The following is a 58,739-nucleotide window of genomic DNA, read 5'->3' on the forward strand; positions in this document are numbered from 1 at the left end:
ACCTTCAAATAATGTGGTCTCTACAACTTCTCTTTTTGGACCATAAGTTCTACAAGAATTTGTGGTACTTTATTGTCCTTCATGCAGTTGCTAGAATCAACAAATGTGGTGATACCATCAACTACCATCAAATCTACAAGTAGAAAACTTGATCTCACAGTGATCAAGGTAGACACAGTCCTGGCCCTCACGGTGGGTCGGCTCTGGAGGCTACATCCTGTTAAGCAGCCCTGGTGATATTTGAGCTCATAACTCCTTATTTAGAAGACCGGGGCTCTAATTGCCTGGCTAGGGGGGGAAAAATGAATGCCAGCCCATTGGCTTTGAGGGATCCACAGAGACAAGAGGGGAAGCCCGCATTGGTCACCTCTCATTTCTTGGGTAAATATTAGTCATATACTTGTTTTTTCCTCTCCGAAGTTAATTATTATTTAAAACTTTTTAATGTTTATTTATTTTTGAGAGAGAGAGAGACAGCAGAGTGAGGTAGGGGGTGGGGGCAGAGAGAGAGGGAGATGCAGAATCCAAGCTGTCAGCACAGAGCCCAACGCGGGGCTTGAACTCGTGAACTGCGAGATCATGACCTGAGCCAAAGTCAGATGTCCAACGAGCTGGGCCACCCAGGTATCCCTGAAGTTAACCATTTCATTTAAATCATCAGATCTATTGGCAAAAAATTACATACGGTACTTTTTTAAAGTTCTCTCTCCTCTGAATCAGTGATTATATCTGACCTTCCTGCCTTCCTGGTGGCATTGCCAGGTCTGCCATCTCTGTTCTTGTGACCCACTGATCATTCTCCCACCCTTCCTCTGCCTGCACCCCCCACCCCCAGCTCAAGGAGATCTCTTTCTGGTTTGCTGGGAGGAAGCTTCACTTCACCTCCCAATTCTAGTCCATTTTTTTTCTTTACCGGTAAATTCTGGCTTCACTCTGGAGCTCAGGCTTTTGGAAATAAAAGCCAGGAAAACTTGTGAACCATTTCTGCTTTCCTGCCATGTCTGTATCCTGAGGCAAGGAGCATAGAGCTAACTATCTATTGAACGGGAAGAAGTGAAAGTGAAGAGCGAGGAAACAAAACCTTCTAAGAGTAATATGTCAAAAATTATTCTATCCCTGTTTTTTGAGGTATTCACAAGTTGAGAGAGTTCAAGGACCCTTTAATTTCCCACTCCTTGAACTGGTTGATTTGCACCACAAGTTTTGTGGTTCCCGGTGCTTTTGTGCACCTCTACCACAGAGAGGACCTGACCCTCTTGCTGTGTCCTCTGACCAAGAGAAAATGGTTGTATTTATGGATATTCTGAAGCTGACTGTAGGCATCTCTCTTTAATTATCAGATATGTGAATAAAAAACATTTCCTCCCCCATAATGCTTTACTCTCAGAACTCATTCTGTCTGTGCTGCCGTCTGTAGGACTTTGTCTCAGTAATACCTGCTAACCTGCAAAGTGTAACCAGTTCTGGAAGCACTCCCCACTAAAAGTCAAGCTCCAAAGTTAGACTGTTGGCTGCAGTCCCAGATCTGTTGCTCAATAGGTGTGGGACCTAGGACAAGTTACCTACTGAGTATAAATATCAACTTTTTAAACGTAAAAACTGAAGAAAATAGTACCTATCTCATAGGGCTGCTGTGAAGAATGAATGAGTTAATACATATTATACTTTCATCCTAGTGGAAGAAGTACTGAACTTAACCCTTATGACTTGTGGGTATTTAATTAAAAAAATTAAGATTTCTTTTTGAAAATTCTGAAGTGTGTATATATGTGTGTATATACACATACATATTCACGCTGTCATGCAAATTATTTTTAATTTTACAAAGGTAGGACAAAAGCAACATGAAAATGGGAAACCAAAGTGTCATCTCAGAGTTCCTCCTCCTGGGTCTGCCTATTGAGCCAGGGCTGCGGGACCAGTTCTATGCCCTGTTCCTGCTCATGTATGTTACCACCGTCGTGGGGAACCTGCTCATCATCATCCTCATTCTCCTGGACTCCCGCCTCCACACGCCCATGTATTTGTTTCTCAGCAACTTGTCCTTCTCTGACCTCTGCTTCTCCTCTGTCACAATGCCCAAACTGCTGCAGAACATGCAGAGCCAGGTCCCGTCCGTCCCCTATGCCGGCTGCCTGGCCCAGATGTACTTCTTCTTGCTTTTTGCAGACTTGGAGAGCTTCCTCCTGGTGGCCATGGCCTATGACCGCTATGTGGCCATTTGCTTTCCCCTGCACTACACCACCATCATGAGCCCCAAGCTCTGTCTCTCCCTGGTGGTGCTGTCCTGGGTGCTAACCACTTTTATCTCTTTATTGCACACGCTACTCACGGCTCGGCTGTCCTTCTGTGCTGATAATGTGATTCCTCACTTTTTCTGTGACATGTCAGCTCTGCTAAAGTTGGCCTGCTCTGACATTCAAATAAATGAAATGGTGATATTTATTTTGGGAGGGCTTGTCATTATTGTTCCATTCCTGTTGATCTTTTTATCCTATGCACGGATTGTGTCCTCCATCCTCAGGGTCCCTTCTGCCGGGGGCATCCGCAAGGCCTTCTCCACCTGTGGCTCCCACCTCTCCGTGGTGTCTCTCTTCTACGGGACAATCATTGGCCTCTACTTGTGCCCTTCAGACAACAATTCTACTGTTAAGGAGACTGTCATGGCCGTGATGTACACTGTGGTCACCCCTATGCTGAATCCCTTCATCTACAGCCTGAGGAATCGGGACATAAAGGGAGCCTTAGGAAGAGTATTTTCCAAATGGACGATTCAGCTTTCTCTGGGACAGGGACTCTAAAGACTAATGTATGTTTTCAAACAGTAGGCATAATATTGACAATGAGTAGTATTCCGTAAAGTCTAGTAAGCACCAAGCTAATGCAGCCCAGGGGGTTTTCTCATTGTCACTAGGGGTGGGTCCATCTCACATCCTGGGTTTACCACAGAATCTGGGGGGTGATGTAGCACAAGGACTGACATGTAGTGGACACTTGGCAATTATTATTCAAATTTGAATAAATATCACTCTAACGCTAGTGTTTACTGCACTCAGAGAAAGTACAGTAGTTCCTAATTCTCTAATAAATAAATCCAAATTTCTCAGCCCCTTCAGTGATTTGCTTCTGCCAAACATGTTTATTTCATGAAGAATGTCTTCCAGTTTATTATGTACTGCTTTTGTAATTTTTTACTCTCCAAGGATCATCATTTATTCCATTGCTTACCTATTTATTTAGTTTTTAATTTTCATTTCAGGTGTTGGTTGATTCACCACTTTAATGATCATACTCGAAATTGTTTTTTCCTTTGATTTACCAATCACTTGTCAGTTAATGACAGACTGCTTCTTTTGATAATATCTATATTTTGGATGAAAATTTCTCTTTTGAATTAAAATCATATTATATGGAATGAGCCATATGATTCTCTTATGAATTGTTTAATTTATAGACAGTAAAATGGTGGCCCATACATAGCCTAAAGTAGCACAAATAGTGACAGAGGGTTAGAATCTATTTATGACCCCCAGGTAGATTTTTTTCCTCTGAAATATTACACTGAAATTATGTGATGCTTTCTTTGTTTACTTCTTTTCAAGTATATTTTCAGTGTCTTGAAGACAGGTGCTCTCTTATCTCTTCAATGACTACTTCAGTGCCTTTTACTTGCTAGATGGACAGTAATAACTGATTTGATTTGAATACATTTTCATATGTTTCTTGAAATTAAAGTGTGCCTTAAAAAAAAATCTCACCTTTTGAAAGAAGTCTTCCTAATAATGCCAACTTTGACTTCCTTTCTTCTTCAAAAATTTTTATTGACTACAAAAAGAATACATTCTCACTGGAAAATTATCCAAACAACAAAGAAATAAATAATAAAGTGTAATGGAAGGTTCCCCCAAATTCTGCCCTCCCCCATAAAAGCAGTTAGAAGTTGGGGAATATTCTATGTACATAGATAATTTCTGTGTAGACTAACATTACATATAATAGCATTAAATTATACACACCATTTTCTCAGGTTGTTATATAAAATATATTTTGAATTCATCATTTCATACAAAGATATATAATGATCTTAGAATCTATACAGTGCTTGTTGAATGGATGCATTTACTATAATTTATTTAAATAATCTTGGTAAACACTTGGGTTGTTTTCAGTTTTTTATGATTTTGAACAATACTTCAATTTTATTTCCTCATCCATACGTTTCCTTGTGGACTTATGCTGTGTTTCTAAGGACACATTCTTAGAAATGGGTGTACTAGATCAAAGGATATGAACAGGTTATAAGTGGGTGGAAGTTGTCAAATTGCCTCCCAGGAATTCTGCTAAGGTAAACTCCTTCCAAAAGTGAATGAGAGTGGCTGGTTCTTTACATGTTCCCAACTCTGGATTTTTTGTTCTCAAAATATTCATCAAAATATGATATTTTACTATTTTTAAATTGAATCTTTGTATGTATCAGTGAGCTCAAACATCTCTTTATATTGATTAGTTACTTTTCCTTGTGCATGTCCTTAGCCTTGAGTCGATTTTCTTTTTTCTTATGATCACATTATCTATCTTCTAGGCAACATTTCCCTCAGTCTGTTATTCATCTTTTGAACTTGGTAGTGATGTGTTTTTCCCTTACTAAGATCATAAACTTCAAAGTAGACAAATAAGTTGATTTTTACTTCATGATTTTTTTCTTCCACATGCTTGGAAATGGCTTTTCTATCCCCAAATTATTATTATTATCTCATTCTTTTTTCTAGCTCTTGTACAGTGTTAGTTTCCACATCTCTATGCTTGATCCACCCAAAATTTTAAGGCCAACTGTCCTTTTTCTTTTTTCCCCTTCCTCAGGAAGTGAGTTGTCTCCACCTTCACAGGTATAAAAAAAAACTACCTTTACAATGTCTTAAGTGCTCACATATACTTCCTGGGCTTATATTATTATTATTATTAATTTCTGGACTTATTATATTGATGCCATACTATGTATAACGGTACATTTTAAGTACCTTGTGTGACAAGCCCTCTTCTATATTCTTCTCTTTCAATACTTTCCTGACACATTTATCCTTTCAGATATACTTTAGATCTATTTTATTAAATTACAATTTAAAAAATATGTTGGGAAATTAACTTGAGTTGCACTGAATTATTACATTGATTTGTGAATTAGAGTTGGCTATTTGTACAGTTGTCTTACAAACTATAAATAATGAATACCTTTCTATTTATTCCAGGTTTTCATTTCTTAGTTGAATTTTGTAGGTGTCTTAACCTAGTATATTATTACATATTACTTTCTACATTTAGTCCTAGGTATTTTACATTGAAAAAAAATGTTGGATGGGGTCACTATTATGTTTTTAGACAAGTAAGTTTTTTGTACATAAAAGAGTTACTGATTGTTTTGTATATCATTTTAAAAATATTACACCTTACTAAATTCTCTTATTGTTTTCTAATAAGGATTTCAGTTACCTGTCTTGGGTACTGAAGATACACAAAGTTAACATCAGGATTGGTAAGTATACATATTTCTTTCAAATACTTAGTTCTGTTATTTCTTTTTTCTAATGTATAAAGAAGATGTGTGTGTGTGTATGTGTGTGTGTGTGTGTGTGTGTGTGTATACATGTATGTATGTATATATACCATGGAATACTACTTGGCAATCAAAAAAGAATGAAATCTTGCCATTTGCAACAACATGTATGGAACTAGAGTGTATTATGCTAAGTGAAATAAGTCAGTCAGAGAAAGACAAATATATGATTTTACTCATATGTGGAATTTAAGAAACACAACAGATGAACATAAGGGAAGGGAAGGAAAACTAAGATAAAAACAGAGAGGGAGGCAAACCATAAGAGACTCTTAAATACAGAGAACAAGCTGAGGGTTGCTGGAGGGGAAGTTGGTGGGGGGATGGGCTAAATGGGTGATGGGCATTAAGGAGGGCACTAGTTGGGATGAGCACTGGGTGTTGTACGAAAGTGATGAATCACCGGGTTCTACTCCTGAAACCAATACTACACAGTATGTTAACTAACTTGAATTTAAATAAATAAATTTTAAAAGAAGGGGGAAAAAAAGAATAATGTGAAATAATAGTGATTCTAAGGAGAGCCCAGATATTAGTGTGAGGCCCTGCTCTTTGTCCTTCAATAGCCAAATGGGGGTATAGTGAAATCTTCAAATAGTTTTGGATATTGGAGGCCACAGTGAACTTTCCCTCCTTGTCTGGTGGTACTCTGGGAGAAGCCACTTTGCAGAAAAGCCCACCACTACACGGCCATATCATGACAGCTCTGGTCTACGGAAGAGTGTCTGAAATCCCACACAACATGCGCATGCACATAAACATGAATTTTTGCAACCATGTTGGGCCATGAAGATCTGAAAAGTTCTTACGTACCCTGTTGGAGCCCTGCTGGAGTTGAGAGCTAGTGTGTCTCCAGAGGCTATCAGGATAATGAGTAAGGGGACCGTGTAGCGGCAGCTAAAGTCAGAGCCCAGAACCAGATGGAAGACGTTGCTGCGTCTAACAGAATCAGTCAGCAGAAACAGTAAGCCCTAAGAAGGGCATCAACTCCCTTCTCAAAAGAAAAGACATGTATTATCCATGCTGAGTGTAGTCGAGGTCCAGCAACAGTGAACCTTAGCAGAGACACCCCTCCCGAAGTCGAGAGGATACACAAGCCTCAAGAATCTGGAAAAGGTTTAACAAAATCAACACAGAGAAACCAGGAGGAAGGAATTCATCAGTATGAAAGTAAAAGCTTGATGGAGTTGAAAACCAAGAAGCAAAAGAATGATAATAACTAAATGTTGGTTCTTTGGTAATATGAATAATAACAGATAAAATGGCACGTAAAATAAGGCAACAAAATAGAAAAGATACAAATAAGGAACTCTGGGAGTGAAAAAGAAGCAAAATTAACAGTTAAAGAGGCAATCTTAAAATCACAAGAATACTACTGAAATAAAATAAATTGAAAATACAGGCACAGTTATATTTTAGGAACTTATATATTACTAAAATATGCTCAATATTATGAAAAGAGTCAACTACAAATTATTGAAGTAGATAAACTGCTTAGTCTTACAGCTTTGGGAAGCCCGCTTGGTTTCTCTAGGCCTGTTTCCTCTCTTGTGCAATGAGAATAATATCTTCCTCCTGGAATCTTGTGAGATTTAAGGCAGACATACATGTAGAGTACTTAGGACAGCGTCTGGCACATAAGTCCTCACTAAAAGTTATCTTTTATTATTTTTATGACAAGGATATCATTACATCATTGTAATAGTGAAACATTGGGAAAGTATAACCATCAATAAGAGAATGGTTAAACTCTGGAATATCACAGTATAGGGTTCTATACCATGAAGTTAAAAGTGAAAAAGTTCCATCTATTGTGATAAGAAAAGATCTCCTAGACTATTGTTGCATGACAAGGGAAATTACAGAATAATATGTAGAGAGTGAGAAGATCTATGTGTCAAAAGCAGGGAGAGGAAGGCAAGGGAGGTATTGAACTGGTAACTGGGATGGGGGTGGAGGTTGGATTGAGTGATAGTCAAAGAGAATTGTATCTTCATCTGTATTTTTGAACTCCTGCCATGAAAATGATGGACATATTGTCTAGGGAATAGAACTTAAAAATAATTTTTTGAATACTTAAAATAAAAACTAGGTCTTTCCTGAAGTTTCCAGAAAAGGAGTCTGAAAAGAATGTGGTCTACACTGCAGTGCCCTCTCCCCCCACCCCACCCCCTGCCAAAAAAAACCTCCTTAAAAACTCTTGCATCTGCACTGCTTCTCGGCTTTCCTCTCCATCCACTAGACTGCTGCCATATCACACTCTTCCCCCTTTCTCTACAGAAGCTATAAGGCTCTTTCCTTGGTCCCCTGCTTGTTCCCTTTCATTTTTCCAAAATTTACAAGTAGCTTCTATTTCAAACATTCAGTCAAGGCAGAAATGAATTTAGCTTATTGCTATGTACCCATCTCTGTAAAATAAACACATTGTCACCTTTGTTTCGGGTCTAATTTTTAATTTAACCAGAAATAAGATGCTACAGGACCAATATTGCTAGTGCTTTGGGAAGCTAGAAAAAGAGGGGCGTGTTCTTTTGTAATCTTTCTTATCATTGAAATGCCAGTGAACCAGGACGTTCCCTCACACCTCTTGGGGTGCAGCCCTCCATCTGAGCCCCCTTTTCAGGGCGCCTTTGACCTCCTTGTTGCGAAGGCTGTAGATGAAAGGGTTCAAGGTCGGTGTGAGCACAGCATAGACCACGCTGGCCAGGCGGTCATAGAGGGCTGAGTAGGCGGAGGACGGCCGGAAATAGACAGAGAGGACAGAGCCGAAGAAAAGCGACACCACCACCAGGTGGGCCCCGCAGGTGGCGAAGGCGCGGCGCCGGCCCCCGGCCGCCCGTACTCCCAGCACCGCGACGAGGATGCGCGCGTAGGACAGCGACACGAGGAGCAGCGGGGTGAGCACCACGGCCAGGCCCTCAGAGAAGATGGCAGCCTCCGCGGTCGCCGTGTTCGAGGTCGCCAAGCTCAGCATCACCGTCATGTCACAGAAGAAGTGGCGCACAGGGGCGGGGCACGGGTAGGAAAGCGCCGAGATGAGCAGCGTGTGCAGCAGCGAGTGCAGGTGGGCCACCGCCCAGGACGTGGTCACCAGCGCCGCGCAGCGCCGGGGCGTCATGACCGCGCAGTAGTGCAGGGGGCGGCAGATGGCCACCGCGCGGTCGTAGGACATGGCTGCCAGCAGGTAGCTCTCGGTGATGCCCAGAGCCACGAAGAAGTACATCTGGGAAAAGCATCCCTGGAAGGACACGGCCTGGCGCGGGTGGAGCAAGCCGGCCAGCAGTCTGGGGACCGTGACAGTGGTAAAGCAGACGTCCACGAGGCTCAGGTGACCCAGGAAATAGTACATGGGGGAGCGGAGGGCCCCATCCGACCTCACCACCACCACCATGGCCAGGTTGCCCAGGGCATTGAGCAGGTAGACGCCGAGGAAGAGCAGGAAGAGCAGCGGGTGGATGTCTGTTCCATCCACCAGGCCGAGGAGGAGGAATTCTGGGGCCGTCGTGAGGTTGGCCAGGGCCATGGAGCGGCCAGAGAGGCGGGGGCGCTGAGGGGGCAGATGAGGAGCAGGCCTAAGTTCTGGCACCTTTCGGTAGGCTTCTGCATGTGCGGGTTCCGTATCCTATTTTTAAATTTACGCTTGCTAAAAAGGCTTGGAAACCACACTGCCCACCCAGTAATCCTCATTTCATGAAGAAACTCAGTATCTGAATCTCAGTAGGGTGTCCTAAGGTAGCGGGTAGTTTCAAGCTTGGAGTAGAACAGACCTGAGTTTGAGATCTGGCTCTACCACTCAGGTGCTATGACCGCTCTAAACCTCCATTTCTTCTTCTTTCATTGAAGAAAATACTAATAGCTACCCATGGAGTTGTTGTGAAGATAGAGTGGGTAATAAGTGTAAAATACTTAGCGCAGCACCCAGCACCCAAAACTCTTGCCTATCTACCCACCTCCCTGCCACCCATCTATTTATCTACCATCATTTGCATAGTCAAACAAGCAGTTGAGGCAGAATTGGGACCCAGGCCATCCGAACACCAGTTGAAGTTTCTTCATAAAACCCCTTATGGCATTTGCCATTCGTTTATTCACCACGTATTATGTGCTAACTCAGGAATCATTAAACTTTTCTGTCAAGGATCATAGAGTATTTTAGGCCTGTGGGCCATAGGGTCTCTTACAAGTGTTCAGCTCTGCCATTGAAGTGTGAAAACAGCCATTGATAGTATGTAAATGAACGGCCTTGGCTTTGTTCCAATAAAACTTTATTATAAACAGGCAGAAGGGCAGATTTGGCCCGTAAGACATAGTTGGCTGACTCCTGTGCTGGGGCCTGTGGGGAACAGGGTGAAGCTTAGCTCTTGCCCACAGTTTGACCTAGAGCAGCTTGCAGTGTTTCCTCCTTTACTAATTTTATGAACCACGTGGGAGTAAATTATTCTACTGGAGGAGTTTGGCAAGAATATAAAGAAGAGATGGGATTTGAACTGGGTCTTAGAAAATGAATACGGTTTTATCCAGCAGACGTGCTATGGTGTCGGAGGGGGAGGCATCCAGACAGGGGGAAGAGATTGTGTGGGATTGTTGGCAGAGGGCGCATGGAATGAAGAAGGTAACATCCACTATGATACTGGGGCAAGTCTTGTCTTTGCTTCAAAGTTTCTCAGTAAACCAAGTGATTTCAATTATCTCTGAAACAAAGCACTCATTTTGTCACCCACTCAATCTCTTCCTTAAAACACATTTTTTCCCACTGATGCAAAGTTTCTGTAAATGTTCTATTCCTAGCCTAGCCTATCCCTGCTTTGTCAGGAAAGAGGGCCAGGCTTTGGTGAGATCCCAGAGAGTGGACCGAGTCAGTTCTTAGCTCAGATGCCCCTTGCAAGAAGGAGCTGTGCTTATTCCCTGTCTTGCCAAGTGATCTATACACAAAACTCACTCAATCGGTATTTGTTGAATGAAGCTTTTTAAAGAGCAATGAGAGAAAAAAGAGGCAAGGGAAGGTGGAAGAGAGGAGATGATGTGCAAACTGCAGTGTCTGCTCTTGTCGCGTTTCAGGAGAAGTCCCAGATGTAGCCTATTTTTTCATTTTTCTGCTTTTCTATCACTGTCACTCATTGGCTATCGCAGGGAGTCATCTGCTTATGCCAACTCCACCCCTATCCCCAGAACAGAGCTGAAGTGTTGAACAGCCAGGACCTTGATACCTCTCCGATTCGTCCTCTTTTGAGGTACAGGATTCTCCCCTGCAGAGCCCCTGACCTTCCCCCCCCCCCACCTCCAGGTGGGCAGTGCATGATATAGAGGAAAAGCCACTGACTTTGCAGTCAGAGCCACCTGGGTATTAATCCTGATTGACTTTGTAAACATAGACCCATATTCGTTCCATCTCTACTCTTCTCATCTATAGAATGGAAATACTGATGATTCCTCTCTGCGTGGTTGATGCCATGATTAAATGGCTAATGTATATATAAGCACGTAGCAGGGAATGGTTGCTTAGTAGATGTTGGTTCCCTTTCCCTCAGCTTCTGATGCCTTCTCCCTGTTCCCCGAGGCTACTAGAGGCAATCCAGTCCACTGCTGGAAGCCTGTAGTTAAAGATGTTTTTCTTAATCTCAGCTGAAACCTGCTTCCCTGTAACTTCTACAAGTGGTTGCAGTTTGGGCCACTGAAGGTTAAACACCTAATCTCCCTTCTCTGCAGCTTTTCACACAGTGTTAAAAAAAAGTCTATGAGGTGTTCTTCTCTCCAATCCAAACACACCTGGTGCCTTAGATTCTTTCCTAGAGGACCTAATTTCCAGGTCCTTTTCCATTACGGTCAACCTCTGTTTTGCCAATGTGTTTTTTAACTGGAATTGGACTCAGTGGTCTTTCTGGGGTTGGGTTTTGTGGGGTTCTCTGGGAGCAGTGTAACAGCTCAGCTGTCCACTTCACACCTATCTGTTGAGCGCCTGCTTTGGATCAGGCTTTATGTTGGTCTCTAGGATTATAAAGGCAGGTCAGCTACGGTCCTTGACCTCCAGCCATGCACAACAATAAGCATTACACTAACTGTACGAACAAAGTAGTAGGAGTAATTTCCTGTGCTTGTCTGATTCGGGGAAGATTCCAAAGAAGAGGTGAAGTTTGAACTGGGGTTGGAAGAATCAGTAGGAGCTCACCAGATAGAGACCTGGAAGTGGGAAGGGCGTTTCAGGCAGGCAGAGAGAATGTGAAGGCAGAGAAAGGTATTTGGGGGTGGGGGGTGGGGGGAAGAGCTGACACATGGCTTTGTCCTCCCTACCCCTGTGAGGCACAGTGGAGTGGGGTGGGGTGGAAGATAGAACCCAAGGCAGGGAGACAGCAGAGGAATGTTGGGTTCTCTCACCTGAAGGGCAGCATGCCAGGCCTCAACACTGTCTGCACCGTCTGTGGGCTGGTCTCCCTCCTGGCCAGAGGTCCCCGATCTTGAGGACAGATGCATTCTCATCCATCTTCACCCAGAGACTTCAGCGTGTTTCCTGTGGGCTAGGACAGCAGCCTTAAAGAGAGAGAAAGCCAGGACTAAAAGGGGCCTGGAGATTCTTGAGCCATGCTCTCTCTACTCAGTTTACTGCCCTGCTGGTCTCCCATTGCCCATCGGGTACAGTGCAAATGGCTCAGCCTGGCAGCCAGAACTTCTCAACTTGGTTCTCCGGTGGTCTCAGCTCCAACCGCTTCCACATGCTTCCCTGTCCCCCCACCCTAGCCAGGCTGGCCTCCTCACCATCTCTTGTTCACACGTTTCTCACAGGCTTTTCCTGTACACTGCTTCTTACCTGAAATGCTCTTCCTACCCTTTCCCAATACCCAACTCTGGCTCTACCCCCTCCAGGAAGCCCCACCTTCTTTCCTGACTCCTCCAGCCCTCGCTTGAATGCCTCTCTCCTCTCTGTCTTGTAACCCTCCTTTGGAACTTAGCCCTTATTTGCTGGTGTTGTGACTTCTGCTGTAATGCTCATCTTCTCCACAAGATGATGGACTTTCTGAGGGCAAATATTTACTCATCTGTTCTTATCTGGCCTCAGACCTGGCACAGAGCTTTGTCTTTTTTTTTTTTTTTTTTTTTTTTTAATCTTTTAAAGAGAGAGACACACAGAATGTGAGGGTGGGGAGGAACAGAGGGAGGAACACAGAATCGGAAGCAGGCTCCAATCTCTGAGCTGTCAGCACAGAGCTCGACGTGGGGCTCAAACTGACAAGCCATGAGATCATGACCTGAGACAAACTCGGACACTTAACTGACTGAGCCACCCAGGCGCCCCATCACACAGGGCTTTGTCTTAACTCTCCTGGCAGTCAGGGAAGGCTCCACAGAGGAGGCGGCATTTGAACAGGGCCAGCTTGAAGGACAAGACATTCACTGGACAGACAAGAGCAGAAAGGAGTTCTAGAAAGAGGGAATAGCATGTACAATGGAAATTACAAGAGAAACCTCAGAGATGTTACTTAACCTCTTTGAGGCATATATATTCACTTAGCAAATAGTAGGTACTTTAAAAATGTCAATTTCCTCCCCATCTCCCCCAGCCTCGAAACACTTTTGGTGATGGGAGGTAAACTGACTGAATTTATGTTGGCTCCCCCGGAAATCCAGGCACAGGACTGGTTTCCCTGGATGCTGAGCTGCAGGTTTTGACTCCGAACCCCTTCCTAAGGCCCAGGCATGGCAGATGTCTCTTTGAAATGGATAGGAGTGACTTATTTAAGGTCACAAAATGAGGCAGAGAATCTTAGGATCTAGAATCAGAAACCCCGTCCCCCAGGCAGCTTACGGAAAAGGTCACCTTTGCAGCAAACACTCAGATGCCCCAAGACATAGAAGTACACAGGGATACGAGCCTGCACAAAGATGCAGACATATCCTGATAAATCGAGTCACACGGACATGCCAGAGACACGCTCATACCCACCAGGACAGCAATAGACACACATGGGCACACATGGACACCCACTAACAGTCACTTACACAGAGGTGTAGATGCATACACAGATCCATCCAAAGACATACCTGCCATATACACACAAAGACCCAGACCCAGACCCCTACACTCAAAAATGCGAGAGACGTAGAGACCTCCATGGATTCTAACAGCCACACAGGAGTCAACACACAAATGCCAACAACTTCCTCCTTCCTCTCACTCTTGCTGAAAGTCTCCATTTGCCTTATCAGACGGGGACACGGGCAGTGGAAAAAAGGGGAAACCGTCGCTGGCCCCCCAGCACTCCCAGTCCTGGGAATGTCTATCCAACTCCTTGACTTTGGTCCCTTGCTGGTCAGCTCAGATTCTTCTCCTGAATAGCCTTCTCTTCAACCAGTTTGAGCCAAAGATGAGGCCTTTCTATTCCAAGGGCTTCCTTCTATCCTCTCCTTTCCTCTGCCAACTTCTCATTCATTTCTCTTTAATAATTTATATAGCAATCTTGCCTGTTGTATCTACTCTATGCCGGGCAGGTAGTTGAGCACCAGGCAGGGAGGGCATTCAGAGCTTTATGAACAAGACACGATCAAAGAGTTCATCTTCTTATCTTGGCATCAGCAATTTGCAACGATTTTAACATATCACCTAACCCAACAGCCATGACACAAATGGGAAACAAGGCCCAGAGAACACGGTCTGAAGTCATTCAGCAATTTGGGGATAGAGCCGGGAACTGAACCAGGAGTCTGAACTACCTATGGTTTTGTGCACTTCCTCATCCTTCTGTCACGCATTGGCAGGTACTTCTAGTTTATCTCTCTCCCTCCCCTTCTCTCTTTCTCCTCCTGATTTAGCCCTTGCCTTTCTGCCATTGATTATTCTTCTCTGTGCCAGCAAGTCTCCTGCCTGACCACTTACCTGTGAGTACAGATGGGCTCTGCCCTCCACACCACACACCCAGAGGCTGATCTGCTACCAGCAGGGGGAGTTAAGGCAGGCACGCCTGGGGAAGAAGATTGACCTCAACAGCCAAAGGTGAGAGGGGTGGCATGTCGACTGTGGGGTCACTCACTAATTAATTAACCAGGAAACTTCATAAAGGATGGGCTTTGCACCCCCTCAGCCCTCAGCCAGCATGACTTCTCTCCTACCCTTCTAGAGAGACTGAATAGGAGAGGGGGAACAAAGGAGTCTGGGAATCCAGAATTGGGAGAGACACCCCTCTGTGGTGACCACCCGTGCTCAGAGGATGCTATCACTCCTCTGCCTCCTTCTAAGAAAGTGCTAATGGCCTGAGAAGGACGGGGCTTGTTGACAATCACAGAGCAAGGGACCCTGGTCTATTCTATCTGGCTGTACTCACGCTGTGCCGCAACTGTCACCCCTCAAAGCTGTGACCTCACTGTGATTCCTCTGTTAGGGAAGAGCCCTTTCTCTGACCTCCCTGTGAGGAAAGCAGTAAGGTGGAGCTGGGGACTTAGATGCCCAGTCTCCCAGCCTGGGCTCCCGGAGCCCTACTCTGAGCCCAGTCTCCCAGCCTGGGCTCCCGGAGCCCTACTCCACCTCGCCCCAGAGTTCCCACCTGACCTAGAAGTGGAGGGAGGGAGGAGGGGCTGGAGCTGCCGGCAGATTCACCCCAGGACAGCAGGCTCGGGAGATGTCTGTGGAGCTGTGCTTGATGGACTTCAGGAGTGCTGCCCTCTGTCACCCCACAGCCCCGGTCCGAGATGCCAGGAGCTCAGCCCTGCCCAGCTGGAGCCAGGGCAAGAGGACTTCTGCTCCTTGTTCCAAAGCCTTTTGACTGTCCTGTCCTCATTGGCCCGACACAGCAGCCTTCCTGCATCTGCGGGGCGACCTAATTCCCAGGCTGATTAATTTCTTCTGACGCATTAAATGTGTGGAACTAACTGGTAGCCACATCCCAGGGGATAACCTCTCCAACTCGACTATTCACTCAGTTTGAAAACATTGTTCAGCGTCCATGGGGTGCTGGCCCCGTTGCGCTCTGAGGAGTGTCAGAGAAGTCTTGGAATGAGTGAGGCGTTCAAGTCCTGACCAGCTGTGGGAGTCTGGGCAAGTGTCTTCCCCACTCTGGGCCTCGGTTTCCCCATCAGTAAATGGAGAAGGGTGAACTGACAGAGTCTGAGGATCCCTTCATGTTAGAGAATGGAACATATGGATGGGCCCTGGATAGTTAACATTCAGGTCTGGGGAGGGAGGCTTGGGCACAGGCAGTACAATGCTGGGCAGTGTGTGCCCGTGGGGCTCAGAGTAGAAGTTGTGCCAATGGCTTGGGTGTTCAGAGAGTATACCTGGGAGAAAGTGGGATTTAAATGGAGCAGAAGAATGGGAGGATATGGGTGTGTGGGAGGGCAGTGTGGGAAAACCCAGGAATCTAGGGAGCATGGTACATGCAGAGGGGCCCCGGGAAATACAATGGAAGGGAAAGGCTACCTGTACAAGTTTCCAATAGGGGAGAAGGTCCATGCATCCATGTCCCAGGGTCTCCGGCATGATCCTGCCCTTCTTGCTGTGAGACCTTGAGGAAGTTAGTCAAATTTTCTGTACTTCAGTATCTCACCTTTAAAATGGGAAAATAATAGAAACTACTTGAGGGTGCCTGGGTGGCTCAGTTGGTTAAGCCTTTGACTTTTGATTTTGGCTTAGGTCATGATCTCATGGTTGTGAGATCGAGCCCCATGTCAGGCCCAGTGCTGGTGTAGAGCCTGCTTGGGATTCTCTCTCTCCCTCTTCCTCTGCACCTCCTCGACTCGCGCTCCCTCCCTCCCACCCTCCCTCTCTCTCTCAAATAATAATAATAGTAATAATAATAATAATAATAGAACCTATTTTATAGGGATGCTACAAGGAACACAAAGCCCTTGGAACAGTGCCCAGCACACAGCAACCACAGGCTACATGTTGGCTGTGACAGTTATTACCCCTTGGCCGTTCTTACTATGTGCTAAGTGTCTTAGTGTTTGTTCTTTCACCCTCCTGACCTGGATTTTCTTTTAAGGAAGGCACCTTGAATTTTTCCATTTTGCTGATACACATGAAATGACTGTTGCTCACTAAAAAAGGTACTGTCTTCATGTTCCTAGTAGCTGTTTCAAATAGATCCTGGGATAATGACTAATGTCCTAAGAATAGCATGTTGTCACAGCATGTGATAATATGTTGTTCTATTCACTGTGCTCCTATTGTTTAACAATTGTTTAACATTCCATACTGCACAATGGAAACATGGCTGCCAAGGAAAAATGGCAACAACTAAATCAAAGGGATTCTTCAGAGACTTGCTGGCTCTAAATTCCTATGGTATGATTTTCTTTTCTTTTTTCCAAAAAGTTTTTATTGTGGTAAAATACATATAAAATTTACCATGTTAACCATTTTTTAAAGGTTTATTTATTTACTTAGAGAGAGAGAGAGAGAGAGAGAGAGAGAGAGAGAGAGAGAGCCTGAGCAGGGGAAGAGCAGAGAGAGAGGGAGACAGAGAATTCCAAGCAGGTTCCACATTGTCAGCACAGAGCCTGACTCGGGGCTCAAAACTCACAAAACTGTGAGACTATGACCTGAGCCAAAAACAAGAGTTGGACACTTAACCAACTGAGCCACCCAGTCTTCCCCATCTTAATCATTTTTAATTACTTTTAAGAATCCAAATATAATTAACACAGTATTAGTTTCAGGTGTACAATGTAACGATTCAATAATTTTCTACATTTCTCAGTACTCGTCAAGATAAGTGTACTCAATCTTATTTTCTCCTTTTCACCCATCCCTCCACTCACCTCCCCTCTGGCAACCACCAGTTTGTCCTCTGTATTTAATAGTCTGTTTTTTTGCTTATCTCTTTTTTCTTTGTTCATTTATTTTGTTTCTTAAGTTCCACATATGAGGGGTGCCTGGGTGGCTCCGCTGGTTGAGTGTCCAACTCTTGGTTTCAGCTCAGGTCACGGTCATGAGATTGAGCCCCACATCAGGCTCTGTGCTGGGTGTGGAGCCTGCTTGGGATTCTCTCTCTCCCTCTTCCTCTGCTTCTCTCTCTCTCTCAGAAACAAAAAATTCTACATCTGAAGGAAACCATATGGTATTTGTCTTTCTCTGACTTATTTCACTTAGTTTTATACCCTCTAGGTCCATCCATGTTGTTGCAAATGGCAAGATTTTGTTCTTTTTTATGGCTAGTAATATTCTATTGTACATATATAACACATCTTACTTTTCCATTCATCTACTGATGGATACTTGGGTTGTTTCCTGTTGTAAATAATGCTGCAATAAACAGAGGGGTTCACAGCAAAGGAAATTATCAACAAAACAAGAGACAACCTAGTGAATGGGAGAAGGTATTTGCAAATAATATGTCTAATAAGGGGTTCATCCAAAATATATAAAGAACTTATAGAGCTCAACACCAAAAATAAAAACAAACAAAACACAACCAAAACCCACAATAACCCAAAACAAATAATCCACTTAAAAAATGGGCAGGGAACCCGAATGAACATTTTTCCAAAGAGGACATACAGATAGGCAACATACACATGCAAAGATGCTCAAGATCACCAATCATCAGAGAAATGCAAGTTAAAATCACAGTGAGATATCAACTTTACACAGTCAGAATGGCTAATAGAAAAAGCATAAGAAACAATTAAGTGTCAGTGAAGATGTGGAGAAAAAGGAACGCTTGAGCCCTGTTGGTGAGAATGCAACGTGGTGCAGCTACTGTGGAAAATAGTATGGAAGTTCCTCAAAAGGTTAAAAATAGAACTATCATATATCTAGTAATCCCACTCCTGGGTATTTGCCCCAAAGAAAATCAAAACACTGGTTCAAAAGGATATATGCACTCCTATGTTTACCGCATCTTAACTGTGTTCACGTGTATGGTTCAGTGCTATTAAGTGCCACTTTTCTTTTCAAATTTATTTTTTCTTAAAAATAAAAAATGTTCTTGTTCATTCTCCTCCTCACCTTTAAATTTTCTTTATTTGATTTTTCCCCTACTCTAAGGGTAACATTTACCTGTTATAAAAAATTAAAAAATATAGAGATGTATAAAGAAAAAACTAATCTCTCCCGACCTCTTCCCATATCCCACCGCTATGAGGTAGTCAGTTTTGACAGTCAGGTTCCATGCTGTTGTCTCAGCTCATACAAACCCATATCCATCCATCCATCCATCCATCCATCCATCATCCACCATCTATCCATCCACACACATAAATACAAATAAAGTTTTTTAATGTGTTTTTTTAGTACAAAGAGAATATAAGTATAAAGGAAATATGTAGAGATATTGGCAAAGGATTTTATCTTCTAGTGAAGCAAGTATTTTCGTTGTATTTATCCCTCCAACACATACACAAGGCTGAGCATTTTTTCCTTTTCAACCACAGACCTTAAGTTAAAAAAATAAACCACATGATATTCATGTTAATAACTACACATCCCATAAAATGAACATGCCACAAGTTATTTAATTATCGTCCTAACTTTGAACAAATTATTAAGGAAGGTATGTCAACTCAGGCCTTTTTTCCTCCTTGCTGCTTTCCTAAGACCCCACAGAGAAAATCCAAGGTCAAAGAGGTGAACATTTCTCTAACTCCTGATAAATGTAGGGAAGGAATTCATCAAGCAAGCCTTTTTACTAACTACACAGCCACCAGCAGTGGTGAATGTGCTTTCTCTATTTCATAATAGTGAAATACTATTATGATTTTTAGTGTTAACTTTTTTATTCTTCATTTTTGTCTCTGGGGAAGATAGAACCTGTTCACTTCCTTTAACTGTTGAGTGCATTTCTCTACAATCACATGAGGTATAGCTGTGCTCACCTACGTTTACCTGCCTTGTTCCAGCCCAATATAGGCAACTCCAAGTCAGGGTTTTGTTCTGACTTGGCCCTTGCACCTGACAAGCACTAAGCTGTAAAATGAGGCATTTGAAGTTTGTACTTTTTCTTCAGTGTAAACCACTGAAAACAAGTTTTCTTTTTATATTAGCATAGTTATAATTCTCTGACAAATGAATAAATATAGGATAAATATCATCAGGTTTCACATCGGTTTGAACTGACTTGTGGAGGAATTTCCAAAGATACACTGTGCCAAGTGAACGCAAAAAGGCGTATAGGTTACATTTGAAAATGTATTATAATATTCACGTAATTATGATTTAATAACGTAATTTTGTGTTTAAACATTCATGTAATACTTATATTATGTATTGTGGCTTAATAATATAATATTTATTTTATATTTAAATATATGTAAATTAACATGTAAATTAAATATATGTAAATTGATATGTAGATATATGTAAAATACCAAGTTTTTATACTTCAAGTTTTATACTTCACCAAAGTGAAGTCTAAAAATTTGCATAATTGTGATACTCATATTTTTTCTAAAGTAGAGTGAGAAGTTATACTGTGCAATTATTAGCATTGTTATTATTTTTTAAAGAGAATTATCACATTACTTTGTGTTAATTCTTATTTAGGGGAATATAAAGATGCTAAAGTTATAAATTATCTTTATGAAGGATTAAAGGCCTATTTTGACTTATTGTGGGTTTTTTTAGTTAAATGCTAGTTAGCTAACATACAGTACAACATTGGTTTCAGAAGTGGAATTCAGTGATTCATCACTTACATACAATACCCAGTGCTCATCCCAATAAGTGCCCTCCTTAATGCCCTTCACCTGTCTAGCCTGCCTCCCCCCCACCTCCCTCCATCAATTTAATTGTATTTCGAAAGAGTGTAAATCCTGAGTCTAGAGGAGGGACCTCAGATGCCAGGTCAACTTTCCACACAACTGGACCCTTGATTGCCATGTTAGAAATATGTGAAAGTCAGCATCTCCAGGAGTCTTGGACTCTGCTTGTTGAATTTCCACTGTGGATTCTTTTAAGTACCTTCCTGTTCTGAAGAGTTTATGTACAGCTGGAAATGTTATAGGGCGAGAATTTATACTGAGTAAGTTATGTTAGAATATACTTTATTTTATGTTAAAAATAAAATTAGGAGTGTTGGCTTGGTATTTTAATATTGTTAAATTAAGAACACATTTAGTTTGTTATGAATAAACGTAAAGAGTTTCTTAAGATACTGTAGTATGCATTATGGCTCTGGCCATGAGAATGCTAGAATTTGTAAACGTGGGCCAAATATTTTGCGTGAATATTGCACTGTCTTCTTAAAGATTTTTAACACTTATTTACTGTTGAGAGATAGAGATAGAGCACAAGCAGGGGAGGGGTAGAGAGAGAGGAGGACACAAAATCTGAAGCAAGCTGCAGTCTCTGAGCTGTCAGCACAGAGCCTGACATGGGGCCCGAACTCACAAACCGCAAGATCGTGACCTGAGGCAAAGTCGGACACTTAACTGAGCCACCCAGGCGCCCCACACTCTCTTCTTAAGGCAATCTTTATATCTTCTAGCCCAGAAGATTCCAAATAAGTCCAACATTTTAGACTATGTATACCTGCTTCCTGAACTGCTGCTTAAATGAAGAGTCCCCTGTAATCATAGAGTAAGGAACCTGTATTAGTATCTCTGAAAGTCATAGCACAAAGCATACTATTAGGGGTAGAAAACGCGGATATAGAAATCAAAGTTTCTTGGAGAACAGATCAAAGAAATACTATCAAGTGGTCAGAAATCATGAGGGTCTTCCTCATGGAAACAAGGAAATAAAGGTATGTTTTAAGAACTCATACCACTTAGAAACTTAAAATTGTAAAGAGATGGAAATATGTGAACTGGCATAAAATGGATGTCATGTTTCCGAACAATGTCAGGTCCTCATAAGCAGGCACAGGACAGGGGCTCCCCTGCATGCCATTTTATTTAGCATTGGAAGAAAAAGTGCATGTTTGAAATCACCAACACCACAGGCGTAAAGTGGGGAGAAAACATGCTGCTTCAGAAAGAACATACGGAACACAGTGAAATTGTAACCCAAAGGAGCTGACAAGATGTGACAGACGTGAAGAACTAGATCTCAATGTAGATGACTTAAGTAGGTAAGTACAATGAGAAAGTTCACTACGTGATTAAAGACACCCCGAGACAAAGAAGTTGGGCTAAATTCTGTCTCTGGCAGTCGTCTGGGAAACCAAGCCAATCTGACGGGATAGATCATGTATTCATTCGTTCATTCATTCATTCAACCAACAAATATTTATTGAGCTACCTTGTGCTAGGAACAAGGGTATGGGTGTTGGAGATACAGCAGGAAAAAGACCAAAATCTCTTCTCCCAGAGAGCTTACATTATTATCACCATGAGAATTTATTTCTTTTTGAAGAAGAAAAAGTAGAGGGATATCATCAATATATTAGACACAGGCTGAGCTGATGGATCTCTCCGTGAACTTTGAAGTAAGTTTGCCCTTTGAGAGTTAAATAAGTAAAATCCGCACACAAATTATGTAATCAGCCACATGCTTAAGTATATCAAGAGATTAGTTGTAAAACTGTCTTTGAAGAATTTTGGAAACCTTCCAACCAAATTAAGGTGACCTGGGGGGAATCTTAGGGAGGTAGGATTGTACGGGGCTTTAAGTTCGTAAGTGAAAGCTAATTGGTTGTGGTAAACCCTGTTTGGAGAAACAGAACAGAAAGGAGTAGGTCGACCAGGCAAATCCAGGGGAAAACTGGGTCTTCCAAGAGCAGTGCTAGCAGTGCCTTTGGAAGCATTGACTGGAAGAGAGGATAATAACTTGTCAGGCTTGGCACGACCCTTTCCTTCACCAAGTTCTCCTTATAGTAAACAGAGGGCTCCAATGAAACAGTACAATCTGACTGTTCATCAAGCAACACTCTGATATAGTTTGTCTAGAGGCAGAGGATCTAGTGCCAGCAGAATCTCTCTTCTACCTTTAAGTTCTATTTATCAGGCGTGGGGAATGGGGTTCTTCTGGTTTCTATCTGTCCCTACCTGAAGCTTGGTTAGTGGGATCTGCCCTTGACACAGGTTTCTGAGGCTACAGGGTTGAGAACTGAACCAAATGTGCCTTCTGAAGTACTCTTGGCCAGTCGACTTTCCCCAGGTATGTCAATTTTTGTTTTATTGCCATTCTTCTTCTCTGCAACAGTTTGGCCAAAGCATCCAAGTGTTTCCTACTCAGTGAATCAGGGAAAGAGAAGAAACTATAGCAGAATACGTTCAGGTTAGAAAGAAGGGAGAAGTTTCTGGTACAGGACTGTGTCTACATTCCTGGCAGTGTCAACACAGAGCCTTGCAGAGAGATGATGCTCAGTAAATAAACTCATTTGTTGACCTTATCAGAGGAGGCATAACCGGTAAGAAGTTGCTATGGTTGAGGTCAAAGACATTACCGCCTGTGTTCTCTTCTAGGATTTTAATTGTTTCATGCCTCACATTTAGGTCTTTAATCCATTTTGAATTTATTTTTGTGTACAGTGTAAGAAAGGGGTCCAGTTTCGTTCTTCTGCATGTGGCTGTCAAGTTTTCCTGACACCATTTGTTGAGGAGACTGCTTTTTTCCCATTGGATATTCTTTCCTGCGTTTTTGAAGTATAGTCGAAATGGGTTCATTTCTTGGTTTTCTGTCCTTCTCCCTTTGAAATGTGTGTCTATTCTTGTTCCCGTACCATATTGTTTTGATTACTACAGCTTTGTAATATGACTTGAAGTCAGGAATTGAGATGCCTCCAGCTTTGCTTTCCTTTTTCAAGGTTGCTTTGGCTATTCGAGGTCTTTTGTGGTTCCATACAAAGTTTGGGATTGTTCTAGCTCTGTGAAAAATGCTGTTGGTATTTTGTTAGGGATTGCATTAAATGTGTAGATTTCTTTTGGTAGTATGGGCATTTTAACAATATTTGTTCTTCTACTCCGTGAGCATGGAATGTCTTTCTATTTCTTTGTGTCTTCTTCAGCTTCTTGCATCAGTGTTTCATAGTTTTCAGAGTACAGGTCTTTCACCTCTTTGGTTAGGTTTATTCCTAGGGATCTTATGGTTTTTGGTGCAATTGTAAATGGGATTGATTTCTTAATTTCTTTTTCTGCTGCTTCATTATTTGTGTATAGAAATGCAACAGATTTCTGTACATTGATTTTGTATCCTGTGACTTTACTGAATTTGTGTATCAGTTCTAGCAATTTTTTGGGAAAATCTTTTGGGTTTTCTATATGGAGTATCAAGTTATCTGGAAATAGTGAAAGTTTGACTTCTTCCTTGCCAATTGGGTGCCTTTTATTTCTTTTTGTTGTCTGGTTGCTGTGGGTAGGACTTCAGTACTATGTTAACTTTTTTATGTTTATTTTTGAGAGAGAGAGAGAGAGAGAGGGAGACAGAGGCAGAGGCAGAGGCAGAGGCAGAGCATGAGCAGGGAAGGGGAAGGAGAGGGAGACACAGAACTGGCAGTAGACTCCAGGCTCTGAGCTGTCAGCACAGAGCCCAATGCGGGGCTGAAACTCACAAACTGTGAGATCATGACCTGATCCAAATTCAGAGGCTTCACTCACTGAGCCACCCAGGCCCCTCCAGTACTACGTTAAATAGCAATGGTGAGAGTGGATCTTCCTGTATTGTTCCTGACCTTAGGGAAAAAGCTCTGTTTTCCCCCATTTAGGATGATATTTGCTGTGGGTTTTTTGTATATGACCTTTATTAAACTTACTTCATTGGAGGTTTTTGTAATGAATGGATGTTGTGCCTTGTCAAATGCCTTTTTTGTACCTACTGAAATGATAATACTGCTCTCTTATTAAGGTGGTGTATCATGTTGATTGATTTGTGAATATTGAACCACCTTTGAAACCTAGGAATAAATCCCACTTGATCGTGATGAATGGTTCTTTTAATGTACTGTTGGATTGGGTTTGCTAGTATTTCATTGAGAACTTTTGCATCCATGTTCATCAAGGATATTGGCTTGTAGTTCTCTTTTTTAAGTGAGACTTTAGTGAGACTCATAGAATGAATTTGGAAGATTTCCTTCCTCTTCTATTTTTTGGAATAGTTTTAGGAGAGTAGCTGTTAATTCTTCCTTACATGTTTGGTAGAATTCACCTGTGAAGCCATCTGGCCCTGGACTTTTGTTTGTTGGGGTATTTTTGTTACTGATTCAATTTCTTTGCTGGTCATCAGTCTGTTCAAGTTTTCTATTTCTTTCTGTTACAGTTTTGACATTTTATTTGTTTCTAGGAATGTATCCATTTCTTGAAGTTGTCCAATTTGTTGGACTTCATCAAAATAAAACGCTTCTGCACAGAAAAGGAAACAATCAACAAAACTAAAATGAACCTACAGAATGGGAGAAGATATTTGCAAATGATATATCTGATAAAGGGTTAGTATCCAAAATATATCAAGAACTTGTATAACTCAACCCCAAAAACACATAATCCAATTTAAAAATGGCAGAAGACCTGGGTAGCTCAGTAAGTTGAGTGTCTGAGTTTCGATTTTGGCTCAGATCATGATCTCATGGTCGTGAGTTTGAGCCTCATGTCAGGTTCTGTGCCGGGCATGGAGCCTGCTTAAGATTCTCTCTCTCTCTCTCTCTCTCTCTCTCTCTCTCTCTCTCTCTCTCTCCCAAACCCCCCGTCTCTCTCCCTCTGCCCTTCCCCTGCTCAAGTTCTCTCTATCTCTTTCTCTCTCTCTCTGTCTCAAAAAAAATAAAAAATAAATAAATAAATAAATAAATAAATAGAAAATGGAAGAACACATGAACAGACATCGCTCCAAAGAAAACATACAGATAGCCAACAACCAACATACAGAACAGATGTTCATCATCACCTACCATCAGGGAAATACAAATCAAAACTACACTGAGATATTACCTCACACCTGTGAGAATGGCTAAAATCAATACAAGAAACAATAGGTGTTGGCGAGGATGTGGAGAAACAGGAACGCTCTTGCAGTGTTGGTGGGAATGCAAACTGGTGCAGCCGCTCTGGAAAACAGTATGGAGGTTCATCAAAAAGTTAAAAATAGAACTATCCTATGATCTCGCCACTACTAGATATTTACCCAAAGAATACAAAAATACTAACTTAAAGGGATACATGCACCCAGATGTTTATAGCAGCATTGTCTACAGTAGCTAAATTATGGAAAGAGCCTGTCCATCAGCCATTGAATGTCCATCCGCCGTCGAATGGATAAAGAAGAAGTGGTATATGTGTACAATGGAATATTACCCAGCCATCAAGAAAATTGAAACCTTGCCATTTGCAATGACATGGGTGGAGCTAGGAGTATTATTCTAAGCAAAATAAGTCAGTCAGAGAAAGACAATTATCATATGATTTTACTCATATGTAGAATTTGAGAAACAAAATAACCAACCAGATTGCGGGGGGCAGGGGGAGGAGAGAGGCAAACTAAGAAACAGAATCTTAACTAGAGAGAACAAATTGATGATTATCAAATGATAGGCATGGCTGGGGGATGGGTTAAATAGGTGATGGGTATTGAGGGTGAGCACCAAGTGTTGTATGTAAGTGTTGAATCACTAAATTGTACACTTGAAACTAATATTACACTGTATATTAAGTAACTGGGATTTAAATAAGGAGTTCAAAAAATTATTTTCCTTTAACCTGAATTGCAGGGATATTGCTAATATATATGGAAATATGCTTAGAGTTTTCGTGGGTCTTAGTGGAGATCTCTTTCTCTAGCTTCTGGGCTCATGGCAGGAGGGAACCAGACCAGCATCTTGGAGTTCCTCCTCTGGGGACTCTCAGAGCGGCCAGAACAGCAGTGCATCCTGTTCCTGCTGTTCCTGCAGACGTATGTGGTCACCGTGGCCGGGAACCTTCATTCTGGTCATTGGCACTGACGCACGTCTTCACACACCCATGTACTTCTTCCTCGCCAGCCTGTCCTGTGCTGACATCCTTTTCACCTCCACCACCGTGCCCAAGGCCCTGGTGAATATCCAGACCCAGAGCAGGTCCATTTCCTATGCGGGATGCTTGGTCCAGCTCTACTTCTTCTTGACTTTCGGGGACATGGACATCTTTCTCCTGGCCACAATGGCCTATGACCGCTACGTGGCCATCTGCCACCCTCTCCACTGTACGATGGTCACCCCTGCCCTCCAGTGCTACACCTTCATGGGGACTGCCTGCTCATGACCAGCCTTGTTGCCATGACCTACACCTTCCTCATACTCTTTTTCTTTCTGCTGTACATCGTCCCTGACTGTTTTATGATCTGGGACCACGATGAAAGCATTTTTTCTCTGATATGCATTTGATGACTCTGTTCCCTTGCTCTTGGTGGAGTAATTGTTTTAGCCCTGATACTTATTGGTTTACTTTACTGAGATATAATTTATATACAGTAAACTGCATAGGTCAGTACGTTCAGTAAATTTTGACAAAATGTATTAACATGTTACATATTATCATATTATGATCATTGTAGTCAAGATACTGAATATTTTCATTATCCTAGAAAGGGCCTCATACTCTTTTCTAGTAATCCCCCACCTTGAGGCAACTACTGATCTGATTTCTATCACCATATGTTAGATTTACCTGTTCATGAGTTTCATATAAATGGAATCATACAGTATGTACATAGTATGTACTCTTTGTGGTTTGGTTCCTTCTGCCCAGCATGATGTTTTCAAATTCATCTACAATGATGCATGTGTCAGTAGCTTGTGCTTTTTTTTTTTTTTTTAATGTTTTTATTTATTTTGGAGACAGAGAAAGAGCATGAGCAGGGAAGGGGCAGAGGGAGAGGGAGACACAGAATCCGAAGCAGGCTCCAGGCTCTGAGCCATCAGCACAGAGCCCGACGCGGGGCTCGAACTCACAGACTGTGAGATCATGATCTGAGCTGAAGTCAGACGCTCAACCGACTGAGCCACTCAGGCGCCCCAACTTGTGCTTTTTTATTGCTGAGTCGTGTTCGGTTGTATGGATTTATAGTGATAAATTTTTCTTACTCATTCTTCTGTTGATTAATATTTAGGTCATGTCCAGTTTTCAGCAACTGTAAATAAAGCTGCTATGCACAATATTTTTTCCTTTCCTTTTCTTTCTTTCTTTCTTTCTTTCTTTCTTTCTTTCTTTCTTTCTTTCTTCTTTCTTTCCCTTTTTCTTTCTTTCTTTCACTGCTATGCACATTTTATACAAGGCTACTTGTGGATATGTTTTCATTTCTCCTTGATGTATACCTAGGAGGAGAACTGCTGGGCCAAAAGGTAGATGTATGTTTCACTTTCTTAGACCCTGCCTAATAGTTTTCCAAAATGGTTCTATCAGTTTATGCTCCCATTGGTAATGTTTGAGAGTTCCAGGTGCTCCACATCCTCATTAACACCTGACATTGTCAGTCTTTTAATTTTAGCCATTCTACCAGCCCTCTTATATCTTGACATCTTTTTCTTTATCTGTATTGTCTCACCTATCTTCAGAATCTTTTTTTTTTTTTCATAAGAGAAACACCAGTGGCTCCCACCTTGCTGTCAGCTCCCTGGTCTATGGGACAGCTCACTAGAGGAGATCCAGTAGCCACTGTTTTGTACACAGTGAAAATATCCATGCTAAACATTTTCATCTAAAGCCCCAGGAACAGGGCTCCTGGGTGGCTCAGTTGGTTAACTCGTAGTTCATGAGTTCAAGCCCTGTGTTAGGCTCTGTGTCAACAGCTCAGAGCCTGGAGTCTGCTTCGGATTCTTTGTTTCCCTCTCTCTCTGCCTCTCCCCTGCTCACATTCTGTCCTCTGTCTCTCTGTCTCTCAAACATAAATAAACAAACAAACAAAAAAATTAAATCCCCAGGAACAAAGGCGCAAAGGACTCTCTGGGGATAACTCTCAAAAGCCAAAATTTCCTTTTTGTGGGTTAATTGAGGTGAACAAAGAATGCAAGCTCAGGAAAGAAGAGAGAAAATAAAACTAATAAAATGAGTAATTAATAATAATAATAACAGCTACCCCATTTAGAATACCTACCGGGCCTCACACTTACTGTTTATATATATTGTCATTGAATAATCCCAATAGTTCCATAAATTGGGCATTGTTATATTTGCTTTATAGATGATAAAACTGGGGTTCAGACATAAATTGCCCTATGTCACACAGCTTATATATTGAAGATCCAGGATTTGTACCCGGTCTTTTGACTCTGAGGGTGTAGCCCTGTCACCATTGTTTCCCAGAGACTTTCTTCTGAGAATTAGCATTCAAATTTCCTGGGGCCTCCTCTGGCCATCTGGCTAGTGAGAGAAATACATGACCCACTAATGTCCTGGACATGAAGTGGGCTTCTTCACCTGACCTATTTAAATCTCACCAGTTCCACCTAAGCTAAAATAATTCTCAGAGAAGACCTTCTCCAGTTCAGCTTTCTCACTTTAAACAAGGTGATCAGTCCTCATAGCAGGGTCCCTGAGGTTCTGGACTTAGCTAGGGTGGGAGAAGTAAGTGGAAACACCAGGATAAAGATGAAAGTGAGAATATCAACAGAGTGCTCACCCTATGTCTATTCACCATTCATAACAGGGCTATGATTTACCGTTGGGGAAATTCCTTCATCCCATGGATGTGATCTTGGTTTGGGGCAGTCAACCCAGATGTGCTGACTATGCACTATATTAAACTGATGGGATAACTGGAGGCTACTTCCAAGTGACCGTTTCTTTTCCCACTTAGTCCCTGGGATTTTGACGCTTATACAAGAATCAAAGAGAATTGAAAAAAGACTAGGGCCATTCTAGTAGTGGTTCCCAGAAGAGATACTCAAAGGCTTCTTGTTATCAAGAACCCCTGAGGCTCCTTGAGTCCTATCTGTGCAAAGATGGCCCTTCCATCTTCTCTTTGGTACTGTGTTCTCCCCCCATATCTTTCCAACAGATATATATTTTTCCCTGAATAAGTAAGCTCGTTGATTTATGTTGCTTGTAATGAAAGAATCTGTGGCAGGGACAGTAGGGCTCATCATGTGTTCCCTTACATTTCCCAGTGTCTGCCACACTCAGGTTCGGGTTGTGAGCAGAAGCGTGGTGTCCCTTCTGGTCTAAGTTAAAAGCCCATGTACCTCCTCTATTCCGCTCTTCCCTGCTGTGGTGACCTCAGAGGTGTTGGGTTCTCAGTTCAAGATGATAAAGCCTCTGTCAACTTAGGTCCTTCAGCACAGCTCCACATATGTACATCTGGCATGATTGAGAAATTAACTTTGTTGCGTTAATCCCTGAGATTTTGAAGCCAATGGTTACCTCAGCATAGCCAACCGTATCCTTACTAAAATGAACACAAGTTGATAGGAACAAAATGTGACAAATTCATTGCCGTGGCTTCTGACAAACATTCACCAAAGAACATTTGTCTTTGTCTCAATTTCTTTCACTTCCCCAGCAAAAATTATTGCTTCCTCTAGAAAGGTCTGTATCATCAGATCCAATATTATGTTTTTTTCGGTATACTTCTGAGTTTTATGTTTACTTTTTGTGATAAGCTCTGTGTAGTAAGATACATCCATCTTATTTTCTGTGGCATCACAGCATACTTCACGTAGAGCATGGAACAATAAATATTTATAGAATAAATGCAGTTTCCCAGATTTCTCCAGGAGTTATAGCACTGTTTTTCAGTGATCTGATGAACTGTATTAATACTATCTGGAGTTTGTTGTGGCCAAAGTAGCACTTGTTTCCATGACGTGGATTATGGGAGAGAGTCTTACCAGCTTAGGGTTTGGTCTGGGCTTGGCTAGACGCTTTCGTAGTTGTCATTTTTGCTGCTAATTTAAAAAAGTGTATTCTCTAGGTATAATAATGGAATTTCAACACAATAGTTATTTTCATTGTTAAACTAATTTATTTATTCTACCTTAACAGTGACATGTTCTGCATACTGATAAAAATGTTTTTAAAGCACTTCAGATCATCTGCTCTGTTCCAATTATCTTAGGGCCATAGCTTTTAAAAATTGATTCTGAAAAGAGAGGAACGTAGGAAGGTGACAGAGTAGGAGGACCTGAGTTCACACCATCCCATGTTTGCAACTGGGTATCATCCACATCTAAGTCAGTAAGCCCAGAGAGCAACCCAAAGACCGGCAGAACAAAGTCCACGACTAAATATAGAGGAGAAGCTGCATCTGAAAGATGAGGAAGGTCAGAAAGTCAGAGGGAGGCTGCTGGCAGGAGGGAGGCAGATTTGTGCAGGGAAAGGGCAGAGAAACAGCCCCTCACACCCGGGAGCTCACGGGGAAGACTAATCCCCATGCCATTTGGCTTTAAAAACCAGAGGGGCTGAATTCCATACGTTTGCAAAACTAGTGGAACTTGGAGCCTGGAACTTTAAAAGTCAGCTGACTCAGCCCTGGGTGAGCTGGGGCGGGGGGTGGGGAATGGTAACTGTGTCACGACCCTTACAGAGACAGCAGCCGGCCCGGAGAGGCAACATGAAAACAGCAGTTTACAGAATGCCGGGGCAAACGGGAGACAGATCTGTTCATACTGATTTCGGAGCATGTTGGGGAACTTCTTTGGAAATGAGAGAGCTGTCAGGAGCCGGTTAACCTCTCCCTCCCCCCAGCGCAAACGCAGAACCACCGGCAGGAGGTGGGGCCGCACAGACACTTCTAGCCTCAGCCCAGGGATCAGGGCAAATTTTGTTAAAGGCGCTGCCGTGTCTCATGGCCACGAGCTTCCTGTGGATGGTGGCCGGCGCCCACTCGTGCCGAGGGACACCTGGCCTGTTGACCAGGTTGCGGACGGCGCCTGGGCCGCCTGGGAGGAGTCTCCCGCGTTCCCCGCGCTGAGGCTGCCACCTGGCGGCCGGGGCGTAGGTGGTGCTTTGCCCAGACGGGTTCCCGAGAGAAGGGGATGGGGCTCCAGGTGATGGCCAGTGACCTGGCCTTGGCGTCCTCACTCTAGCTCGTGGAGTTGGCCTGCCTGCGTGTGAGGCTTTGATGAATGCCCGCCTGCGTGAGCGTTTCCCTGGTTACCGAAGCTGCGCTTTCATAATAGGTTCATTGACCACTTGGATGTCTTCTTGTGTGATATCCAAGTCCCGTGTCCACCTTTTTGTTGAGTTAATTTGTAGAAATTCCTTAGTTAGTTAGTTGTTTATATATATGTTGCCGTGATCTTCTCTCAGTCTGTGGCTTTCTTTTTATTCTCTTATCTGTATCTTCTAATGAACAGAAGTCCTTCATTTTAATGCAATCAGGTGGCTCAGTGTTTCCCCTTTATGATTGATGCTTTTGTCTTATTTAAGACAATGTTCTCTATCCTGAGCCCTAAAGATATTCTGCTTTATTATCCACTTGAAGCTTTATTGTTTCCCAGCTACATCTAGATCTACGATCTACCGGAACTGGCATTTGTGTGTAGTCTGAGATATGGGTCAAATTTCATAGCTTCCTGTTTAGATATTCATTTGTGCCATACGATGTGTTGACAAGATCCTTCTTTCCCCAGTGCTTTGAAGTGCCACCTTTTGTTGTCAATCAAGTGTTTATTTGTGTGAAGATACTTCTGGACTCTGTTTTATTTTAGACTGGTTTATCTGCCTGTCTTTGTATCAATACTACACATCTTAATCGCTATAGAAAATGAGTCTCACTGTCCAGAAGGTCCACCAGCTTGTTCTTCAAGCTATTTGGGGGCCTTTGCATTTTCCACAAAAATCTTAGCATCAGCTTCTCCAGTCCCTCTGCTTCCCTCCTCCCCACAACACACACCTGTTGAGGTTTGGTTTGGGACTGAATTAAACATATAGATCAAGCTGGGGAGAATCTACTTCTTCACATGTTATATTTTTCAGTGATGAACACGGATAAGCCTTCATTTATTTTTGTCCTTAAAGATTTCTCCCCATTATGCCATAGAATTTCCATCTCAGGTTTTGCACATCTTTTATCAACTGTATTTCGGGACATTTGGTATTTTTGATGCTATTGTAAGTGCTATCTTTTCATTTTTATGTTTTAACTGTAAGTTGCTGATGTGAGAAGTGCAGCTGAGTTGGTATCCAGAAATCCTACTAATCTCAATTATTAATCTTAATGGTTTGTCATATAATTTTTAGATTTTCTAAACACACAAAGGTATCATCTATGAAAAGTGATCATGATAGTTCTTCCTTTCCAAGTCTCATTATTTTAAATAATAAAATAATAACTTTGCCTTATCAAACTAGCAAGAACCTCCAGGAAAATGCTGAATACAAACGGTGATAGCACTTGCTTTTGGTATCAGAAGGAAAGCTTGCAACATTCTGTCTTAGTTGGGGCCACGATAACAGAATACCATAGATTGGGTGACTTATAAACAACAGAAATTTATGTCTCATGGTTGTGGACTCTGGGAAGTATAAGAACAAAGCACTGGCAGAATTTGTGTCTGGTGGGGACCTGCCTCTTGGCTCATAGATGGCCATTTTCTCACTGTGTTCTTACCTGGCAGAAGATATAGGAGAGCTCCCTGGGATCTCTTTTACAAAAGCACTAATCCCATTCACGATGGTCCATCCTCATGACCTAATCACTGCCAAAGGCCCCCCTTCCAAATACCATCCCATTAGGGATTAGGTTTCAACGTATGAATTTTGGAGGGACACAAACATTCAGTCAACAGCAAGCATGATGTTCGCTGTAGGTTTCGGTAGATAATCTTCATTAAAGATGTTTTCTTCTATTCATAGTTTTATCCATGTTATTATCATGAATGGATATTTAATACTACCGAATGTTTTTTTCTGCATCTAATGACAAGATCAATTGATTTTTCCCCCTCTTTTAGTCTGTTAATTTGGTGAATGGTCCTGGGCTTTGAATGACATGTCAACGCTGCCTATTGGAACAAACCCAGCTTCCCAGCTTGTTGTAGTGAAGCTTCTATGTTATATATCGCTGCCTCATTTTATTTCAGATTTTTCCATAATGCTTATGATGACATTTGCCTGAAGTTTTCCTTCTTTTTCTTTTGTTACTTTATTTTAGAGAGAGAGAGAGAGAGGAAAGCACAGTAGGGGAGAGGGGCAGAGGCGGGGGGAGTGAGAAAGAGAGAGAGAGAGAGAGAGAGGGAGAGAGAATCTTAAGCAGTCTCCATGCTCGGTGTGGAGCCAGATGTGGGGCTCGATCCACAACCCTGGGATCATGACCTGAACCAAAATCAAGAGTTGGACGCTCAAATGATAAAATAGAAATAGAAATAAAAGAACAAATAAGAATAGAAAAAGAAAAAAAGATAAAAGAAATAATTTCTTCTACTGACCTTGATAGGTTTTATTATCAAAGCCATTCTATTTTTATAAAACAGTTGGGGGATGAATTCTGCTTTTCTATACTCTAGAAGAGGTTGTGTAAAATTGGCATTATTTATTCCTTAAATATCGGGTGGAGATTCACCTGATGCTTTTTTGTCTGTGTTAAAAGTTTTTCAGCAAAGATTTAATTTCTTTAATAATTATAAAACTGTTCAGATTTCACATTTCTTCTTTTAAAAATTTTAACATTTTTTGGAATAAAGTTTTTCATACATTCTTATAATCCTTTAAATGTTGGCAGCATCTGTGGTTATGTTCTCCTTTTTATGGTGTACGTCATTTTGTGCCTTCTCTCTCTTATCAATTTTACTAGTTACACTTTTCAAAGAACAAATGGTGGCTTTGTCAATCTTCCCTGTGATAATATTTTTTTCTATTTTATTTATTTTAACTCACACCTTCATTTATTACCCTCACTCCTTCTTTGACTTTAACTTGTTCTTTTTCGTTTTAAACTTCTTAAGGTGGGTGTTTAGCTCATTGCTTATGGAAGTTTTTCTTCTTTCCTAATATGCAGTTAAGTGCTTTTGAAAATCTTCAAGGTCCTAGAGAAAAAGGATCAGAGTTCAGGGTGTAATGAAACCCCCTTATTTGGGTTGGGATCCAGAAAGGCTATATTTTATTTATTCATTTAAAAAATTTTTAAAAAATGTTTATTTTTGAGAGAGAGAGAGAGAGAGAGAGAGCATGAGAAGGGGAGGGGCAGAGAGAGAGGGAGGGTTCCAGGCCTGGGAGGTTCCAGGCTCTGAGCTATCAGGACAGAGCCCGATGCGGGGCTCAAACCCATGAACCTTGAGATCATGACCTGAGCCGAAGTCGGACACTTAACCGACTGAACCACTCAGGCGCCCCTGGAAAGGCTATTTTAATAGCAAAGGGCGAACTAAAAATAAAAAAAACTTCTGCAGAGACTATAGCACAGCTCCACATTATCTCAGTTCCCGAAGTTGAGTTGGGGTGATCCTGAACTTGTAGCCCCTTAGTCACTTGGCTGTGCCCTCTGAAATCAGTGAAGGGCTCCAGGGAAAAAGCCTGAATGGCCCCATTTCTGTGGGACTTCATCTTTCTCTGGGCTCTGTCCTGGCAGTTCTTCACTGTTTTTATTAGCTCTGATACCTTGACAAATATATTTTAAATATTTTGTCCAGCTTTTTCAGTTGTCCCGAGAAGGAGGCTTAGTTCAAGTTACCTCACCTGCCAGAAGTGGAAGATGCATCTAACTCTTTATACTTCACATGTGAGCTGACAGTTCCTTTCTCTGCCACCCACACTCTGAAAGCTTGTGGACTATTCTCTTAAATTCCAGTGACTTGAAATTTCACAATGATTGCTTTTGGATAGATCTGTTTTCATCCATTGTGCTTTGTATCTGGGCATTTTCTTGAGATATGGAAATTAAAAAAAGAACACTTTACTTCCCCCACTCCCACCCCATTTCCTTTGTTCTCTCTCTAGGGAACTTTTACTCTTCAGGTATTGAAATTTTGGGCCCTCTTTTAAAATCTCTGGTTTTACTGGAACCTGCTTCTTCATTCTTCATTAGAAAGGTCCTTCTTATTCCCAACCAGAATGATGGGCACATCGGGGTAGAAATGACTGGTCTCTGGGGTCCATTTTACTGGTGTTTTGAAAACTATTAGGGCAAACCACAAAGAAGCAGGTCAGCACCACACTGACATCTGGGTAGGAGAGAGGTCTCAGAAGGTCATAGTCTTCCTGCCCAGCCGTGTCCCACAAAACCAGCCCCACCTCCAAGTGGGCCAAGTAGCTCTCAAACACCCAAGCGTGTAACTGAGAACTGGTCCTTGACTAAGCAGCTCTTGCCACACCCGCTGTCGCCCCTGGCCACAGTAAATGAAAGCAAGAAGAAGCATACTAAAATCTGAGCAGTCTCCAAAGAGAATCATTGGGTAAGGTATACTGAGCCTATCTGGGCCAATAAGCCAAATTCTTAACTGCTTTTCCATTAGATTTTCATCTGAGGAAGTGTGTGCTTGTCTTTCTGGAACCTAAATGTCCAATTGGGATTTGGAGAAAAGAAAGAGGAATGAAGTTAGACAAGGATATCAGAACCCATGTTTGCAGTCTAACCCAGGGTCAGTCTCTACTTGTTCGAGTAATTATCTTCGCAAGATACAGAAGACAGTAACCACTCTTCTAGGAGGAGGTGAGTTGGGGGTTAGGGTAAGAGTGAGAAGAGATGCAGTATTGGTTCATTCAGAGAATATTTACTGATGGCTCCTATGTGCACCAAGTTCTGGGGGAGTTTCTTTTTCTGTTTTAAAATTTTTAATGTTTATTTTTGACAGAAAGACAGAGTGCAAGTGGGGGAGGGGCAGAGAGAGAGGGAGACACAGAATCTGAAGCAGGTTCCAGGCTCTGAGCCGACAGCACAGAGCCCAACGCGGGGCTGGAACTCACGGACCGCAAGATCACGACACGAACCGAAGCTGGACGCTCAACCGATGGCGCCACCCAGGCGCCCCAAGTTCTGGGGGAGTTTCAAGAAATAATACACAAATTCTTGATCTTGTGGAAAACTCTGTCCAGTCTAGAAGGGGGAAGAGTTAAGAGGAATTTCCAGTGTGAGCACAGTCTGGGCTCCCAGACAGTCTAATACTTGATACATTTTCAAATTGATATTCTCTATGTATTTATTCCAGTTTTATTTCTTGTGGAGTATAGAGTGGATTTTTATTGAATAAAAATTGCATGTCTCTCTCCCTTGGGTACCATTAATGGATTTAGCACCTGCATTGAACATACCTTGACTCAGTAAAATAAAATTCTCTCTCTTTTTTTAGCTTTTTTGTCTTTTATTATGCTGACCATTGCTTATCATAAGATTATTAGAAAATATAGAAATGGATAAAGAAAAAATAAAGGTCATTCAAGATGCTACCAGCAGATAATAAAATTCTCTTTTATTTCATGTTTCTTCCACTGTAGCTGAACGCCACTAATTACATTCCTTAAAGACAGAAGAAGTTTATGTGGCTATGGTTTTTAAGTTTTGTCAAAATGTGTATGGAAGTTATTCTTTTCTGATATTTCCATGAATTCTTTGATGCCCCTCCTCTCAAGAAGTAGAACTTAATTTCCAACCCCTAGAGATGGGCTGGACTTGATGACTCACTTCTAACAAAGAATATTGCACAAGTAATGGGAATCCCTTCCAAGATTTGATTCTGTGGCTTCCATCTTTTGGTGTTCCCTCTCTGTCTCTCTCACTCTCCTTCTCTCATCACTCTCTCTGGCAGAAGCCATGGCAAGAGCATCCTTATGGAGAGGACCACATGGTGATGAATGGAAATTTCCAGTCCCAGTCAAGTCTTCAGAGGCTTGCCATGCCAACCGGTTTGACTACAACCTCATGAAAGACCCTGGGCCAGAACCACCCAGTTAACATACTCCTAAATACTTGACCCTCTGAAACAGTATGAAATAATACTAGTTATTTTAAGCAGCTTTAAATATTATTCTTTTCCTGGCTTGCACATCCCTTCAGAAATGTTTAAAATTTAGATACTCAACAACAAAAAAAATACACTTATTCTCACTGAAAACCACTATGCTGTGAATTGTTCGGTTTTAGAATTTTAGCCCACTTCACCTGCTATATTCAGTTGACTAATACCTGATTGATGTCAAGACTGGTTACATGTCTTTATTTCCATATGCATGTCACAAAATATTGATCAAAGTTTGATCAGCACTGGCAAGGAGAGTTTAAAATTTTTCTACTGGACGGGGTGCGTGGGTGGCACAGTTGGTTAAGCATCCAGCTTTGGCTCAGGCCATAATCTCACGGTTCGTGAGTTCAAGCCCCACATAGGCTCTGTGCTGACAGCTTGGAACCTGGAGCCTGCCTCAGATTCTGTGTCTCCCTCCCTATCTGCCCTTACCTGGCTCATGCTCTCTTTCTCTCTCTCTCTCTCTCAAAGATAAATAAACATTAATTTTTTTTTAATTTCCACTGGAAATACACCGGAGGGCTTTGCATATTTCAGCAGGATGGGCAGTGTGTTTGCTTTTCACCAGTTGTGAAAGAAGTTGCATGGGGAACTCTGGCCAGCTGGCTGATCTGGTCCCTGATCTAATTTAGGAGGTGTGGCAGGAAAGGCAGCATGTTACTGTCTTGAGGGCACTAGTAAGATCAGTTGGGGGGTTGAGAGAAGCCAGGTGATATACCCTTAAACGAACTGAAAAAAAAAAAAAAAAGAAAATGTTACAGAATATTTTTCTGTCAGAATTTTCCCCCTGCGGCTGTCTTCATCTGTAAAATGAAAATTCTAACATTTGTCTCATGGGACAAATTTATGTAAGGATTAAGTAACAAAATGTATGTATAAGCCTAGTTAGTCTCTGGCTAGTTGTTAAATACATGAAAATAAATAGGGGTTGTTATTAACAATAATAAAAACATACTGAAAAGATATCAAAGAACATTTTAATAGAATCATTTTTAAGCCTCCAAATTATTTAAAAAATATAATTGATGTGGAAATGTGTATACATTAAAGAAGTGACATTTCTACTGTAAAAATTTCCTTTTAGGATCTGGTGTCTTGGTCATAAAAATTGTCTTGAGACTGAAAAAAACACACTGATACTTACATAGAAATAGACAATGGACAGAATGGAAGACACAGACCATAAACACATTTTTGGAGTTTTAATAATTTGATGTGTACATATTAAGCAGTAATTATCATGCATAAATTAAGCATAAATTATTGAGGCAATAGAGGACTCAATAAAATATTTAACACTATGTTGAGGCATTGATTGTTCATTTGAAAAAAAAGACCTCTTGGATGCATACAGTACACAATGTGGCCAAACCAATGTAGGAGAGGCTTAGGAGTTAAATACAAAACTCAAAATTGAAAAAATACAGGGGAACAAAGAAGCAAATATTTTTCATAACTGTCAACAATGGCAGACATTCTAGGAACACACAGGATGCGACAAGGCTCAAAGGAAAAGGTCAAAAGATGTGACTACTTGAACATTTAAAAAATTTTATGTAAAAAGTCACTCAAATTAAAATTAGGCAAATAATACTTGGAGAAATATTTGCAGAAAATACAAAAAGGCTAATGTATTTACTCTTTAAAGATCTATTAGAAATTCATACCAAACAAACTAAAAAAAAAGAAAAAGAAAAAATGAAGTGAAAACACTGACATCTCCTTAGATAAATAAGCCAAGAACTGAAAGGCAATTTATAAAAGAGAAAAATGCAAACATGGTTAACAGAAGAAATTACTCTGTTTTACTGGGAAGCAAAGTAAAATTATCATATATTTTTGCCTCTAAGATTAGAAATGATAAAAAAAAGTAATATTTGTGATGGTATGATGAAATAGACATGGATCATGTCCAAATGGATACCCTGTCACTTTCCTGTTGGTAGTTTAACAAGATGTAGTAAGAGTCCTAAACTATTCATATCTTATATTAAAGCATTTACTTCATAATAGTAACAAAACTCTTATTTATTTAGAAATAAACTTAACAGAGGGGCGCCTGGTGGCTCAGTCTGTTAAGTGGCCGACTCGTGGTTTCCCCTCAGCTCATGATCTCGCAGTTCATGGGTTCGGCTCTGCATGGGGCTCTGCACTTTACGGAGCCTGCTTGGGATTTTCTCTCTCTCCCTCTCTCTCTGCCTCTCCCCTGCTTGTACGCTCTCTCTCTTAAAATAAAGAAATAAGCTTAAAAAATGTTTTTAATGTTTATTTATTTTTGAGACACAGATAGAGTGAGTGGGGGAGGGGCAGAGAGAGAGGGAGACACAGAATTCAAAGCAGGCTCCAGGCTCTGAGCTGTCAACAAAGACCTTAATGGAGGGCTCGAACCCACGAACCGTGAGATCATGACCTGAGCCGAAGTCCGACGCTTAACCGACTGAGCCACCCAGTCGCCCCTAAAGAAATAAGCTTTTAAAAAAGAAATATTAGAAAGGTGGAAGTGCTCATTTTTAAAAGACTTCAGAGCTCTTCTTTAGAGGCAATACTTGAATAAATTGATAGACCATATACCATGTCCCTATCTGGAAAGATATATGGTAAAGCTGTCAATTCTCCCCAAACCATCTATAAATTTTACACATTCCAATGCAAATTTCCATGGTAGAAGGTTCCAATCAGAAAAATGATTCTATGTCAAACATGCAAGACTAATCAAGTCCACTTGGGAGGAAAGAGATCAACGAGAATGTGACGCGAATATGTGATTTCTAAAATGAGCTATGAATGAATGTGTATTCTAAAGCTATAGTGGTTGAAACATTGTGGTACAGACAGAATGGAGTAACACAGTAGAAATTCCAGAAGCAGGCAACAGTGTACCAAAGCATTTGATGTTTGACAAAAGGAGGTACTTCAAATTATTGGGAACAGTCTTGGGACCTAAGCTATAGAATTAAAAAAATAAAGCTGTATCACTATGTCACATCATGTACGAAAATGAATTTGAGATGTCCAAATGTAAAACATAAAATGTAAAAAATAAAATCCTAAAGTAAGCACTAGAAAATATAGATGAATATTTACATAAACTTGAGATGGGGAAAATAATTTCAAGTGTGACAGCAAAGACAGAAATCATAAAGTAAAATATATGCTTGGCTACAGAAAATGTTAAAAGTCAAAAACACCAATAGCATTAATAAGAGACAAATATAAATAAGGGAAATATTGGCAGCATATATGAAAAACAGCTGACACTTGTGTTAATGTAAGAAGAAAAGCTCAGCGTCCTTCACAAAGAAATGCAAAGTAAAACAGTAATGGGAAATAGTGATTCACTTATCATGTTGTAAAAACATTTTTGTAAATGGTAATATCTAGGGTTGGTGAGGACCAGGGAATTAGCCCTGTTGCACTGAATTGGTAGAAAAGCCAAATGGTACAATCTGCCTATTGATAATTTGTCAATATTCATAAAAGTGTTGAATATACATACATACACGCATATGGTCCGTTCAAGGAAACGGCTGTGCAAAGACATATCAAAGCCCTGCCTTTAAGAGTGAAAAACTGGAAGCAACCTGAACGGTCGAGGCAGGAGTTTGATCAAGGAAATCCTGGTGCAGTTATAAAATGATGCACCCTTACAATGAAGCAGGTGTGCTTCTTAATATGGGATTGAAAACAACCAGGCTGTCCTGGGAGGGGAGGGAGAACACAGAGTTCTGGATGTGAGAAGGTGGGAGAACAAAATGTTGAAAATCAGACAGAAAGTGGAGAAATGGGAGGCCGGTGTTTGCAGGGAGGCTGAGACCCCTGACCAGGCATTCTCGGTTTGAACGCATCCTCCCTCTACTCACAGCTTTGCTAATGAGTCTTACTAACGACACTATTGCAACCACCCGTCACTAATTGGCCTCCTCCACTGTCCTCCCTGAGGTCTAGTTTCTTTCCGACTTAAGGACCAAAAAGAAAGGAAGTCTTCTCTGGGCATCCCTTCCCTCTGGCCTTATTAGCAGAGATGCAGAAGACAATCAGCAAATCCCACCTTCCCTTAGCCCCTAGGATGCATTATCCTGAACTCTCATATGGGAGCTAATTAGAAGATTCTGTTTGTGGATCTTGGAAGGACTACATTCCCCAATCCTGACCCTGGCTGTCTCGGCGGGAAACCTTCATTAGAGCAGTTCCTGGGTGGGTGGGACTCCTGAGGTCCTGCGGAGGCTGGGGAAGTTAGCAAAGTTTATCAATTAGCTGCCTCTTGTGAATAGACCAAAAGATACTGAGGTGTCTAGGGGCCCAAGAGATTCATCATGCTCCCTCCCGTGGTGTGGAGGGGAGGGGTGCAGGGCAGCAGCTTCTACAGGACTGAGTCCTTCACCAGCTCATTCAAGGGAGCTGAAGGCCAGTGCAGTACAAAGGGCCTAGCACTGGCTGGGAAAGCCAGCATTTTTGCGGGGAAAATCCCTGCTTTGGTCCATAGTAGAGAGAGGACACAAACACTAGAAATCTGGCAATGCCTTCTACTTGAACCCCACGGAATTTTCACATCACCTTCACGCTGCACTTGTCAACTCAATAATTCTGTATTTCAATTCATTGAATGCTCCGAATAATCACTTGAAGTGCATGTTATGATGCCCTATGCATAGATGAGAAAAGTGGGGCCCGCACAGAGGAAGTGGCCTGCCCAGTGTTACACAGCTAGCTCATAGCAGTGTTAGCCCGGAAGCCGGGTCTCCTAACTTGACCACAGCGTATTTAATTTAACTAGGAGCATGGGCTTCTCACCTTGCTGCCTGGCACATAGAAGATGCTTGCTTTATTTTCTCTTCCCCGAATCTTACCCTGGACAGCTACCTGTCCATACCAAATATAAGGTCGGAATTCTTTTAGGCCCTGAGAGCATCATCTAACCAGGTCGCTCAAACATAAAAAACTCTGAAAACAGGTGACATATTATCTGGCTCATGTTCCAAGATTCCTTTCCAGGCTCTCTTCTTCCTGTTTCAATCATTATTAGCTATCAGGCCTTCGTGCCTCTGCCTGGCCCACTGCTACTACCTCTCCAGTTGCTGAAGACCAAGAACCGATTTTACACACCACAGGTCCACTGCCCATCAATTAATTGTTCCTGGGCTTGTACCCTGTTTTCAACCTTATTCTTGTCCATTTAATTGCCATGGTCCCTTATTTTCCCTCAGCCTTTGGCAACCTATGTGGGTCTGAGTATTTATCATATGGTAGGTGAGTGAAAAAAGCCAAGATATTTGGAAGGGACTAATTACAGATGAAAGGAATTGATGCTCCTAAAGTTCATGTAGCCTAAAGTAAAAGAGGCTGGACTCGAACCCAGGTCTCCACATGTCCTGTCTAAAGCTCTCTCCACTCAACTACGCTGCCTTTCCCATTTCTGAGACTCGCTGCACCTAGAGTCATTATCACCGTTTAGTTTTGAATTCTTTGGTGATTTATTAGAAGCAGGTTGGGAGGGAGGCAAAAATACTGCATCAGGAGTTGGCAGTTGGAGGCTGCCCTACCTACTAAGTCTGTCTACGGCCTCTGGAAAATCACTTAGCACATCTGTACCTTTGCTTTTTTTTAATATGCAAAGTGAGGATAATAGACGCTGGCCTTCTTACTCTGCAATCCTGGCCCTGGTTGTGGGTGACACTCAACTATGCAGTTACAATATTCAAATGAGAATAGATTTCAAAGTGTTCCGTAAATACTGTTGTGTGCTAATAGAACAAAAGAGAAAACCTACTACTTTTGTAATTTTCTTGAGTCCTAAGAGTGCCTCTCTCTGTGATGGACAAATGGTTAAGCCTCTTGATGGAGAAGGAGGCATGATTGGGATGCATATGAGAGCATCTTCCACTACTCATATGTAGATGCCCAATATGTATAAAATGACATCTGCTGAGCTTGACAGATGGGTCCTGGACGTCCTCAAAAGTTCACAAAGTAACCGATGACATCTGTAACATATTTCTTTGGATATGGGCTCTCTGAAGTCAGGGTGGTGATATGGTTAGAAGTTGTCTTTCGGTGCCAGGAGTCCACGAACCTTTGTCTGCAGCACAGGGAACTAGGAAAGGTCAAAATGGGTCCCCACCAAGATTAGTCACTACTTCTGAGTAGAATTACATTGGTGTGGAATGGAGGGTACAGTTCAAATGGTCAGGGCCAGGAAGGGCATGGAGAAGGGAGGAAGGGCCCACCGAGAGTATTCTCCTAGGATAGGGATCGTTTGGAGGAGCAAGATGGCCAATGACTGGCTTATGTCTCTCCCAGGCGTCCAAATCTTGACCAGGTGAACCCAGTGGCCTTCTGTTGGATGGACAAGCCAACTTACTATTTTTCTCAAAGATGAGGATGACAGAGGACACTTTGAAGGCCGGAGATAAAACACTACAGTCCATTCACCCTACCCTCCCAACTCCGCACTGTCACCATTAGCATTTCTTACAATTTATTTTTTGTCGTCGTTGTTTAAATTACAGAACCCAGTGAAAAAATTCAAATAAAAATACACAAAATAAAAGCTGAAGTGCTTCTCCACTCCCCACAGCCCTACCCTCCTCCACAGAGGGAAGCACTATCTAAGCTCGGGGGTTGTTGTCCGGGATTTTTTGCCTACTCACCCCCTCTGCCCCCGCACACATATCACATTATCGTCACTTTCCAAATTTAGCAATAGATGCTATACACCTTGTCATGTCAATACATTCACATTTCTTTTTAAACAAAAAGAGGCTTTTTATTAAAATGATTTACATGAAACTTGAATTGCTCATATTTGCATAGCAGAGTTAAAAACTATACAGTTCAGATTTCCCTGGGGAAGAAATGGCTTTGTGAAACATGATCACACCTAGTTAGGCTAAATAACAAAATTCACAATATCTAAAGGCAGGCCTAAAAACACCATGCACTTCAGAACATGAATTAAAGACAACCACTTTGTCATAGCACATGATGACTTGTTTATTATTACCCCTCCCCTGTCGCGTGCTCTAAGTTAAGTGGATCCCGGTTTCTGGGTGTTACGGGATTTCACACCCTGGTGCTCTGTGCTCAGCTTTGCTAACTAAATGTTCTCTTGCTAATTCTCTGCAGGAAAGAGACACTTCTTTGGCTGTAGCTTCAGGCAGGATTCTCTCAGTTCACACGGTTAGGAAATTGTTGTTCTTTTATGGCAAACTCAGTGATTGCCTTTATTTCATCAAAAACAGTGGGGTTTTTTTTCTTTTATATCCAGTATCTTCCTAATATTGCCCCCCTCCTCCTTCTTTTTTGGCCTAAAAATGTGCATAGTACCTTCATTTCACCAAAAGTTGCCCCAGCTGTGTCCTACAATTTCGTATCAGGATGAGTTTGTTGGACTCTGAGAGGGGCGCCTTACTATTCTGAGTGCTCCTTCTCCTGAAACATGCTCTGTCCTCACATTTTTGGTGCAGGAGCTGTGAGAGTCCGTTCGCACACGGACATGAAAATGTGGTGTTCCCACTAACGATTACTCAGGAAGGGGACACTGGTTTGCGGAGCCCGCATGTGGCAACGTTGCTCTGAAGAAGATGCCCGGCGGGGTGTTCGGACAGGTCCCAATGCCCCCTCCTAGGCTATGTCAAACCTCAATTTAATGACACAGTCCTGGGTTTATTTCCTGAAGAAGAATCTTCTAAAAACCACACCCCCTGCTCTGGTACGAATATATTTTGTCTTAAAAGGTGAGTGGAGGGTACAAACATTTTGCTTTTATTAGCATTTTAAATATATTTCAACTGAACACTCACTGAACTTAAAAAAATAGTTGAGGGGCACCTGGGTGGCTCAGTCGGTTGAGCGGCCGACTTCGGCTCAGGTTACGATCTCACGGTCCGTGAGTTCGAGCCCCGCGTCGGGCTCTGTGCTGACAGCTCGGAGCCTGGAGCCTGCTTCGGATTCTGTGTTTCCCTCTCTCTCTGCCCCTCCCCTGTTCATGCTCTGTCTCTCTCTGTCTCAAAAATAAATAAACGTTAAAAAAAAATTTAAAAAAAAAAAGTTGATTTGTGTCCCATTTCCCGACCCACATTATAATTTTCTCCCACCTGACTTTAATCCATCTCCTACCAGCTTTAGTTTTTCTCCCTAATCCAAGATAAACCATCCTCTACTCTGGTCCATACTATCTACTTTCCTCCCATCCCTCAACCCACCCCTGAAGACACCTGTGACCGACATCATGCCTTCAGCATGGGAAAGTCAGGGGGTGCTCTAGGAGGGAAGGGTATTTTGATGCCCTGCCTTCTCATTCAGGAGGCCGCTTCCCCATCAGCACCCTTTTCAGGGCGCCCTGCACATCAGGGTTCCGGAGGCTATAGATGAGTGGGTTCAACATGGGGCTGAGGATAGTATTGAGGATCCCAATCCCTTTGTCTTTGTCTGAGGCTGACACTGAGCCCAGACGCATGTAACTGAAGAAGCCAGTTCCATAAAAGATACAGACCACGGTGAGGTGGGAGCCACACGTGGAGAAGGCCTTCTTCCTTCCCTCTGCTGAACGGATTCGTAGCACCGCAGCTGTGACGTGGGCGTAAGACACTGAGATGAGGATCATGGGGAACACCCCCATGAAAGTGGCCCCCACAAAAAGCAGCTGCCCATTGAGGTGGATACTGGAGCAGGAGAGCCGGAAAAGGGGTGGGAGGTCGCAGTAGAAGTGGTTGACCACATTAGGGCCGCAGAAGTCAAGCACGGACACAGCCACCGTGTGAGTCAGAGCATTGATAAAGGAGACAGTGCAGCAAATGGCCACCAGGGCACCCCGGACTTCACGGCGCATGCGGGTGCTGTAGGTGAGGGGCTGGCAGATGGCCAGGTAGCGGTCATAGGCCATGGCTGTCAGGAGGTGACAGTCCACACCGGCCAGGAGGTGGAAGAAGAAGAGCTGTGAAACGCAGGCAGCGTAGGGGACTCTGCACTGGGGGGGCAGGAGACATGCTAGCATTGGAGGGACAGTGACAGTGATGCATCCAATGTCCAGCAGAGATAGGTTCCCCAAGAAGTAGTACATGGGAGTGTGGAGTTTGGGCTCCACAAAGATGGCAGCCAGGATGCTGAAGTTGCCCCCTACGGTGAGTACATAGGCAAAGAGGAAGACGACAAAAAGGATGGGTTTCAGTCTTACGTTTTCGGTCAGGCCAAGAAGGATGAACTCAGTGACAGTTGTCCTGTTCCCCCAGGCGCCTGGCTCCATAGGCTGCTGCTGCTGAGCTCTGTAGTGGGAGAAGACCTGAACCTGCCAGAGAAGGAAAGAGACACACAGTAGGCACCTAATCTGTGGCTACTGGATGCTGGGGTAATATGGCGTGGGCACCTACCAGCCTACAGCTTAAGCAGTCTCCTGGAGAGCCCCACGATGCCAGACATGGACCTTTAATTCCTGTTTCAGGCTGAGATCCGGGGGATCCTAGGGAAGGGGCTGGGGCAGAGGAAACTACTCTGGGGCCCAGGACTCTGACTATTTACCAGCATTTTAACAGCTATTAAGGTTGTGTCTGTGTGTAGTGCTGAATAGCAGTTCTGACTAGCTCAGTGAATAGATGAATATATGAGGTTCTAGAAAGCACAATATAGGAGAGTAGGAACAATCTAAAGAAGGGTAGGAGGACAAGATCTCACAAAATCAAGAAGAGATACAAAGGGAGAGTGAACAAAGAGAGGAGCAAGGAGCAGACCAAAGTACAGAAGCACTCGGACGCTAAATACGGAAGGACACGAAGGTGACTTAAGAAAGCGCTGACAACATTTTGAAAGCATAAACTCTGAGAATTGTGCTAAGAACTTCATAGTTATTTTCTTATTTAATTTTCACAGAGCTCTGTGGGGTAACTGCTATTATATCGGTGTAATCCGGACCCTGGGGTTTTTAAAGGTTAAATAAGTAGTCCGGGGCTGTAAAGTAGGGTCTCAAACTCAGGACTGTCTGACTCCCTAAATCGACACCTGTACTGCCTCTTACAGAACTTGGGTGTATTGTTACTGAGGCTTTATAAATGACATTGTGTGCTACAGAGAAGAAAGGTTTTCCTAAGTCTTCAGGTCTTGGTATCACTACAGCTATTGAAAGAAGTCAAGATCCCATCCATCCATCCATCCTTCCTTTTATTCAATAGTTGTCTATTTGTTGAAGGTAGTAGATTCTGCATATATTTTGACAGTGGAACTAACAGACCAGGCATGAAGTGTGAGAGAAAGAGAAGTACAGGGATGATTCCAAAATTCTTGGCCTGAACAACTGGAGTTGCTATTAAGAGATATGGGGAAGAATGATGATTTTGTAGGGGGTGGGATGGGAGATCAGGAGATTTGCCAAGGGAAAATAGGGCAGCTGAAGTCCCAGGGAACATTTAGCCAGCTTCTACTCTATTGTACATAGTGGAAGTTCCGTTTACCTAACAAATCCTTGGACAACTGAGGAGTGAAGCCATGAAGTCAAAAGTTCTTTCATGTGACTGCATCAGTGGCTCTGGAAAGGTAGCTTTGGGGCCTCCTTCTGCTTGACTCTTGCCTCTGCTAGGCCACCCTTTGTCCAGGACTGTGCTAGTGCTCCCTTCTAACTAGAACATTCTTTCTCTTTCACACATCAAGACTCCATCCTTCAAGGCTCAGTCCTGGGTCATTGTCCCATCATCTCAAAGAAATCTTCCTTAAGCACCCCAGTTTCTAAAAACATTTTTTTAATGTTTATTTATTTTTGAGAGAGAAAGAGAGAGAGTGAGAGAGAGAGTGGTGAGCAGGGGAGGGGCAGAGAGAGAGGGAGACACAGAATCCAAAGCAGGCCCCAGGCTCTGAGCTGTCAGCACAGAGCCCAACGTGGGGCTCGAACTCACAAACCGCGAGATCATGACCTGAGCCGAAGTGAGACACTCATCTGACCGAGCCACCGAGGCGCCCCCTTATGCACCCCAGTTTTTAACTGATCTTTCCCTCCTCTGATGAGATCATTGATAACTTGGATCATTCTAGCACTTGCATATGGAGAAAGGGTAGGGAACTGAACCATTGTGAGGAGTAGGTTACAGAGCCCGACATGGACCACTCAAAATCAATAGCACAAGACACAGAATGTAGATTATGCTAACAGGCTACCACAGCAGACTCTACACTACTCCTGGCACCTCCATTCTGTCCTTTTCTGTGAAAACCGTTGGCAATCTGTTTTGCTCACTCTGTTGGGTCAGCGCCGACCCTCAGTGGGAGAAAGAAGACTGCTAGTCTCTCACAGGTTATACCTTCCTTTCCAGAATCTGCCTCCCACCTGGGACCACCACCGGTCGCCTCAGTGGGAAGCCAGCCGGTGACACTGTACATTTGGGTTCTGTTTTCTATCACGATGCCAGGCAAACTTTAGCTCCGCCGAGGGCTACACTCGGACACAGAGTAGAGTGGCAGTGCCTCCTTTGCCCTCAACAGATACGTGTCCCCTAGACGCACCTCTCCAGAATGCTGGAGGTAGGGCAGGGATCATGGATTGTCCGTCAGATACAGCTTTCCTGGTCAGGCTGTTGTAAAAGCAACATGTAAGGAGAAAATGTGCTCTTGCCTTCAAGGAAATCACACTGTAGTGATTGTGGAATTCTAAGAGAGGTTCACAGGTCGCCTACCTGGATCAGAAGGACTGTAAATAAGAAAGCCTTCAGCTGAACTGGTGGGAGGAGACAGGGACACTTGGAAGACTTGAGCTCCCTGGGCTTTAGGAAACAGAGGACCTGACAGCCACTATCTGACGAAAGAGACAGGACATGTAGATAACATGACTCAGATTTCACCAGTATCAGCAGTTAAGAAGGGCAAGTTAAATTTCCTTAATAAAGGAAGAGGGACTTGCTCCATTTACTGAAATACAACAGAAGAAAAATGACTACTTTGTGTTGAAAAAGCATAGGAAAAAGACCTCTGAGTATAGCAGGGTTCTTTCTCACAGATAGCACCCCTCTCTTTCTCTCTGAGGTCGGCTGTGGGTTTTCTTGAGGCTGGGAGTGGTTTTTTTAGCCGCCAAGGAGGTCTCCCGTGCACAGATTTGAAGGCAGCGATTGCTGCTGAATGAAGGAGCCTAAGGGTTTCTCCCAACCCTTCTTGCCTTCATTCTATAAAAAGCGAATGGGCAATAATCCCTTCCTCATTGTTCGCCTCTTCCTGTTCCATGATTGGAGAGGATAAATTTCTTCCATTGTGAGTTGGTCCCATGCATATAATCCCTCCCCCAGTGCTGAGGAGGCCCAGCAAAGTGTAGCCTTCGAAGTCAGCTTACGACTAACAAGAGAGGGTTTCCTGGGGGTGCTGGGATTGGAGTGACAGCCAGTGACAGATAACATTTATCAAGTATTTTGTACCCAAGTTGCTTTTATGTTTTCCCTCATTCAGCCCACAGAAAAAGCCTGTAAGGGAGGTAATAATAACTGAGACTTAATTAGACCTTACTATGTGTTAAGCAATGTTCTGAATATTTTACATGTATTACCTCATTTTATCTTAAATAAGCCTCGGAAGTAGATACTACTATAATCCCCAATGTACAGACAGGAAACTGAGGCACAAAGAGGTAAGGTAGTTTGTCCACATTTAGGCAGACAGTGAGGAGCAGAGCTGGGGGTCTGACCAAAGGCGGCAGAGGACTCATCAAGAGTGCCCCAACACCTGCCACTTCTGGGACAGGCAGGTTATTTGGTGAGAAGGGAGTGGGTATTTTTCGGGATCCCTTGTCACCAGAGGAAATGTCCTCACAGATGGATTTTCCTAGCTTAACATTAAGGCAAGCCCAATCTGGGTTGGAAATCATAGCAGTGACACAATCCAGTGTCACATAGCACAGTGGCAAGAGTTCATTCTTGCTCTGAGCAGCAGCAACATCTCTCCACCCTGGACGCATCTGTCCACTCCCCACCCCAATCATCTCCCACCCTGCCGGTTCACACAACGTTCAGTTCATCTCAAGTTCTCTGTTCCAATTTGCCCTGCATAATTCTTTCTCTCCACAAAGTCATGCATAATCCCCCCCCCCTCCCCTCTACTTTTTTCTTCTCTCTCTCTCTCTCTCTCTCTCTCTTTGTCCCTCTCTCATTCTTCTGGTTTATAAGAATGACAACTCAGCAAAATGGAAAGAGCTGTGGAGTTGGAGTCCAGGGACTTATGTTTTTTCTTATGTTTTTTGTGTTATAAACAAGTTTCTACTAGCACTGGGACCTTGGAAAAAGGAAAAAAAGAAGGGAGAGATGGAGGGAGGAAAGAAGGAATGAAAAGAAATAAAACAGAAAGCTAATGTTTACATAAATACAAACCTTCTTTCAGGTATTATATGTTACTGCATTACATGTTACATTTAAACTTAGCAAACATTCTTAAAGATAGGTAATCATCTTACAAATGAGAAAAAAGAGGCTCAAAAAAATTAACTTGTTGAATTTCACATAAGCAAGAGTTTGTTCTGAATGGAGAACTTGTTCATTTTCTGCCAGCCCCTGCTGTTTTCCAAGGCTATCTATCATCTATCTATCTATCCATCCATTCATCCCTTTTTCTTCTGTAATGTGAAAGGCTGTACTGCATTCTCTCTAGGTTTACTTAAAGGTAAATACAGGCTGCTCTGCCCCAACCAACCTAGATAGCCTCCTTGGCTCTCCCAGACTCTTCATTTCCCCCTTCTCTTCAGCCCAGTCAGTTCCCTCTGATGTCCTTCTGTTTGCCAGCTCTGTCCTTCAATCTTCCAGTCACTCAGAGTGGAAACCTCACCATATTTCCCTACCTTCCCTGAATCCAAGCATCACTCAGTTCTTTGTTTTATCAACAAGGAAAAAGCCACGTGAAGACCTTGAGTGATGTCCATTCACCCTTACTCAAGACGGGAGGAAACTAGGGGTCCTGGAGCAGTGAGAAGTCGTGGTGGGGCTTACCTTTCTGTGAGCACTCTGGCTAGTACTCTTGCCTGGGTCTTACAGAGATGGGGGTGAGTGGTAAGCTGACCCAAGGTGGCCTGTCTCCAAACACTTTTAAAAGGTGTGAGGCAGCGACCCAGAGGTCTGTCCTGGTGCTCTAACTGGCAGCTAACGAGCACTTAGAGGCCCTAAAAATGAACTCTCTCAGGGATTGCACAAGAAGCCAGAGGCAGACAAACAACCTCGGTCCTTAAGGGTCTCTCTCATCTGCCGAGTATTTTGGACTCTGTTAAAGAACCATTAGATTTATGACATCACTCCAAGCTCCTCAAGTTTCCAAGAAAGGAGGAAAGGTGATAAACAGTCACCATGTTACAGATGGAAATAAGATCCAGAGGGCTGAGATGATTTGCCAAGGCCAGAGAGCGGGGGGCTGTGGTGGAACTCAGGGCCCCAGCTAAGCTGATTCTGGCACTTTTCCTCTCATTTGTTTTTCACGTTGGGTTTTTAAGGCATAACTTTACAAGGTCGGGTTAACTAAAGTATAATTTCAATTGTAAATTTTGATGAGTTGTGATAAAAGTATAGTCATGGATCTACCATCTCCATCAATATGTAAAACATTTTCAACCGCTCCAGAATGTTCCCTTCTGCCCCCTTGCGGACAATCCCCTTTCTACATCATAGCCCATGGCAACCTCTGATCTGATTTCTGTCCCTATGTTTTTGCCTTTTTCAGACTGTCATAAATCAGACAGTAAGTAGACTTTTTATAATTGGATTCATTGAAGCAGCATAATCTTTTTGAGATTCATGCACGTTGGCTGTACTAGTAGTCCAGCCACTGTATGGATATATAGCAATTTGTTTAGCTAATCACTAGTTAATGCACATTTGGGTTGTTTCCAGATTTTAGCCATTACAGACAAAGCTACAATAAATATGTGCATACAGTTCTTTGTGTGGATATTTGTCTTCATTTCTCCTTGGAAAGTACCAAGAGCGTAGAGGCTGGACTCCAGGTGGGTGAATATTTATTTTTATAAGAAACAGTCAAACTGTTTTCCAAACTGGCTATACCATTTGCATTCCTACCAGCAAAGTGTGAGATTCCCAGTTGTGCATCAAACGTAACGTCATCAGAATTTTTAACATTAACTATTAGGTGTGTGGCAGTATCTCATTGTGGTTTAACTTTGTATTTCCTCAGTGATATTGAGCATCTTTTCATGTGCTTACTCACCATCATATGTCTTGGATAAAGTGTCTGTTTAAATATTTTGCCCTCCATCCCAAATGGGTGGTTTTTCTACTTCTTCTTGTTCTATTGTAAACATTCTTTATACATTCCGGATACTGGCCTTTTATCAGGTAAGTGTCTTGCAAATATTTTTCCAGTCTTGCATTTTTAATTTCTTAATTGTTTCCTTTGAATCGCTGATATTTAAAGTTTTAATGATGTACAATTTATCAATTTTTTCTGGTTCATGCTTTTTGCATCTTATCTAAGAGATCTTTGTCTAATCCAAATCACAAAGATATTTCTTCTATTGTTTTCTAGAAGTTTTATGGTTTTAGTGCTTACACTCAGATTAGGACCCATTTTGAAGGTTTTTCTGTGTGTGTGATATGGCGCAAGGAAAGGGTTGAGTTGAGGATTTTTTTTTAATATGGATGTATAGTTGTTTCAGTACCATGTGTTGAAAGACTGTTTTTTTTGGCAATTTTGACAAAAATAAATTGTCCATATACGTATGAGCGTACCTCTGGATTCTCGATTTTATTCCATTGATCAATGTGTTTATCCTTACATCAATATACACTGTCTTGATTACTGTAGTTTAATAGTTAAGTCTTGAAATTGGTAGTTTACGTACCCCAAACTTGTTATTCTTTTTCTAGGTTACTTTGACCATTCTAGGCCCTTTGTTCTTTCATATAAAATGTAGAATCAGCTTGCCAATTTCTATAAAACACATGCCAAGATCTATAGATTAATTTGGGAAGAACTGACATATTAACAATACTGAGTTTTCTGGTCCATGAACATGACATATCTCTCCATTCATATAGGTCTTTCTATGTTTCTCAGCAATGTTTTGCAGTTTTCAGTGTATAGGTCTTGCACATATTTTGTTTATTTTATCCCCATTTCATGGGTTTTTTTTTATGGTATTGTAAGTGGTATTGTTTTGGTATCAACTTTCAATTTTTTTGCTAATATATTGAAATATAACTGATTTTTGCATAGTCCATATTGTATATTCTGTGTTGATCTTGTTTACTTGACCTCACCAAACTCACTTATTAGTTCTGGTAGCTTTTGGTAGATTGGGATTGTCAACAAAGATCATGTCATCTTGAATGTGGACAGTTTTATTTCTTCCACTTTCCAATGTGTAGGATTTTTATTTTTGTCTTGCCTTGTACTATCTAGAAGTTCCAAAATGATGTTAAATAGTAGTTGTGAATGCCAGCTTCATTCCCTCATCCCTGATCTCAGGGGCAACACATTCAGCCCCTGAATATGATAAAAATTTATCATATTTATATATGATAAATAATATCATATTATTTATGATATAGTTCTAAGTTCTTTGCAGATATCCTTTATCAAGCTGATGAAGTTACTTTCCACCTCTAGCTTCCTGTGAGTTTTCACCATGAATAAATGTTGAAGTTTTGTCACATGATTTTTCTGAATGGATTGAGACCATAATATGGTTTTTCATGTTTAGTCAGCTGATATCGTAAATAAAATTGATTCATTTTAGATGATGGACCAATTTACATTCTTGAATACCTGATCTGATATCATACTCCAGCCTCAAGAACTGTAACATTTCTTGGGGCGCCTGGGTGGCTCAGGTCGTGATCTCACCGTGTGTGGGTTCGAGCCCCGCATTGGGCTCTGCGCTGACAGCTCGGAGCCTGCTTCTGATTCTGTGTCTCCCTCTCTCTCTGCCCTGCTCATGCTCTGTCTCTCTCTGTGTCTCAAAAACAAATAAATATAAAAAAGAACTGTAACATTTCTTTTTTTTAAGTTTTTTTAATTTTATTTATTTATTTTGAGAGAGAGAGGGAGTGAGAAAGAATCCTAAGCAGGCTCCACACTTGGTGGATGCAGGGCTTGATCCACAAACTGCGAGATTATGACCTGAGCTGATACCAAGAGTTGGACGCTTAACCGACTGAGCCACCCAGGCACCCCCAAGAACATTAACATTTCTTTTGGTGTAAATCTACTGGTGATCAATTTTTTTTAGCTTTATTTTTTTTTCTCTGGGAAAATCCTTTTTCACCTTCATTTTTGAAAGATATTTTTGCTGGATAAAGTCTCTGAGTTGGCAGCTCTTTTTCTTTCAATGTTTTAAAGCTCTTGCTCTATTTTCTCCTAGGCTGTCCATCCCCTAATAACAGGTCTGTTCTCATTCCTACCTTTGTTCTTCTCCATGTGATGTTTCTGTCTTCTCTGACTGCTTTCAAGACTATCCTTGGTGTTCAGCAGTTTGATCACAGTGTGTGTGGGTGTGTTTTCCTTTACACTCATCCTGTTCGGGGTGATAGTTGAAGTTATATTAGGATCACAGGCCTTAAGTGATACTCTTACAGTGTAAGAAACTCTCTGCCTCCTATTTGGACATTTCCTGTAGGCAATTAACCTGGATATGGGTTTTAAGCATGATGAACATATGCAAAGGAGGCAGATAAAATAAAAGCTGCAGGGATTTATTAATAGAAATGGTGGCTATACTAATACGTGATATATAGGGTTTGTCCACACCGAAGTGATATGCTAACAAGTTCCCAGTGGGAGGATATCGGGGACTACCGGGTAGTACGATGGTCATCTAATGAAGTTTCCTATGTACTGATCGGGGCGGGGGTTGGGGGGGGGTGGCTACATGTATTTCTTATGCACACAGTACTGTCTTGCACCAGATTCATAACAGGACATACTAAACCTAGGCCTGGTCCACACCTCCTTCTCCCTGAGGCCTTTTCATGACTGGTTCCAATGCAGTAGGCAATTCTGGTCAGTTTGTGGTCAGTGACCTGAAATCCCTGACTCATACGGAACCAGTGTCTCCCTGTAGTTCCCACAGCCCAGTGTAAGGACTATAAAACGTTGCCTACAGAACAACTGAAAATTCTGTGCAGTCCTCCTGGAAAATGGCCTGGACAGCAAAATGAAGCAAGAGGCCAAGGTTGGGCATCTCAAGGCCTGGCCTAGAGCAAAGAGGGGTCAGGGTATAGAAAGTTGCAGAGGAAAACTGAGATTCTAACATTAGAGACCAAGGCTAAGTGCTAGGTTCAGGCACCAGAGGCAGGAGAAAGGCCAATTTCAAAGGAAGAAAGTTTAGAGTTATGTAGAAATGTGATCTCAGAGAGAACAGAAGGAATGAAAAAGAGTAGAGGTGTCAGAACTCCAACTATATGTGAATGTGTTCCAGGTCATTTTTATTGGCTCGCAGATGCATGCTGAATGGAGAGGTCAAGGATGTTAACAGGGTCAAGGAAGGAGTTAATGACCTCTGGTTTTAATCCTTGGGAGAGCAGATGGTGGCATACAAATGAGCTGATATTAAAGAATAGCAAGGCTGGCAAGAAGATGAGCTTAACCACTTACATGTTGGGTTTGCAATGCATGTGGAAACATCCCTCAGACTGATGAATATATGCATCTGAAGCCTGGAGACAAGGGGTCATCAGAGCAGATAAAATAATTCAAATGAATAAGGTAATTCAGGGTGCCTTACTAAAGTAGCAACATTTTCCAAAGTACAGAAATCACAATTCAGTTATATGTAAATTTCTATGACTATAATGGGCACATGCACTTTGGCCTTGAGTTCAGAGGACATAGCTTCTAGAGTTTTGCCATTAAGAATATCGTTTGGTTCTAGGTTTGAAATACATGCTTCTTATTTTATTAAAGAAGAACATGATATTATTTTTATTAGAATGTGCTATAAACTTCACAACAGAGCCTGAAAAAAAAAAAAAAAAAAAGAATGTGCTATAAACAGCTGTAATGTCTCTATGCGACTTCATTCAAAATTATTTAAAATATTCCGCTCATCCTTGGAAACATCTTCCAGATTCCAAGTGTGTCAAGTTCTAGGATTTTTTTCTGACACTGTGATCTTGAATGAAAAATGGTGTCTTGTTGTACTTCAGGTTTTTCACCTGTATAATGAAGAATAATAATGTTGCCTGTACTACAGGCCACACAAGACGTCTTGAAAATCAAATAAGAGGGGCGCCTGGGTGGCTCAGTCGGTTAAGCGGCCGACTTCGGCTCAGGTCACGATCTCGCGGTCCGTGAGTTCGAGCCCCGCGTCGGGCTCTGTGCTGACTGCTCAGAGCCTGGAGCCTACTTCCGATTCTGTGTCTCCCTCTCTCTCTGCCCCTCCCCCGTTCATGCTCTGTCTCTGTCTCAAAAATAAATAAATGTTAAAAAAAAATTTTTTTTTAATAAAAAAATAAAAAAAAATAAACACACGGCTCAATCTGCATCTCTACCAGGATGCCCTTTCACAATACTGTCACTGTCCTGCCACAACAGAGTTTTCTCTTTATCGTCACTGTGCACGTAAGCCACCTAACACACAGCACCTACAACCCTTCATGTTTCTGCCACTTTGGCCTCCTTGGGTCCCTTTTCTATCAAGGAATCATCTTGAGACCAGAGCTTTTGTTTTACTCTTCTCTGCATCTCAATACTTACTATGAGTCCTGTTACATTTTAGGTGCTCAATGAGTGCTTTAGGAATCAATTAATAATTTAATAGACTTACGCTTTTATGAAAATATGTGGGGTTCAGTTTCATGTCAGGTCTAATGTCTTGGCAGGTCTTGTACCTCTTTTCTCTCCCTAGATAACACCTAACTATTGCGACCGTCTTCCTTAAAACAAGACAGATGCATCCCGTTGATATTGCTTGAGCACATCTCGTGTGCTGGTACAAGTAACCTGTATTGTAAGTTTAGGGTTCAGACAGAACCAGAAAATTCTAGGAAGCAAACATACATTACAGATAAAGCCTTTCCCAATATTGCCAAATGCCCCTAAATTAGAACATCAATACAAGCAGGACCAGTTACTAGCAATTCCAGGTTTTACTGTAGATACCATCCACATCCAAGTCAATAAACCAGAGAGCGATCCAAAGAGAAGAAGCTGCATCTGAAAGGCCAGAAGTGAGGAGGGAGGCTGCTGCCGGGAGGGAGGGAGCTACACGCAGGGAGCTGGCAGAGAAACTGGCCCTTACGATGTGGAAAACAAAGGCAAAAGAAAAAAATTAAATTTCCTTACAGCTTACAGCCCTTTGACAAGTCCTTGAGACAGGCAGAGTGACCTTCCCCTAGGAACTCGGCGGCCTCGATGTTAACACTGCTAAAGCCAAAAGGCAAACTTAGCTTAAAATTACCCCAACCCCCCAGGATCCTGTAAATCTCCTTTAACATATAGAAACTCCTTTGGAAAATTCCTTTATCTCTAGCCCCCAAATATATGTTAGCATATATGTTATATGTTAGCCATGCATATGGCCCACTGATCTGAAGAGTCTCATGACTAAGATTTTGTTAGTACTGAATGATCTTTTCCTAACAACAGCTAGCCCCGTCAAGGTCCTGGAAACCTTGCTTCCAGAATTCCTTAGAGACTTATTCTATCCCTAACCACGCCCTCCCTCCAAACTTGAAGGTATATGATCAGTCACCCATCACAACCCCAGTGCAGCTCTTTCTGCCCACAGGTCCTGTCCCTGTGCTTTAATAAAGCCACCTTTTGCACTGAAGATGTCTCAAGAATTCTTTCTTGGCGGAGGGCTCTGAACCCCAACAATTTCACATCACTCACACGGGGGAGCTCACGTGGGGAAAACTAATCCCCCAAACATTTGGCTTTTAAAAACCAAGGGGCTGAATTCGTATAAGCAATGGGACTTGGAGCCCAAAGCTTTAATTTTTTTTTCATGTTTTTATTTTATTTTTTAGAGAGAGACAGAGCGTTAGCTGGGGAGGAGCAAAGAGAGAGGGAGACACAGAATCTGAAGCAGGCTCCAGACTCCGAGGTGTCAGCCCAGAGCCTGACACCGGGCTTGAACTCACTGACTGTGAGATCATGACCTGAGCTGAAGGATGCTTAACTGACTGAGCCACCCAGGTGGAGCCTGTAAAAGTCAGCTCTAAAAGTCAGCTGACTCAGCACTGGGCTGCCAGGAGGGTGAGAGATAGCTGGGTACCTGGCCCTGAAAGGGATTGCAGTCGGTGCAGAGAGGCAAGGCAAAAAGGGCAGTTTACACAACATGGGGGCAAACGGGAGACAGATCTGTTCATACTGATTTCGGAGTGTGTTGGGGGCACTTCAAAAAACAAGGGAGCTGGCAGGTGCCAATTTCCTCCCCCACCTTCCAGCATAAACACCGGCCCTTCTGCGGGAGGTGGGGCTGCGTGGGCGCCAGCTACCCAACCTGCCAGCAC

The 58,739-nt window shown here is 42.3% G+C and overlaps 3 protein-coding genes and 1 long non-coding RNA gene across 4 annotated transcripts; 2 read left to right on the forward strand and 2 right to left on the reverse strand.

The window, feature by feature from the left end:
- Positions 1 to 1,767: 1,767 nt before the first annotated feature.
- On the forward strand, positions 1,768 to 3,422 carry LOC109255109 (olfactory receptor-like protein DTMT). Its single transcript, XM_019429540.2, has one exon. It carries the CDS (start codon positions 1,845 to 1,847, stop codon positions 2,799 to 2,801), a length of 957 nt encoding a protein of 318 aa, XP_019285085.2. The 5' UTR covers positions 1,768 to 1,844; the 3' UTR covers positions 2,802 to 3,422.
- A 4,441-nt stretch (positions 3,423 to 7,863) lies between these two features.
- On the reverse strand, positions 7,864 to 9,463 carry LOC109255213 (olfactory receptor 1L6). The gene has a single exon (XM_019429738.2). It carries the CDS (start codon positions 9,132 to 9,134, stop codon positions 8,190 to 8,192), a length of 945 nt encoding a protein of 314 aa, XP_019285283.1. The 5' UTR covers positions 9,135 to 9,463; the 3' UTR covers positions 7,864 to 8,189.
- Positions 9,464 to 12,756: 3,293 nt separating this feature from the next.
- Positions 12,757 to 36,765, forward strand: LOC109255214 (uncharacterized). Its single transcript, XR_002075133.2, has 3 exons — positions 12,757 to 14,594; positions 35,844 to 36,023; positions 36,661 to 36,765. It is a non-coding gene; the product is annotated as an uncharacterized LOC109255214 (long non-coding RNA).
- Positions 36,766 to 45,403: 8,638 nt separating this feature from the next.
- Positions 45,404 to 46,609, reverse strand: LOC109255092 (olfactory receptor 139). Its single transcript, XM_019429507.2, has one exon. It carries the CDS (start codon positions 46,568 to 46,570, stop codon positions 45,623 to 45,625), a length of 948 nt encoding a protein of 315 aa, XP_019285052.1. The 5' UTR covers positions 46,571 to 46,609; the 3' UTR covers positions 45,404 to 45,622.
- Positions 46,610 to 58,739: the final 12,130 nt, after the last annotated feature.

This window comes from Panthera pardus, unplaced genomic scaffold (assembly GCF_024362965.1).
Source record: "Panthera pardus isolate Hobbes unplaced genomic scaffold, ASM2436296v1 HiC_scaffold_3, whole genome shotgun sequence".
NCBI classification, from domain to species: Eukaryota; Metazoa; Chordata; class Mammalia; order Carnivora; family Felidae; genus Panthera; species Panthera pardus.

Bases quoted from the DNA above. Each gene is read 5' to 3' on its own strand.
- LOC109255109 (XM_019429540.2), top strand. From the start codon at position 1,845: ATGAAAATGGGAAACCAAAGTGTCATCTCAGAGTTCCTCCTCCTGGGT.
- LOC109255213 (XM_019429738.2), bottom strand. From the start codon at position 9,134: ATGGCCCTGGCCAACCTCACGACGGCCCCAGAATTCCTCCTCCTCGGC.
- LOC109255092 (XM_019429507.2), bottom strand. From the start codon at position 46,570: ATGGAGCCAGGCGCCTGGGGGAACAGGACAACTGTCACTGAGTTCATC.